General features: G+C 33.0%; 3 protein-coding genes and 1 non-coding gene across 5 annotated transcripts; 2 read left to right on the forward strand and 2 right to left on the reverse strand.

The window, feature by feature from the left end:
* The first annotated feature begins 3,466 nt into the window (after nucleotides 1–3,466).
* On the forward strand, nucleotides 3,467–3,573 carry LOC139895127 (small nucleolar RNA R71). The gene has a single exon (XR_011775593.1). It is a non-coding gene; the product is annotated as a small nucleolar RNA R71 (small nucleolar RNA).
* Nucleotides 3,574–15,604: 12,031 nt separating this feature from the next.
* Nucleotides 15,605–17,288, forward strand: LOC139888273 (acyl-CoA-binding protein-like). The gene is made up of 4 exons (XM_071871290.1): nucleotides 15,605–15,676; nucleotides 16,262–16,379; nucleotides 16,488–16,550; nucleotides 17,209–17,288. Exons 1-4 carry the CDS (start codon nucleotides 15,605–15,607, stop codon nucleotides 17,286–17,288), a joined length of 333 nt encoding a protein of 110 aa, XP_071727391.1.
* A 366-nt stretch (nucleotides 17,289–17,654) lies between these two features.
* LOC139888274 (protein STRICTOSIDINE SYNTHASE-LIKE 12-like) lies at nucleotides 17,655–18,952 on the reverse strand. Its single transcript, XM_071871291.1, has 3 exons — nucleotides 18,714–18,952; nucleotides 18,365–18,619; nucleotides 17,655–18,126 (listed from the first exon to the last, which is right to left on the reverse strand). The coding sequence occupies exons 1-3, from the start codon at nucleotides 18,950–18,952 to the stop codon at nucleotides 17,655–17,657; spliced, it is 966 nt and encodes a 321-aa protein (XP_071727392.1).
* A 3,216-nt stretch (nucleotides 18,953–22,168) lies between these two features.
* On the reverse strand, nucleotides 22,169–24,034 carry LOC139891406 (large ribosomal subunit protein eL13z). 2 transcript variants are annotated; one of them, XM_071874373.1, is made up of 5 exons: nucleotides 23,950–24,034; nucleotides 23,172–23,287; nucleotides 22,956–23,086; nucleotides 22,683–22,841; nucleotides 22,169–22,590 (listed from the first exon to the last, which is right to left on the reverse strand). In XM_071874373.1, the coding sequence occupies exons 2-5, from the start codon at nucleotides 23,278–23,280 to the stop codon at nucleotides 22,369–22,371; spliced, it is 621 nt and encodes a 206-aa protein (XP_071730474.1). In that variant the 5' UTR covers nucleotides 23,281–23,287; nucleotides 23,950–24,034; the 3' UTR covers nucleotides 22,169–22,368. The 2 variants fall into 2 exon arrangements, with proteins under 2 accessions (XP_071730474.1, XP_071730475.1); XM_071874374.1 differs by having other exon boundaries at nucleotides 23,172–23,282; nucleotides 23,950–24,023.
* Nucleotides 24,035–72,089: the final 48,055 nt, after the last annotated feature.

Below are 72,089 nucleotides of genomic sequence, written 5' to 3' on the forward strand. Positions count from 1 at the left end.
TATAGAAGTAAATGACCAAAATACTCGGAAGTTTAAGATATACTTTGAGTGGTATAGTTTATGGATAATTTAAGACTATATATTGAAAAGAGTACGAGTCACAAAACGTAAAATGCAAGTTTTCTAAGTGTACGAAAGGACATTCGAAAAACCGAAACCGGGACATAAGTTACGTGATGACGTACGACTTATCGGAATAAAAATTACAAATCAACTATGCATGGGAATAAAATATAATATATAATTAATTAATTTAAATTATATATTATATATATATATATATATTATTTAATTATGTCGACAAGCATTAGGACAAAACATTGTGAGCTGGAATCCCTAGCCATGCGATCGCATGGCCACAAAGGGTTAACCCCATGCGATCGCATGGGGTACTGTTTCAGGCCAAAGTACTATAAAAGCTCGATTTGGTTCTTTGTTTCCTCAATCATTTTACTCCGTATATATTTAAATTATATATTATTATTATTATTATTATTATTATTATTATTATTATTATTAAGATTAATATTATTATTAAATCTTATCATTATTAGTAGTATTAGTATTATTATTATTATTTATACATAAAATACTACGACGAGGTCATAAGCGTGTCACTTTCAAAATGGGTTTTCAAACGGGATAGAGCTAAGGAAATTATGGGTTATAACTATGGAATTTATGGGTAATATTCATGGGTATTTTTTGCAAATCAAACCTAGTGTTTATCATCTCTGTTGCATCTACGTACTTTCCTGCAATATTGAATCACAATATTGATACGTGAGTATTCATATCTTATCTTTTATATATTAATTGTGTATCCATGTCTAGTGCTCGAGTATTTATATTTATGCATGCTTGTATGCTAAATTTCGTCGTTAAACAGTTTATAATGAATCTCGAATTAAATACATATATTACTAGTAAAAGGTATATGATATACATGTTTTTGGAAAGCTGGCGAAAAATCAATGACTTTTCATTTAGATATCGAATAGTTTCGATGAACGGATTAAAATATATGATCAACTGAATTACGATTGACGTTAATTGAAATTGCTTTTGAATCTGTAATTAAGATTTAACAACTTGTTTACGAGATTGATAAATTAGATTTTTGAATATTACCAACCGAGTAAATGAATCCTTATATATGGTACGTCTCGTTTTGTTAAACAACGGTCAAAATTGACTTTTTGAAACGACTTTGGATAACTTTTGTATGTCGATCTCGAGCATTAGGATTGTGATACACTATGACCTGACCTAGCTTGATAGACATTTATTGACAAACATATGTTCTCTATGTTGAGATCTACGATTATTTGGCAATCCGAGTTTCGGTCACATTACGATGAACAACTTTATGTGCTGCTAAGGTGAGTTTCATTTGCTCCCTTTTTAATTGCTTTTGCAATCTATATTTTTGGGCTGAGAATACATGCACTTTATTTTAAACGCAATGGATACAAGTACATACTAAATTCTACACCGAGTTTGAACCGAAAATCCCTAAGCTTTGGTAACTAGTAACTGCCGGTTATAAGAACTGGTGGGCGCGAGTAGTTATATATGGATCCATAGGGCTTGACATCCCCGTCTGTTCCAGGTATAGAAACCCTAGCCTGAACTATAAAATAGACGTATGCTATTCGATTGTATTGTACATGTTGGTTACATGTTAAACATGGGGGTACTTATTATATAGACGTTAAAGCTTAGTTACCAGGGTGCTCAATCTTATAGAATAATTTGACAAACGTTTCTGGATGAAACAACTGAAATCTTGTGATCTACCTTTACATACAGATTATACGAAACAATAAAACTATGAACTCACCAACCTTTGTGTTGACACTTGTTAGCATGTTTATTCTCAGGTTTCCTAGAAGTCTTCCGCTGTTTGCTTATATGTTAGACAAGCTATGTGCATGGAGTCTTACATGACATATTTTTCAAGGAAACGTTGCATTTACCAAATCATCACCATGTATCTTATTTTGACTGCATTGTCAACGGAAGTATCATTATAAACTATTATATTACGGTGATTGTCTATATGTAGAAATCATCAGATGTCGAAAACCTTTGATTTAAATATTCATTTATGGTGTGCCTTTTCAAAAGAATGCAATGTTTACAAAACATATCATATAGAGGTCAAATACCTCGCAATGAAATTGATGAATGACGTGTTCGTCCATATAGATTTGGATCGATCGTCACATACTGCTAATCCCTTATATAATGAAAAAGGCATAACACTCACGCTCGCACCTAAATCTGCTAGTGCATCATACATGACACAATCACTAAGTATACAAGGAATAATAAATTCACCCGGATCACCCAACCTGGGCAGAACTTTTGGTGGAACTGTCTTTACTAGGTTTATTTTTACGGTTTTTGTTTCTTGCACTTTCTTATTCTTCTTCTTCTTTCCAGAGGTATCACAAACTTTATTACCTATCACTTGTTCATACTCAACTCCTTTTCTTGGAAATGGGATGGGTGGTCTGTATGGTGCCACCACTGGCTTTACATACTCGGGTGGTGGTGGTGGTGGTGGTGTAACTTCTTCATTGTTACTCACATCGAAAACCTTCCCATCTTCTGATGCTGGTTTTTCAGAATTCGTTGATACCATATTAACATTCTCATTTCGAGGATTTACTTCAGTATTACTCGGTAGCTTTCCTTGTTCCCTCTCACTCATCATGCTAGCAAGAGTACCTACATGTTTTTCTAGATTCAAAATGGAAGCTTGTTGAGTTCTTAATGACTGATCAAACCTCTCATTTGTTTGGGTTTGAGATGTAATAAATTGTGTTTGAGATTCCATTAGCTTTGCCATCATTTCTTCCAGATTTGGCTTTTTCTCTTCGGTTTGTGGTGGTGGTTTATACAAGCTAGGTCTTTGTTGATTGAAAGTGTTGTTTTGAGTTGGTTGGTTATTCGGACCTTGTTGGTTATACGAGTTATTGTTGGGTCCATTTGGATTGTAAAGAATGTTTTGATTTCGATTAAAGTTTGGCATTGGCGGTTGATAATTATTTTGATAATTATTTCCCGGCCTTTGTTCATATAGGAAACATTCTTACGTTGTTCCATGGTTTGTTCAATGTGACAATCTTTCGTTAAGTGTGGTCCACCGCATTGCTCACAACTGATTCGTATTGCGTGAATATCTTTAGTCATCTTTTCCATTCGTCTCTAAAAAGCATCTATTTTTGCGGAAACGGAATCAAAGTCATGGCTAGAATCGGCTCTAGCCGCTTTAGATGAACGAAAAATATCTTTTTCCTGGTGCCACTCATACGAGTGGGAGGCTGTGTTATCAATGATTTTGTGAGCTTCGGTTGCGGTTTTCTTCATAATGGAACCACCAGCTGCTGTGTCGATGTCTTTTCGTGTAGCAACATCGCATCCTTGGTAGAATATTTGCACTATTTGATAAGTGTCTAAACCTTGTTGAGGACATCCTCTCAACAACTTTCCGAATCTTGTCCACGCCTCATATAATGTTTCATTTGGCTTTTGCACGAACGTAACAATTTCTCCTTGAAGTCTCACGGCTTTAGATGTCGGAAAGAATATTTTAAGAAATTTCTCAACTAAGACATCCCATGTGTCAATCGCCCCTTCAGGTAACGATTCTAACCAATCTTTGGCTTCTCCCTTTAAAGTCCAGGGAAACAACATGAGATAGATCTGTTCATCCTCAACTTCTCTGATTTTAAATAAAGTACAAATCCTATTAAATGTTCGAAGATGTTCGTTTGGATCTTCTTTTGGCGTACCACTATATTGGCATTGATTAGTTACCATGTGTAGGATTTGTCCTTTGATTTTATAATCTGGCGCATTAATGTCTGGCTTAATAATGGAGTGACCTTGGCCCGTGCGTGTGGCTCTCATTTGGTCTTCCATACTTAGAGGTTCTGTTACTTCCATTTTTGAATTTGTTGAATACGAATCACTAGAGGATTCTGATTTAACGGTTTGTAGTTCAGGAGGAATGATTAATGTTTCAGGATCTTGGAATTGTCCTTGAATATCCTCCGGGTTCTCAATTGTAAAGTCGGGTTCAAAAAATAGATTATCGGAAATTTGATTTGGAGTACTTGGTCGACTAGATGATGATTCTAAAGAAAAATCAACGGCGATAATATTGGCTAGATGTCTTGATCGAGTTACAGGCGGTGAACGCATGAAAGGTGGTGAACGTTTTGCTCGGTGCATTCACTGAATACCCTATTAGAAATTATATAAGTTATCAAATTAATAGACTTTTCTGCTTTTGCCCACTTTTTGAATAGCCAAAAGATGCAGCAGGGAGCCAGGATCCTTTAAGTCGGAAAATCCACAACTCAGCCACTAACAAATCCAACTATTACTACGAAGCAGAAAATTTTGGATGTCTATCAATTTAACCGCTTAAAATAATTTTTCGTCGAAATTTAAAGAAAATAAAGAAAATTCTATGTCCTAAAAACTAGAGCGTAGAAATGAGAAAGAAGAAGAGTGCGTCGAAAAATAAAAAGTCGAAAAATAAAAAAAAAAGAAAGTAGAGCGTTGAAACTTAAAAGTCTAAAAACTAAATATTAAAACTTGCGTCTAAAGGTATTAAAGCTTAAAGGAATTCTAAACGGAAAACGGCAATTACTTAAAAAGGTACTAAAATTTATAAACTGCGTCGTAAAATTCTAAAGCACCTAAATCTTAATCTAAAGAAAAAGCACTTAAGGGATTTTACGGCAAAGCCTAAAAATCTAGAAATATAAAATACTATGGCAAAAACTAAGTTTAAAACTAATTACGAACGATAAATTACAAATTACGAATTAAACGTTAAAAATATACAAAAAGTAAAAATAAAACTAAAGTTGTAAAAAATACAATTTATATAAAAATATTATTTTTATATTATTATTTTATAAAAATATTAATCTATATATGTAAATAATAAATACTAAAACTTAAAATACAAATTTAAAAACTAGATTTAAATATATTAATTAATAAAAACCCTAATTAGGTTAAATATTAATAATAATAAATAATAAAACCCTACTCCGTATTAAATGATGTACTAGGTTTCCTGTCAGACACTACCATGCGACCGCATGGAAATAAAGCATACAGCTCATGCGATCGCATGGGCCTGGATTCCAGATATGGTTTTGGGCTTCGACGGGTTCGGCCCAATTTTTAATCTTAATTATTATTATTATTATTTTCACAAAATATATAAAGAAAATATTTATTAAAATAAACTTATATTTTTAAATCTAAAAATAAAAATACTTATTATAGACAAAATATTTCTATTTCTATTTAATTTTTTAACACTTATACAAAATATTTTTACGAAATAAGAAATAATATATTTTTTACAAGAATATAGTTTATAAAAATATAGCGTTTTGCTTCGGCGTCCCCGGCAGCGGCACCAAAAACTTGATGTGTGCGAGGTGTAGTACGAAATACTATTATTTTTATTACGAAATACGATACAAATTACACAAGTTTTTAATAATTTATTTATGGAATATACCTAAATCTTGTTACAACACTTATAGGCAGTGTACCTAATCGTAGAGTAGTGTAGTTTTTAGTAAGTCCGGTTCATTCCACAGGGAGACGGCTTATTGCGTACACTATATTTTTAAACAATTATATTTGTATATATATATATATATATATATATATATATATATATATATATATATATATATATATTAGTAATATAGTAGTATTATTATTATTATAAAAGGGGGGTTTTACCGTTTAATGACCGGTTTGTCGATTTTAAATAAAGCGTAAAGATAAATGACGATAATATAAATGACAGAATTTAAATTGCGATAAAGTAAAGTGCAGTAATTAAAATGACAGTAAATAAAGGTACGATGAAATATGAAATAAAAGTATTATGCTTATTTAAACTTCCGTAATCATGATGTTTAACGTTTTGATTTTAATTTATTACCCTGGGTTAATTGTCCTTTGTCCTGGGTTATTTGATACCTATTTGGTTTTTGTCCATAATAGTCCACCGGTCATAATTATAAAATGCTTGTCAAATTAACCTTATTCCCGAAGTCAAATATTCCAACTAGTTAGGGATTCGAACTGTAACAATGTTTTAATACTTTGTTTAATGATTACACCAGGTTATCGACTGCGTGTAATCCAAGGTTTTATTGCTTTGTTAACAATTACACCAATTATCCTTGTATGTAATCCAACCCTGTTTTAGTGAGATATGAATATTAATTTACCCACTTGATCAGAATGAATAATCAATTACCCAACCCGAATAATTAATTAAATGATTGTAAACGATGTCTTATAAACGTCACTAAATAGGACATTCGTAATCAATTTAATAATTATTAGTTTAACTAATTTGAATATAGGTTCGACAGGTTCCAATGAGTTGTCGTTCAATTAGACAATATCCCCTACCTATTATTAGTCAATAGTCCAATGTTCACAAGTGCCGGTCTTTTGTCCAAACCTTAAATATGGTACAAAATCCAATAACCCCGTCTTAATATTTAGCCCAACATCACGATTACTTCGGCTCAAATAAGCATAATAATAACTTAGTTATGAGACATTAATTTAAAAGGGAAGAACATAGCTTACAGTGATTATTTATCGCGTAGCGTTACCCGGACAGAGTTCCGACTTTAAAACCCGTAAAACATTTCTTACAATAGCTCAACTAAACCATAACTTTATTATTAAAATTAACTTAAATTAAAATTATAATATATATATTAAGTTTACAGAGGAAGAAAGAAAAAATGGTGTACATAATTCGCTGAAAACGTCGCCTTTTATAGCACTTGGCCAGGTTCTGACCTCCATGCGATCGCATGGATTTTGTGCCTTCTGGCCATGCGATCGCATGGCACTCTGATCCAGCTCATATGCTTTTGTTTTCTAGTTTGCCGACGTTTTATTTAAATATATATATAATTTATATAATTTATATTAATTATATATATATTATATTATATTCTTGTGCATAGTTGACTTGTAATTTTAGCTCCGTTGACTCGCGCGTTGATGCTCGGTTCATGTCTCGGTTCCGGATTTTTGAACGTCCTTTCGTACGCGTAGATATCGTGTACTTTGCGTTCCGCGGTTCATACTCTTGTCATTTTTAGACGTTTCTTATCAATAAATGGAACCACTTGAATTGGGTGGAAAACGTGTAAGTTGGCAGGGACACGCTAACCCTGTGTGCCGTAGCACCCACCAATCCCACCCCGAAAGAGACCTGTGCCGGAAAATTACCTCCTCCCAGTTACCCACAGTGGCGGCAAGGCGATCTTTGCCCCAGCTAGCTAGACCCCCGAAAGCACTTCACAAACCTCCCCCCGGAGGGAGAGATAATTCCATGCGGGGCGCCCAGACTGAGAATCGAACTTGCGCCTCTATTGGGTGGAAGCTTCCCCCACCGTGGGCCCAGGGATCAAAGGCATCGGGTACCACTGAGCTATAAGCTCGTTGGTAACCACTTGAATTATATCTTGTTCATTTGAGCTTTTTGGTCATTTGCGTCTTTAAATCGTCGTTTTCTTCTTTTGTCTTCGCACTTATTTATTTAAACGAATATTACATAAAAATAGAACAATTGCAACTAAAAGTTTTACATATTGGAAGGATATTGTGCCTAAATATATGTTCATTTGGAGCACTATCAGCGTCTACGTACTTTCCTACAATATTGAATCACAATATTGATACGTGAACATTCACATCTTATCTTTTATATATTAATAGTGTATCCATGTCTAGTGCTCGAGTATATATGTTTATGCATGCTTGTATGTTTTAATTTTTGTCGTTAGATAGTTTTGATGAATTATGAATTTGATACATATGCTACTAAGATAAGGTATATGATATGCATGTTTTTGGAAAGCTGGCAAAAAATTATTAACTTTTCATTTAGAAATCGTGTGATTTCGATGAACGGATTAAAAGATATGGTCAACTGAATTATGTTTGACGTTAATTGAAATTGTGTTTGAAACTGTAAATTAATATTTAAACACCTTGTCTATGAGATTGATAAATTGGATTTTTAGATATTACTAATCGAGTAAATGAATTTCTATATAAGGCACGTCTCGTTTTGTTGAACAATTGTTAAAGTTGACTGTCTTATCATATTTTAAAGTTTTATAAACAATATAATCTGATTTTACAAGTATTGAAAAGCTATGTGAAATAATACAATATTTTTGATTGCCATGATAATTCAAATATGATATAGCTCCTGAAATAAATAATATTTTGAGTTTGATAAACTATAAATTTGTTCAATTATCAAGACTTATACTATGTTAATGAACATGTATAGATTTAAAGATCATATTGGGTCAGGTTGACTTTTGAGATGACTTTTGTTAACTTTTGCATGTCGGTCTCGAGCATTAGGATTGTGATACACTATGACCCGATCTAGCTTATTAAACATCTATTGACCAACATATGTTCTCTAGGTTGAGATCTACGGTTACTTTACATTACGAGTTTCGGTCACATTTCGGTGAATAACTTTATCTACTAAGGTGAGTTTCATTTGCTCCCTTTTTAATTGCTTTTGCAATCTATATTTTGGGCTGAGAATACATGCACTTTATTTTATACGCAATGGATACAAGTACATACTAAATTCTACACTGAGTTTGAACCGAAAATCCCTTAGCTTTGGTAACTAGTAACTGCCGGTTATAAGAACTGGTGGCCCCGAGTAGTTATATATGGATCCATAGGGCTTGACATCCCCGTCTGTTCCAGGTATAGAAACCCTAGCCTGAACTATAAAACAGACGTATGCTATTTGAGGTTAGAACACGTTGATTTGCGTGTATTGTACATGTTGGTTGCATGTATGTTAAAACAGGGGTACTTATTATAACGTTAAAGTTTAGTTACCAGGGTGCTCAATTTTGTAGAATATTTTGATAAACGTTTCTGGATGAAACAGCTGAAATCTTGTGATCCACCTTTATATACAGATTATGCGCAACATTAAAACTATGAACTCACCAACCTTTGTGTTGACACTTTTAAGCATGTTTATTCTCAGGTTTCTAGAAGTCTTCCGCTGTTTGCTTATACGTTATACAAGCTATGTGCATGGAGTCATACATGCTTTATTCAAGAAAACGTTGCATTCACAAAATCATTATCACGTATCTTATTTGGACTGCATTGTCAACGGATGTAGTATTGTAAACTATTATTTACGGTGATTGTCTATATGTAGAAATCATCAAACGTCAAAAATCTTGGAATTTGATATTCAATTATGGTGTGCCTTTTTAAAAGAATACAATGTTTACAAAACGTATCATGTAGAGGTCAGTACCTCACTGTGAAATCGATGAATGATGTATTCGTCCAAATAGATTTGGACGGGTCATCACAACAGAACTATTTACTTGCTTTGCATTAGCTGCCATAGCCGATTGAAAGTACCAACTGATGCGCCTTTGGAAAGTACCTGCAAATCATCATAACAAAACACGATTGAAATTAAACCAGCCAATTAATTGTTTGATAGCACAAAACAAAAAATTCCAAGTTTAATTTTAAAACGTGTCCCACGGATGGCGCCAATTGATCAATCCATAATTAATGAGTTACATAATTAAGGATTGAGTGCAATGAGATTAAGATGGAGGAAGGGATGTTTGATGATTATTTTGGGCCCTGGTGATCGTCTTTCACTTTAGCAATCAAGTGATCAACCACCCCGACCCGGTCTTGATTGTTAATTAGCATGATTCACCTTAACACAATGTAAAAGTTTCTTGGGCAAGATCACAAGAGAAAATTACAAAGGTCCGGGCAAATGGCAGAGAATCAACAACCTATAAATGAGAGGCCAAGCTCTCTATTTATAGTATTTGAAATATTCGCGGTCTGCGGATTGTCTAATCATCCGCGCAATCTTAGCGAAATAACCCGCAGTATTTTATTAATGCGGCACCTGATCCGCTATTTTTTATTTTCAGCGAATATTCCAATCCTCTTGAATACACTTCGCGTAACTTCCGTTTTTAACCTTTAGTAAATAAAATATACATATACAATGCTATGTATATGATCATTATTTTTTAGTGTTTTCTTGTAACATGATAATACAGTTTAGTCTTTTATTTGTGTTTGTCTGGTTTAGTTATAACACAATATTTTATTATTTACATTGTCTGGTTTGATTAAAACCGTAAAAAATGATAACATTACACAATTTATAAACAGTGTTTGTTTCATTCCATGACGAAAAAAGTGTTATTCATTAAACTAGTTGTGCATATGTTCTCAGGAGAATGATATCGCTGAGAGAACCATGGACATTTATCAAATATTGCTACTTTTTATCTCAAGGTAAATTATGTTTGAATATGTAGTTTAAATATATTCTAACTGTAATTTATTTGATTAACAAACTATTTGAAAGATTAGTACCTATTGGATTAACAAAACCATCAAAAAAAAATTAGTAGTTGAGGCCCTGAATTCTTCAAAAGATGCCCTATGTTCAAACCTCATTATGAACCTATCTTAGGGTGGCTTGGGAAAAAGGGTCTGAAACGTTCACATGATAACCCAATTAGGTCGCGTACATCTGAGTAAAAAACACACTCATGAGTATATTATGTTATTTGGTCATCACAATAATTTGAAAGTTCATGTTCAATACGTTCAATACATAAAAATGAGTCATTATACACGTTAAACATTTTACTCTATAATTTTTTTTTTGAACGGTGATTTTTTGGCATCAGTATATTATTTATTTCAACGACCCTCATCATTTGCACGTATAACACACGTTCGGGCGGAAACCCAAACCCGATCGACGGTACCCGGGAACACATCCATTCGGGCAGTGTTCCTGGGTAGAGGTCCGTGAACGAATCCGGTAAAACCTCCCTATATATACCACTATTATTGGTGTTCAATTATTTTAAAAAAAATCATGGCATCCTTAAGGATCGAACTCATGACATCTCCCTATCCCTTAAAAAAAAACTGTTGTCTAAATGATATCTCACCAATAGAAGAATTATTGTATACTAGTGAAATGACCCGTGAAATCACGAGTTTGTTTAAACGAAACAGTTTAATAATATGTTTTAGGTATTAAGAAAATGTAATTATTAAAGTCATTTAATTTAATGACCCGTGAAACAACGAATTCCGACTAAGAAACTTGTCGTTGTTTTTACAAATATATTGATGTACTTAACTTGGTCAGAATAAATGAACTACGTTGATGTACTTCACTTTGTCATAAAAGCCTACATTACAACCTTTTATTGAGACATTTATTTCGCATACATATGTAACGTAATTGATCTCGTAAAAAAACACTCATATTTGAATAATAACAATAATTATAATATATTAACTATAATTATAATTATAATAAATAATAATAAAGTTTTTTTAAAAATTGAGTATTTATATTTTTAATAATAATTATTAGTAATAACAAATGCTTCTTGATAAATTTTTAAAAATAAAATTACAATTATTAGATAAGTCTTTTTTGTGATATCATTAAGTAGATTTAATTTAATTGTAAAAATAAGTTTATTTATGACATCACCTACAAGCCCTCACAATTTTTCTTTTTTCTTCTTAATTTTTTTATAGAAGGAAAAATGGTAATTATTGCATCATCATTTTAGCATTTTAATATAACTTACTAGTGAAATAACCCGTGAAACCGCGAGTTTGTTTAAACGAAACAGTTTAATGATATGTTTTAGGTATTAAGTGAACGTAAATGCTAAAGTTATTTACTTTAATGACACGTGGAACCACATAGTCCGACTAAGAAACTCGTCAGCTGAACATTTCATCAAACACCTAAAATGATATTAAACAATCCACATCCAATCATAAGAGTTAATATTGATTGTCATTTTATTTTAAAAGTGTAAATTAAAATATAAATTTAGAATTTGTTTCCTTCTGCCTAGCTTTTATACCTTCTCGTACTCAATTCAAAATTATTTAATTTTAATAATTAAAATAATTATTAATAAGATTTAATAATAATAATTAATTAATAAGATTTAAGAATAATAATTAATTAACAAGATTTAATTTTAATTCAAAATTATTTAAATTAATAACATCACCCACCATACTTAGATTTTTTCTTTTTATTTTTGATTTTTTCTTAACAAATAAATTAGTTTAATATTATTATTTTAGGATTTTAATAGAAACTATAGATAGATGTCTTTTAAAATGTGAGCTCTTTAAAATATTTGAGATTTGTTCGGTTACACGCTTTGTATCGTTTCGAAAACCCATCGTGTATGAGTTTTGCCAATGACGAGATAATATGAGGTTTAGAATGCAAAACTATGTAAACATTAAGGTCTTAAGTTTTCCTGTAAAATTGGCTTAATCAAATAGGGGAATTTTATACCTAAAGGCGTTAACCTGACACATTCATCATCCACATTGATCATAGAGTACGTCGTCTCAATATTTGTCTAAGAAATAAAACAACAAATGGGTTTGAAGGTATGTGTGTGATTTTCATTTATAGGATTTTATTTGAATCGAATCTTACTTTCACGTTGATTAAAATCAACATTATTAGATTCTTGTATGCATTCGTTATCAATCAAACCGTGTTCCATGAAATCCTACGATCATTTTAAAGCTTATGTTTAAAAATAAATAGGTATCTAAAACAGTTTCTTTGCAACAAATTGATGAACATCATTTAAATCCCAAAATTCTATGATTGATAATTATCTATATCTCATACATACATTAATAGATTGGTTAATTGTACTCGTGAATAATTGACTCAAAACATTATAATGATAATAATTGTTAGGAATTGTAGGATCCAACAAGACATATGATTTAAACTAATCACACACCCACGAACGATAAACCAAGTAACGATAAACGAATTAGCTAAAGCAAGAACGATTAATAAATGCATAAAACGACACGGGATTTAACGTGATTATATCCCAACTTCAAAACACGAAGAAGGGTTTACTTCACGGGCGCAAACCAGAGAATTTTCACTATATTTTTCGTGCATACAATTACAGGTTATAGGGTTGTATTTATAGTGCAAAACGATAAAAGGAAACAACTTGTTCAGCAAGACAGAACGTCGTCGTAATGCAAGCTATTCCAGAACCTTCATTCGCTGCCCACCCATCGCAGTTGCAATGCACCTGTTGCGGTCGCACTGCAACTTTTGCGGTCGCAACACGACTGTTATCAACAACCTTCAATTTCGTTTAACTCGATTCGCACTTAAAAATCTCTCACTTGAAGAGACGTTAAACAAAACCCCATACCAATTTTCAACAGAAAATCCAAAACACCTAAAATGTGTTTGTACAACCCACAATAACTCCAGACCAACAGATTACAAACTCCTGTTGATACCGCCGGATGAGACACCCGAATCATGCCGCACTTCACTCGTTAACCTACGAGCAAGTGAAGTCTTTCGACACCAAAAATCACCATTGTGCGATAATCCAATCTCTTAGTTACTAGCTTGGGCCATCTCGGTTTCCGCACCACCATCTTCTAACACGAAGATCATCTTCTCACACCAGAAGACCTATTGAAGTATGCGACTCTTTAATTTAGGATTCTTCCATGAGACAAACATGTCAATGATCACCCTCATACAGGATTACATCGCCTATCTATGATTTTCCTTCCCAGCAATCAGAAAATCCAGCAGACGCCATCATAGACTCTTCATCAAGGCTCTAGTGAGAACGCAGTCATAACGTCGAAGTCTACTATCTTTTCAACTTTCTACTTTCTCGCTGGTGCACTGACCTCCCCATAGCTATGAATTTCACAAATCCATCTTCTCATCCCAAGCACGCTCCCACTGTACGAGTAAGAAATAAAACCGCGGCTACTCGAGAAGAAACTTGGTTCGTACCACCGGTCAGTCGCAAATTTCTTTGCCATCGGAGAGTAAAGCAAGTACTCGAAGCCCTAGTGTTACCCGGAGTCATCACACTAATCTTGAGAACATTGGAGAACAATGTCGCATAGTCCTCTCGACCACTCTACTAGTTGACTAAATCCTACTAACTCAATAACTTCCGTCAGTTACCAAGCTCAATCGAGTTCTCGACACCCTTAACAATCCTAGAAAGCTCAAGTTCTGGGACTTGCACGATTATCCGCCCCTCTTCCATCACCTAAAGTATTCTAATTAATCACCCTCGAAGAAGAACTGCTTCTTTTGTTGAAACGTCAACCAATACCAAAGAAACCGTCGAACGCATTCTATCTGACACCCTTGGAAAACCAATTGCCCTTAGTGACTAGGAACTGTAATCCGCCCACATATTCCATAATCACTGGAATATTGACCAGATACGATTGGTCATCCCATTTTCAAACCACAAGCAACAGACTTCCCCGATACTCGCACTATTGACTTTCAACCGATGCATCTCGTTCGTTACCTAACCGCTCTAAACCGAGAGAAGAACACCCTCCTGAGCTATTATAACAAACTCACATATCTGAAAACATAGCTCGTATCGCTCGAATTTTCCGAGACATAACCATCTCGTGCTCGCGTCATCAAACCCGAAAAGTTCACCCTGAAAACTGCCCAAATTAGAAAAATCATATCTCAAGATCCAACGGTCAGATCAGCCTCAGAATTTTTCCACATGTAGATCAGTATTCGATCCAACGGTTAATGAAGCCGATATGAATTTTATTCTGTAACATCTCCTGAAACTCCGAATTTGAAAGTTCAATCATTCTTTCGCACGGGATCACGAAGAATGAGAACTCAGATCTATTACCCGGATCTCCCGAAAACTCTCTCAGCAACGAACCCATCGACCCAACCTCTGACTTCGTAACCCTTCGCGAAAAATCACCATCATGATGCAATCAGCGTCCCGATTACCACAAAACTTTCAAGAATCGTTACCCGAATCCCGATGTTATCAACTCTCCCGGATACATAGACATACACATGAGTTCATCGTGACCAACTTAGTCACCTGGTCTCGATACATGTTGTACGACAAATCTCTAGAATCAGTCGTTAAAACAAAAGAAAACTAAATCTGGCCAGAACCATCTCGCGGTCGCGAGTCCACTTTCTTCAGCATCACGTTTTCTTCCTTTCAAATCGCCATCGTGCCTGTAAAACCGAGCCTAAGCTCTGATACCACTTGTTAAGAATTGTAGGACTCAACAAGACATATGATTTAAACTAATCACACACCCACGAACGCTAAAAGAAGTAGCTAAAGCAAGAACGATAAATAAATGCATAAAACGACACGGAATTTAACGTAGTTATATCTCAACTCCAAAACACGGAGAAATGTTTACTCCACATGCGCAAACCGAAGAATTTTCACTATATTTTTCGTGCACACGATTACAGATTACATAGGATTGTATTTATAGTGTAAAACGATAAAAGGAAACAACTTGTTCAGCAAGACAGAACGTCGTTGCGGTCGCAACCCAACCATCGTGGTGGGAATGCAAGCTATTACAGAACCTTCATTCGATGCCCACCCATCGTGGTCGCAATGCACCTGTTGCGGTCGCAATGCATCGCGGTTGCAATGCACCTGTTACGGTCGCAACGCGACTGTTTTCAGCAACCTTCAATTTCATTTAACTTGATTCGCGCTCAACAAAAATCTTATGTCAGCCATAACTTTGATAAGGATTTATACAGATATATAAACATAATACTCCTATATTATAAAGATTTTATTCATGTAAACACAAGATTTAATATTCATATTCATATTCATATTCCTATTCCTATTTCATATCCATATTCATATCACCAAAAAACAAAAGTTAATAACTTTATAATGTATATGTGAATGTTCTTTCACATGTTTAATATTTATCGGGTAAAATCCTTTACTAAAAAAAAACTCACATGTTTACACATATAAATGTTCACATGTGAATTTAAAATATATATTCATTTTTAAGGTTAAATTTGACGTTTTCTTAAACTATTTTGCGTTTAACCTTAAACTGCATCAATCTTCACGTGACTGAATCTACTTATATATATGAAGAGCCCTATAATTTGTTGGTTGTCGCATTTCTCGTGATTTTTGGTTCTTATTTGAACCTTTGATATTTACTTTCTTGTCTACTTATGGTCACAATTATAAATTAATTATTGAACTATAACTTGAAGGAGGAGTTTGAGGAATATGCTCAGAAAGCAAAAAGTCTTCCTGATGGTACTACAAATGAAAACAAGCTTATACTATATGGACTCAACAAGCAAGCAACAGTTGGACCTGTAAATACAGGTTATACATATGTCTCCAATATTAATCAAGTAGATTTAGTTAAACTAAACTAACTAAAAATTACATGTATATATTTGTCAAAACTTAAAAACAATTTTGTCTATGTAGATCGTCCGGGTATGTTCAGCATGACAGAGAGGGCAAAATGGGATGCTTGGAAAGCTGTTGAAGGTATTGTTCTTCTACTAATACATCTTTTTATATGATGTGATTTTGTGCAAGTGTTACAAAGCTAGACATAAGTGTATAAAACGTGTAAACCAATAAGGTTTTCCTATTCAGACTACCCAGGGCTAGTATTTTTACTCAGATGTGAACCATGTTATTCCGTGACCGTCTGACCATTTCTCAGTTTCTAGTTAGGTTTGAATATGAGACCGGACCCCAACCACTAGACTATCTTGGATGTTTTTTTTTTTTTTTTTTTTTTTTTGTTAACGGTGGAACCCCAACTACGAAGCAGGCACATTGGCCCCAACGCAGCGAGTAAACCACCGGGTAAACCGCAAGCCGACCCTCACGGTTACCACGAAAAGCAACCTCAGGTGAACTCCCTTTTTGAACGAGATGGCAGTGCCAAGAATCGAACCCGGGTGGCTCCCTTCACTGGAAGTGTCGGTGGCCATCCAGGCTATGCCTGAATGGTTTATCTTGGATGGTTACATAAGTGTATAAAGCAATGTTCAATTAATTCGACTCTGGTCATTCGAATAACTTATCAGATTGATTGGAACATATTTTGTAATTTGAATGACATAGGTACATTGTTATTTTATGACATTAGCCCATTTAATTAACGTTGTACAACTTGTTTCTCGTGTTGTGACAGCAAAATCCAAGGAGGAAGCAATGAGTGATTATATCACCAAGGTCAAACAGTTGCTCGAAGAAGCTGGATCCTCGACTTGAGATCATTAGCCCGCATGTTAGAAGAATTTGTTCAAGCAAGACATTTTTTGAAGGAGTACGGTTATGATTTACATACGATTGTTGTCAATTTTCTTCCATAATACATGAATCCTATATGCTTATAGGATTCATGTGAAACATTAAGATAGCAGATGTGAAAGAATGAGACACAGAATATTGAATTCCAACAAATTTAATTTTACCATATTTTCTTTATTATAAAACGAGTACAATGAACTTTAAACAAAACAAAACAACATTTAAAGCTATTTGAAGACATATAACTTAATAATTTTACAACATCACTATATCAAACAGTACAGGTGAGTTTTTACTTGTTATTATTCAAGACATGATAACTAGATTTTAGTTTGCGTAAACACCGACAAAATTAGTGACACTCGAACCCACATATATTGCACCGTTTTCTTCCTGAACCACTGCAATATTCATGTTCAGGAACTGGGTTAGGGGCACAGTTTGGAGCACAGTTGCAGACCCATTAACCCTTAACCCTTGAGATTCAGTGATCATTTGGACCTGTTTCTCGACCGCCACCCAAAACTCACCATCATTTGTAGCCCTTTTAATATTTTTCGGGCTCCCAAAGTTGGTCAAGAATACTTCATTTGTGTCCCTTTTTGGTCCCTGCAGCCAATACCTTTGAATCTTCTGGTTCACAGACTCTGGAACCAAAACATATTTCCGATCACTACTAACCGTTGGACCACCTACTCCTGAAAGCCCACTTAACAACACGGTTACTCGTTGAGTTCTTGGATCGTATTTCAATAGCCTACCGGTTGAGTCGGGTGCAAACCCTTCTTCTACACTGTTTCTGCACATAAAGTAGTTAATACACGGTTTCTATAAATTTATAGTAAGGATTTTGCAAACAACAGCACTAAAGGTTGTCGTTAATGTGCATAAATTCATTGTACATAGTGGTTGTCTAGCCGAAATTGACTTTTTATGGCTGTTATGCAAATGTACAATGAATTTATGCACCTTAACGACAACCGTTAGAGTTATCGTTAGGAAAATCCTTATAATAAAAGCTAATGTTGCAAATTTACCTTATGTTATAAGTTAAACTAGAATCGGTCAAATAAACATTTCCAGTATATGATTCAACATCAATACCAGAAAGGTAGTTGAAACCCCCCGAAAGCTGAGTCGCAAGGCCACCGTTGAATCCTACAACGAGGAGCCCAAAGAACGCGTCGGTGATATAAATATCACTAGTTTTATAATTAAAACTAATAGCCAATGGTCTCCCACATGTTGGTCCTAATTTCAGATCATTTGTACCATCACATAATTGCTTGGTCCTGAAATGCATAAGTAGGTGATTAGTAACCTTAAATCTAAATTACTCAAAAAATGATAAATTTCGGTCATTTGATGAAAAGTAGCGAAACATACCGGATAGGTGAAGTGTAGGCAAAATCAACGAAGCCAACGATGGGACCGTTCCATTTGAGGATCCTACCGTCTGCAACTGTCACATAGGGACCTTCACCTGCACGATCGAATGCAGCTGATTCAGGACCGATGACATTTGGAGGCAATACGAGTTTGTCAAATGTGTTGTAAGACAAAACACTTTTTAAAAGGGAGAATGAAACAACGAGATTAACTAAGAACAGGCTGATTGTATTCATAGCTATGTACAATTTATGTATGTATGTAAACACTGGTTTATTAGTTGTAGAATTTGAGGTGTAGATTTTCATGTGATTTCTACTTCTATATATATACACATTCTAACACACTGTAACTACACACACATACTATTAATGTAGCAGCAACTAGTTACAGTTGACAGTTGCTTCTCCCTTTTACAGTGAAAGATGATTGCTTAGACTTGGCTAAAAGCTAGCCGACTCTGTTCATTTGTGGAGATTGCATTGTCTTAATACCCTGCATTGAATTGCATTGTCAACAGTTTCTTATCCTTTTTTCTATAAAAAAAAAATAAAATAAAAAAAATAACTATTAATTATTCAGCATGATCATTTAGGTAAATTTATAGTTTCTTGTTATCTTGAAAATGAAAAACGATATTCTAAGGGGCTGTAGAGTTTGGAATCCACACCTTTATTATAATAGAAAAAAAATAAAGAATATGTTATTGTTATATGAGGAATATTCATTTGAGTCCATAAATTAAGTTGAGATTCAAGGGACCAATGAGAGTGCGACATGTGTCGCGAAAATCACATGTGATTGAAAAAAAAATTCAAAAATTTTTTTTTGAAAAAAAAAATTTTAAATTTTTTTTTTCGAAATTTAAAAAAAAAAATTTTAATTTTTTTTTTTTTTACAATCACATGTGATTTACCTGCACAATCACATGTGATTGAATTGTACAATCACATGTGATTGGATTTGCCATGCACAATCACATGTGATTGGGTTTACAATCACATGTGATTGACATGCATAATCACATGTGATTTTTTAAAAAAAAAATTCGAAAAAAAAAAGTTTCGAAAAAAATTCGAAAAAAAAAAAAATTTCGAAAAAAAATTAAAAAAAAAAAATTTTGAATTTTTTTTTTCAATCACATGTGATTTTCGCGCCACATGTCGCGTTCTCATTGGTCCCTTTGTTTTCAAGCGAATTTATGGATGCAAGTGATTACAACTCTATTGTTATATATCTAACTTGGGTATAGAAACTATACAAACTACATTATTTTGTTTTAAAAATAAACAACTCACACTTCACTCTTCATAATATGATCACATTTTACTATCATCCATCAAATTTTACCATCATCCATCAATGAACAAGTAAATCAATTTACAAGTAAATTATTTAATTAAAGCATTAGATTCGGTTCCGTTGATGTGGAATTGTTTTTTGGGTCTCGGCCAATCACATCGAATGAGCAGGTTCATGTTTCACATGATCACCATGATGGGCCAAAGAGTTTTCAAGACATGGGTGCTATTCGATCTAGGATTTTTGTTTCGGGTCTCACAAATCACGGACGTGTCACGAAGGTAATGAATAATAAGTTGATTCCGTTGCTATTAATTCTGATTCTGAACCAAACGACGATAACTTAACGTTTGCAAAAAGATTGGCTCGACTGAAGAAGGAAAAGAAGAAAAAGGAAGAAGCTTTGAAGGATATTCGAGGGGATGTAATGAAAGGTGATAGGCATTCACCGATTTTGATTGGGCGTAATGGAAGGTTTTATTGTGACTGCGAGGTTCTTTCGTGTAAAGGATATTGCAAGTCAAGGTATGTTCTAAATAGGAAGGTTCCTAGAGATCTCTTTGAAAGCGTGAATTTGCGGTTAAGAAGGAATGTTGCATCTACCTCGGGTTCTTTTAAGCTCGTGGATCATGAAAAAGATTTGGAGTATGGGGACGCCATTCAGAATTTGTTTATGGCGGGTAAGGTAGATAAGAAATGTGGTATTGCGGGCACGGGCAATACCGCTTCTTCGGGGTTGACAAAGTATGGTATCACCAAAGAGGCTTTTGTGGCTTTTGATAATATGATGACGTGTATGGCCGAGAGTGATCTGGGTACGGCAAATCTTATTAATTCAAGTGAAACCCGCGACCGCCGGCTAAGAAAAAGAATCACCAAAAGCGTAAGGAGAATGTGGTTGAAGGTGCCGAAATGGCTAAATTCGGCGTGTTCATTAAGGACATTTGAGGTTTTTTTTCGGTTCCAAGTTTCTTGATTTGTTGTAATCTTTGTTGTTTGTATTTCATTGTATCGTCTAATTTGTTTTTTTAGTTTGGTTTTGGATTACGTTAGGTGAGTCTCGGTATAGTTAGTTCGTTGGTAGCCATTTTCTAGGTTCGAGCATTACCAAAGATCCTCTTATATAATTCTTGTTGAATTCGTTTTATTTTTCGAAAACGTTTTCCTATTTTATAAAAGTTTTTGTTATTTAAAAAAAAAAAAAGGTAAAACAATGTATATGTACAATACCTAAACATCACTTGCATGCCAAAGAAATTGTCACACATTCACGAGAAGAAGAACGGAAGCTCATTGGCTATTGGCATGGCTTTGGCTTGTGTTTGGCATGACGGATGGGAGTCCTCTTAGAGTGGTATAAAAGGGGAGTGGAAGCAAAATTTTGATAGTTTCATGACTTCATCTCATTCATCCAACTTAACATCTAACCATATAAACATTGTATACTTGACATCCATTCAAAAAAAACCTTAATAAACTAACACAATTTAGGGTCGGGTCCACTTTTGTATCAGTTTAGGGTCGTATAATGAAGAATTCAATGTGAGTTGGTTAGTTTTATTAACAAAATAATGTAGTTTGTTTAGGTTGTATAGCCAAGTTACGTACATGACAGCCACATATTCCCTTGTATCTTCGTAATATTACACTTTGCAAGATGATGTAGTCAATAAGCTCGAGATCAAATTCTAGGTTCTCTTAAGAATTAAGATATCACTTGGTTAAGAGCTTACTTATCTGGTATTCCCAATTATAAAATATGATTTTAGATTGCTAATAGCACTTAATATCTTACATGTTACATAAAGATTGATTGATAGTCATTAAGTTAAAAGTCCAAGCCTTTGCGCGTAAGAACTTAAGTATAAAGTCTAACGCAACATAGGTAATATTTTTGTCAGAAGTTACTGAAAACTATGGTTTTCGGAAGGATGAACTTTGATTGATATTGACACAAAGTGTGAATTCAAAAACAAGCATACAATCCAGTTCACTACTTTTGTGAATTAAATACAAACGTTCGTTAACTTAAAATTTGTGAAAGGATATGGCGTGTAATATTAGCATATATCCATATCAGAATGTTTTTTTTTTTTTCTTTTTCCCCACTTGATAACAATCTTGCAATCTTTTGTAAAATATAGTTGCTGTTTATCACAAGTTAATGACAGATTTATTTCATTAACATTATTAAACAGATTAAAACAGATTATAATAAACCAAACTAATAATCTCTGATTCAAACACAAGTCATCCAAATAGGTAATAGAATCTCTGATCTTTAAAGAAAACAACATTTAAAACTGTTACCAAAATATAATCAAATCTTGAAACCAAGACTTTTTGTTTTTTATTTCTTTTCTTCCTTCTCTGCCTCAGCAGCCCTCTTGAGCCTTGCACCCAAGTGACGTTTGTTGGTTCTCTCAAGACGTATCTTGGCAAACGCGTTGAACGATTTCATCTCATCGGTAACCTTCACAAGTTCTGTAACGGGCTTCTCCCTAACAATCGGCAACACTGGACCTTGAACCTGGGTCGCACTTGCAAGCTCCTCTGGCGTAGAATCACCAGCCTAATACAGAACAAAAAAAATCAACAAACAACCAATATACAAAAATAAATAAAAAATTAACATAAAAATACAAAGAAAAAAAGAAAGTCCACCTTGGTCTTCCTTGCACGTCTTGGGAAAACGACAAGTTTAGCCTTAAAAGTTTTTAGTCTCTGCACATTGGCCTGCAAACCTTCCAAAGAACGGTTTCTGCGACGATGATCCACAGCAATACCAATAGTTGGAGCAAGCTTTTTTGGGATACCTGCAGCCTGTTGTTAACAAATTAACCTCATTTTTTTAAACTGAAACACTAACATTTAAAAAAAAAACATTAAGCTATACAATTACCGAACACCTAAGTAACACTAATTATAACAAATTACCTTCAACTCTTCAAGAGAGAATCCCCTACCCTCCCTAAGTTTCATGTTGTACTTCAAGGTTTGCCCATGAACCTGAGGACGGAGTCGTCCCGCAGGCCTTGGGAAAACTTTGACGGCCTTCGCTTGTCTTGCTGAAATTAAATACATAAATAAACAGATTAAACTATGCTACGTCAACAAAAGCGTGAATAATTAAACTAAGTATTCACAACGTACCATTGCGTCTCCTTGTTTTGCGAGCAGGTTGGTTGAACCATGTCTTGACATAGTTCTGCCAATGCTTCTTGAAGTGACCGTTTGGGATAACATTGTTATGTTTCACCATGACTGATCTACAACACGTATCACACGTTTAATTTAAGCATGACTAATACAATTATTATTTCTTTACAAACATTTTCATATTAAAAATGGGTGAAAACTTTTACACCGCCATTTTTCAGTCATACACCTTTAAATATGCTTTAAAGCATTGTACTATACAACAATTTAAAGCATATTTACTGGTATGTGGCTAAAAGATGGTGGTGTAAAGATCACTTCCCATTAAAAATACAAACAAAAATCGTTGATTTGCACCAAAGCACAAACTTTGAGCAATCTAAATACTAATATGAATCCTCATTTTTATAAATTTATATCATTATAAAAACAATTTATATATCATATGATCTTTGATTCTACAAGTGCAATTTTATATCTATTCAGACAAAAAAAAGGCTTATTAAATCATTATATGTACATTGACCTTTAAATCATAATTAAAATTATACAAATAATTAGGTTAAACACAATCTAATTTCAGCACATGAAAATTTAGAGCATATTATGATATATTTTTTCACCTAACAAACAATAGCCTCCCAGTATCCTTTCATTATCATAAATTAGCAACTAATCAATCAGTTCATAAAGCGTAAGAAATGAGGCGTAAATGTTTAACATTTACTAAACATAAGATGATATAACCTAAAAAGATTGAATCAAAACATACCTGAGTTCGAGAAAAAAAACTTCGGCAACGGGACGAGGTGAGATTTTGAGGTAAACCTAACCCTAAATCGCTATGTGTATATCTAATGGGCCTAATTTAATTATTACTGTATATAGTTTCCAATATATAGGCCGGCCCAACAAAGTAAACAATACATTTCATAACATAACAAGTTAACAACAATACAAATTGCTTTTTTTTCTTTTTTCTTTTTTTTTTTTTTTGGCAAAATAACGAATACTATTAAAATGAGAGATACCTTCATCAAATTATGAAGGATCCCAAAATCGATTACAACAACACTAACCATTTTAAGGCTCGAAAATGAGTAAGAAAACTAAATACCCTAAAGAACCTAACTCAAATCGAGCCTCAACCGGCGTGCATGCAAAGACAAAACTAAGCAAATGAATACATCACAAAGGATAAGCTATAAACTAAAAGAGTGAGAGCTAAAAGAAATGACAAAAAAGCGACGATTCACAACTAAAGCAACTAACAATCATGGGCTAAATTAATCGGCTTTGGGAGTAGCATTACCGTTCCTTAAATCCGGACGATTAGTAATCCCGTCTTCCTTATCGATCCGGACCCCTTTTCCTTTCCTCGAATTGAAATTATGTCATACCCCGTCCTAATCCATCTGGACGAAGTCACCAACATCTGGTCCCATTGCGATGATCGACTCCAAATTATGTCTTTAAAATGAGCAAATGCACAGCGGAAGATTTCTTTCATACCTGAGAATAAACATGCTCTAAAGTGTCAACCAAAAGGTTGGTGAGTTCATTAGTTTATCGTAATCCATCATTTCCATAATTTTAATAGATCACAAGATTTCATTTATTCAATAATCATACACTCATAAGTGTTTAAAATTCATTCATATGGATTGAACACATGGTAACCGACATTAACAAAATGCATCTAGAATATTCCCAAAAATAAAATCGAAGTACTAAAGCAGTTCAAATTCTCTGACTGGGGCTTGTCAAGGCCCATAGATCTATCTTTAGGATTCGCGTCAATTGGTGGCAATTATAATAAACACCGATTCTTAGGCTACCAAGCTCAACAAGGGCGATATCCGGTATAACAATTCAACCATAGAATGTAGTTTCGATTACTTGTGTCTATTTCGTAAAACAGTTATAAAAGCAGCGCATGTATTCTCAGTCCCAAAAATATATATTGCAAAAGCATTTAAAAAGGGAGTAATGAAACTCACGATACAATATTTTGTAGTAAAAATATTCATACTACGATACTGAACAATGCAGGGTTGGCCTCGGATTCACGAACATATATCATTTATATATATTAAAACATATACTCGTAATCTAACAATTATAACTTTATATATTATGTAATTAATTTGTATACATATTTGAGAATAATTATGATTTATACAGTTATATTTATATATATATATATATATATATATATATATATATATATATATATATATATATATATATATATATATATATATATATATATATATATATATGTTTAAAATACCTAATTTGTTTTATATGATTATTTATATAAAAATTGTTAATATGATATATTCATACTTATATGAAATATTACTTATAAGTATATTTTTTATAGACTTAATAATATAGTAATTAAAAGTTATATTTGATTATAATGATAATATTAATAATAACATTACTTATACTAATAATTATAATAAAAATCGTAGTAATAATAATAGTGATATTTATAATAATACTTGTAACAATATTGATTTTGCTGTTAATAATAGTCATGATAGCGAACTCTAGCATTACAGCATATAGAGTGTCTATGGTTATTCCAAATAATATATATAGATGCGTCGATATGATATGTCAAAACCTTGTATACGTGTCCAGATATTTAAAGTGCGTAAAATAAATAACAGAAATCAAATGACGATAAATAAAATTGCGAGAATTAAATTGCGATGAAATAAATTGCGATAAATAAAATGTAATCAGTTAGCTAGGAACAGTTAGCGTGGATTCTTAACAAAAATTTTTCTCATAGTTAATTTGTTTGTTTCTAACAAATTTTATTTTGTCCAATGTTTTCTTCATTATGCCACTTGTTGGATTCTGATAGGTCAAAATTCAAATATAAAATTGAATGAAAATGGTTATTCTGCGGTGAACGGATATGTATATCGGTGGATGTAAGTAGGATAGTAATTGACTGTTGAATCAGATTCGAAGAATGTACAGTGTAACTTATTAATGTGAAATCTAAATATTACTCGGGTATTACCCACCATTAACAGTTTGTACGAAAGAATTTTTAATTACAATCTTTATGAAAATATATATACATATATATTTTCTTCAGATATAATCATGGATTTAATGAGTTAATGTGATATTAATCTCATTTGATTTATTGTTAGAACAAGAATATATAATCTCTAAAACATTAGAGATTACATAATCGCCATACTGAACGAAGAAAATTGATGTAGAACGATACGTAGAACGATGATTATACTTGAGGTACAGAATGAGATGTTGAGGCATAGATTGTTGATGGTACTGGTGCTGTTATTGATGGTACTGTTGGTGCCGGTGATGTTGTTTGAAGCTGGTAAATTTTGCACCATATTCTCCAGATTTATTACTCGAACGCGAAGTTCGTTGACTTCTTCTATTATTCCGGGATGATTGTCGGTCGGAATGAGCGGATGAATAAGGTTTAGAATTGTAGATAGAATGTAATCATGTCGAGCTACTCTGAAAATGAGGCTGAAAATGGTGTTTCGGATAGGTTCACCGGTAAGTGCTTCAGGTTCTTCACCAAGAGGTGCATTCGGTTGGTGGAAAGGATCGTCTTCTTCGCGTCTCCATTGATTAAGTCGACTACGAACCCATCAGATGAATTGGGGATGGCTGATTGGCTGATTCATTCTGGTGACGTTGCTTCTGGAGCTTAGGTGAACATCCATGTCGAAATAGCTGTTGGAATCCGAGGAATTCGAACTGGTTGAGGGATTCATCTCGTACGATCAGATGAAGGATTTTCGATAAGAAATAGATTATAGGATGTAGATTAGTACCCTGCAATACATAATTTACATATGCATATATATGATACTAAAATCCCATAAGTTACGGAGAAGTCTACGGAAGCTGTCGGGCAAAGGTAACAATAACAGATAAGCTAAGACATGAATTTATCTATACACTGTCTATGCAATAGGGGCAGTAAGACGTGTCTAGACTTTAAGGATGATAAGTAAATAATTTTCGAGATGAAATGATAAGCAAAACTTTTTACATGCAGACACGGTCGAAGTCCAGACTCACTAATGCATCCTAACGACTATCAGTTAGACACACTAATGCAGACCTGGTTCGCTAAGACCACCGCTCTGATACCACATGTCATACCCCGTCCTAATCCATCTGGATGAAGTCACCAACATCTGGTCCCATTGCGATGATCGACTCCAAATAATGTCTTTAAAATGAGCAAATGCACAGCGAAAGATTTCTTTCATACCTGAGAATAAACATGCTTTAAAGTGTCAACCAAATGGTTGGTGAGTTCATTAGTTTATCGTAATCCATCATTTCCATAATTTTAATAGACCACAAGATTTCATTTATTCAATAATCATACACTCATAAGTGTTTAAAATTCATTCATATGGATTGAACACCTGGTAACCGACATTAACAAAATGCATCTAGAATATCCCCAAAAATAAAATCGAAGTACTAAAGCAGTTCAAATTCTCTGACTGGGGCTTGTCAAGGCCCATAGATCTATCTTTAGGATTCGCGTCAATTGGTGGCAATTATAATAAACACCAATTCTTAGGCTACCAAGTTCAACAAGGGCGATATCCGGTATAACAATTCAACCATAGAATGTAGTTTTGATTACTTGTGTCTATTTTGTAAAACAGTTATAAAAGCAGCGCATGTATTCTCAGTCCCAAAAATATATATTGCAAAAGCATTTAAAAAGGGAGTAATGAAACTCACGATACAATATTTTGTAGTAAAAATATTCATACGACGATACTTAACAATGCAGGGTTGGCCTCGGATTCATGAACCTATATCATTTATATATATATTAAAACATATACTCGTAATCTAACAATTATAACTTTATATATTATGTAATTAATTTTTATACATATTTGAGAATAATTATTATTTATACAGTTATATATATATATATATATATATATATATATATATATATATATATATATATATATATATATATATATATATATATATATATATATATATATATATATATATATATATATATATATATATATATATATGTTTAAAATACCTAATTTGTTTTATATGATTATTTATATAAAAATTGTTAAAATGATATATTCATACTTATATGAAATATTACTTATAAGTATATTTTTATAGACTTAATAATATAGTAATTAAAAGTTATATTTGATTATAATGATAATATAAATAATAACATTACTTATACTAATAATTATAATAAAAATCGTAGTAATAATAATAGTGATATTTATAATAATACTTGTAACAATATTGATTTTGCTGTTAATGATAGTCATGATAATGATTTTAGTATTTACATAATAATAATACTCGTGATAATAATATTACTTATGTCAATATTAGCACCTTTATTATTTAAAAAAAATATTAATACTAATATTTACGAAAATGTTAATGTTTTATATTACTTTCATAACAATAATAATAATAAACATATTTATGATAATATTATTAATGTTTTAAATTTAATAGTAAGATCATAATTAATACTTATAATAATAATAATAGATATAATACTTTTATTTATGATAATAGTAATAATGACCATAATCTTAATAATGATAATAATACTAAAACGTTAAGGTAATAATAATAATAATAATAATAATAATAATAATAATAATAATAATAATAATAATAATAACAATAGTAATAATACTAATATTTGTAATAATTATAATAAATGAATAATAATAATTATAACAATAATAAGAATAATAATAATAACAATATCAAAATTTAGAAATAAAAACTACCTTGAGACATCCTCTAAAAAGAAAATTGCCCAAAACCGGGATTGAACCCGCGACCCCTTGCTAACCAGTCATCCCATAAACCAGCTGGGCTGTGCCTTTTATCCGAAATATTACTGAATCTAATTATATTTAATCCTGAATAAATTTGTTCTATGTTCTTCCTCTTCAATACTTCGAACGACCAGATACCACAATCAAATCAATTACTATATTCTTATCAATTTGTTTCTAATCAGTTAACAGCTTCAAAGTAAACATCAAAGGTTCCAATATGGATTAACAAAAAAAAAATAATAATAATAAGGTAAAAGCAGCAGCGGTCGCTGTTTGTAAAAACAAAAAAAAAATGATTTTCAATTTCGAATACGTATTAGGCTTTGGTTATAACATAAAGTAGTTTGGTAATCATATATAGAAACTAATGGAATCATTAATTGGACTGAAAACATTAAAACAAATGTGAATTTTGCGATGAACGATTCATTTGACTTTTTGACAATAAATTTTGACTCCAAAATTAGAGATCGATAGAAGGAATTGGAACCTCAATTTTTGTAGTTAGTTTGAGTAAACGAATGGTAACAAAACTGCATTACTGGATTTTGAATATTGATTCGATTTTTGATTTTTGCCAAAAAGTATAATACACAGAGGTGCCGACTGTTTTTCAGGAGAAAAAAATAAATATTTCTGTTATCTCTTTTTTACGAATGGCTGGCTGGATATATCATCAATTGATTGAATGAATTAGTAGTAATAATTAACAAAATTTTGTTTTATTGTGGTTGGAAGTCGACCGTAACTCACGAGCAGAGAAGAAAATCAAAAATAAAATAAAATAAATAAATGAATCAGATATAGCATAGGATTCGGTTTTTTTTTATATCTTTATGTTAATTGATATAAATTTTACTATTAAATAATTATAGATATACTGATGATATTGCAATTAATATTTGGTAGTATGAATAATGTTACTAATAGGTTACATCAATAATAAAAATAATTATGATAATCTTAATAATTTTAGTAATAGTGATAATACTAATAATAACCATATTAGTAATAATAGTAATTAATATTAGTAATAATATTTAAAAAATTTATAGTAACAATTAATAATAATAATTTTAATACTAATAAAATTAATGGTATCTATAACAATAATAATAATTGTTAATGATAATACCTAGTATTAATACTAATATTAATCATAATAACTAAAGTTATAATAAGAATGATATTAATAATGATAATAATAACGTAAATATTAATAATATTACAACAAATCAAATGTATCATATTTCACATATATATATATATATATATATATATATATATATATATATATATATATATATATATATATATATATATATATATATATATATATATATATATATATATATATATATATATATATATATATATATAGTAATACTAACAATACTGATATTAAGGTTAATATTTATGAAAGTAATAATTTTAATATAACAACTATAGTTTAACTTGTATTATATTATTAATTATGTAATATTTATGTACTATTGATAAGGCTAAAAAGGAACATATATTTCATAGCAATATCCCTCCTAAATAATAGGTTTTCATATGTAATTGTATTATATTTTCATTGTAATTGTTTAAATAAATAAGTGCGAAGACAAAAGGCGAAAATGAAGATTTGAAGACACAAACGTCCAAAAAGCTCAAATGTTCAAGATACAATTCAAAAGGTTCAATTTATTGATGAAAAACGTCTAAAAATGACAAGAGTACAAGTTACAAAATACAAAGTACAAGATATTAAATTGTACGCAAGGACGTTCGAAAATCCGGAACCGGGACATGAGTCAACTATCAACGCCCGACGCAACGGACCAAAAATTACAAGTCAACTATGCACAAGAATATAATATAATATTTAAATAATTATATAAATTATTTATATATTATATATATTTAAAAATTATGTCGACAAGCTATGAGACAAATGATCCTGAGCTGGATTTTCAAACTCTGCGACTCGCGGAGTTTGAAGGCTAAAAACTCCACGACTCGCGGAGCTGTCAGAAATCAAAACTCCTATAAAAGGTCACGAATTCAACGAGTAAAAAGAACATAATAATAATAATACTCCCTAGTATAATATAAATAAATATATATATGTATATATAGTATAGATTAGTGTTATATTAGATTAGTTTGGGTTATGTAAAAGTTATTTTTACGGGTTTTTAAAGTCGGAGCTCTGTCCGTGTAACACTACGCGATAAATAATCAATGTAAGCTATGTTCTCCTTTTTAAATTAATGTCTCGTACTTAAGTTATTATTATACTTATTTGAGCCAAAGTAATCATGATGTTGGACTAAATATTAAAGACGGGGTAATTGGGTTTTGTACCATAATTGGGGTTTGGACAAAAGAACGACACTTGTGGAAATTAGACTATGGGCTATTAATGGGCTTTATATTAAATTAACGATACCTCGTTAATTTAATATAAAGGTTATGATTTGAAGTATCTATATATAACCACATACGCTTAATCGGACACGATGGACGGGATATTTATAAGTACGAATTATTGTTCATTTGACCGGACACGGGGATGGATTAATAGTCAATGGACTCATTAAAACAGGGGTGGATTACATTCAAGGGTAATTGGTGTAATTTTTAACAAAGTATTTAAACCTTGGTTTACACACAGTCGATAACCTGGTGTATTCATTAAACAAAGTATTAAGACCTTGTTACAGTTCGAATCCCCAGTTAGTTGGAATATTTGACTTCGGGTATAAGGTTAAATTTGCCGAGCAGTTTATAATTATGACCGATGAACTATTATGGACAAAAACCAGATAGGTTTCAAATACATCCAGGACAATAAATTAAAATCAAAACGTCAAACATCATGGTTACGGAAGTTTAAATAAGCATAATATATTTTATTTCATTTTTCCTCGTACTTTTATTTATTGTCATTTCAATTATTGTTATTTATTTTATATTGTTATTTAAATATCGTCATTTACTATACGCTTCGCTTAAAATATAAATCGACAAACCGGTCATTAAACGGTAAACCCCCTTTTATATATTATTATATATAATTATATATATTTTGTACAAATATAGTTGTTTAAAAATATAGTGTGCAATAAGCCCGCTCCCTGTGGAACGAACCGGACTTACTAAAAACTATACTACTCTACGATTAGGTACACTGCCTATAGTGTTGTAGCAAGGTTTAGGTATATCCCATTTGTAAATAAATAATTAAAACTTGTGTAATTTGTAACGTATTTCGTAGTAAAATATAGTACTATCACGTACCCCCACGCTACCACATCAAGTTTTTGGCGCCGCTGCCGGGGACTTGGCAAAACGCTATATTTTTAATATATATTTGTATAAATATATTTTTAGAAAAATAATAAAAAAAAACGTCGAATTAAAAACTGTACCAGAGTTGAATTTTGGAACCCCGCGACTCGCGGGGTTTGCTGCTTTAAATACCGCGACTCGCGGAGACACTCTGACACACGTGACAGAACCCTAATTTCACATTAATTACGGATTTTATTATTATTATTATTAATAAACCCTAATTAGTTTAATTATTATAATTAGTTTAAGTTTTTTTTAATTAAATTGTATTTTAAATTTTAATTAGTTTTATTATATGTAAAATTAATAGTTTTAATAAATAAATAATATAAAAATAATATTTTTATAAAAATTGTACTTTTTACAACTTTTTGTATATTTTTATATTTTGTCCCTTTTTAATCGTTTTAGCGTAATATTTGTATTTTTAGCTCATATTTAGTTTTAAACTTAGTTTTTGCCATAGTTATTTTTACTTCTAGATTTTTAGGCTTTGCCGTAAAATTCCTTAAGTGCTTTTTCTTTAGACTAAGATTTAGGTGCTTTAGAATTTTGCGACGCCGTTTTTATATTTTAGTATCTTTTTAAGTTATTACCATTTGGGATATAGTTTTTCTTTTAAGCTTTAATATTTTTAGACGCAACTTTTAATTCTTAGTTTTTAATTCCTTTTTAAGTTACGACGCGCTATTTTCTTATTTTTATTTTTCGACGCGCATTCTTTTTCTTTCTTATTTCTCGACGCTTTAGTTTTTTAGGACTTAGAAATTTTCTCTATTTCTTATCTAATATCTCAAACGGAAAGAAAAATTATTTAAGTGGTCAAATTAATGGACGTTGATAATTTTCTGCTTCGTAGTAATAGTTGGATTTGTTAGTGGCTGAGTTGTGAGCTTCCGATTTAAAGGGTTCTGGCTCCCTGCTGCATCTTTTGGCTATTCGAAACGTGGGCAAAAGCAGAAAAGTCTATTAATTGGACAACTTATATAAGTTTTTCTATTTTTATAACTAATAGCCCATAGTCTAGTTTCCACAAGTGTCGTTCTTTTGTCCAAACCCCAATTATGGTACAAAGCCCAATTACCCAATTTTAGTAATTAGCCCAACATCATGATTACTTCGTTTTAAATAAGCATAATAATAACTTAGCTACGAGACATTAATATAAAAAGGTTGAACATAACTTACAATGATTAAAAATAGCGTAGCGTTACACGGACAGAATTTCGACTTACACCCTTACAACATTCGCTAACATACCCTTATTATTAGAATTATAATTAAAATTAAAATATAAATTATAAATATAAATATATTTACGTATGAAGAGGAAGAAAAAAAAGATATGAAATTTGATCAGAATTCGGTTGGCTTTATAGCCAGGGTTGAAAATTAGGGCTCCGCGACTCGCGGCAAAATGCCCTTAAAACTCCGCGAGTCGCGGAGATATATTTACAGCTCACACCCTTGGAGTTTCTTGCTGCCGACGGTTTTAATAATATATATATAATATATATATAATTAATATAATTAATTATATATTATATTATATTTATATACATAGTTAACTTGTAATTTTTAGTCCGTTGCGTCGAGCGTTAAGAGTTGACTCTGGTCCCGGTTCCGGATTTTCGAACGTCCTTGCGTACAATTTAATATCTTGTACTTTGCGTTTTGAATCTTGTACTTTTGTAATTTCGAGACGTTTCTTATCAATAATTGGAACCTTTTTGATTGTCTTTTATTCTTTTGAGCTTTTTGGTCATTTGCGACTTCAATTCGTCGAATCTGTCTTTTGTCTTCACCTTTTATTATTTAAACGAATATCTCTTGTAAATAGAACAATTGCAACTAAAAGCTTGTCTTTCTTGAGGAATAATGCTATGAAATATATGTTCGTTTTTAGCATTATCAAATATTCCCACACTTGAGCGTTGCTTGTCCTCAAGCAATATCGTCTTGAAATACTAGAATCACTTCTTTATTCTTCACACTTTGTACATCAGTGATTTCTATACGGCGGTATAAACAATGGTAGTAACGATATGGTTTACAGTCCCACATGATTATAAAAATTTAGATCCATTAAGGAAATTGGATCTTTATGAAAACATTTGATCTTTTGAAAATTAAATCTAGTTTTTACCCTAGATAAGTTTTCCGGAATAACCCTTTACCGGTGTTTGCAAAATATTTGTGGGTTTGGTGGGTTTCAGATTTGAAAATTTTAGCTCAAAACTTGCGGTTTTGTGTCACCCACTTTCTAACCTTGTATTTGGAAAGCAACACGTCCAGTTTACTTGTTCCGTATATTACCTTTCGGTAAACTACCGTCCGGTTGTAAAGGAAAGCGTTGAACAAGCAACTGTTAAGGCAATGTCCCGTGACATGCTTTTGATTATGGTCTATAACGTGTCGGACGCAATTACTATCCTTGGTAGGAGCAATAGTAAAGCTCACCCTTATAATTTTTCGGTCTGGCACAAGGTCCTGTCTTTGACCATGCTATGCAACCACCGTTCTTACGGTTGACACCCGATTTAGTTCAGGTGACCTAATGAATTCCAGGTGAATTCCTAGGATTTTACGTTCAATGGTAATGAACGCATTGAAAATAGGGTTTTCAGAAAACAAATCGGTTTGTAATTTTGATCAAAATATTTTTTCGTTTAAGCTCGAGTTTAGATATCATTGAATTCCATGAGTTTGAATTCTCAATCTTTAAGGTCAATCTCTAGGATTGAGTAATATCAGTCTTAAAAGCTGATTTTTAATCTTTAAGGAGATTATCCTTTCTGGGGATCTGATTCATTAGTCTTATCCAGCTAATTTGCATGGTGCCCCCCCATTGTACGAGATAAATCCTTCTCATGGTTAGGATAAATCTGACCACTTGGCGACCCTGTTTAATGCTGAGGTCCGTGGATTTCCTGCTGATTTTAGTGATGACTTTTCTAGATTTTTCGTCAACCTACAGCTGGTCTGGACGACAACTTCATGACCTAAATCAAGAAGCGCGTTTCTTTTTCGGAAGACTTTACTTCCTTTTAATGATGGAATTGATTCATCGTGTAGATCCATTTCTTCTTTTCTTTCATCGGGTAAAACAGTTTAGTTTAGTCCAAAGCAAAAGTATTTTCAGTTATTTGTTACAGATATATGTGACATATGTTTAAAATAATTTGGTAAATTTTCCCACACTTGGCTTTTATTTTCCTTTTTATCGTCCTCTATTCCATTTTAAATGAATTTTAACATTTTAGTTTGTTTCTCAATTTATGTCCTTTCCGAGGTAACAATAATTTCGGTGTTAAAACCTAGTTTTATCGTTCATAAATATGTATAAACATGATTTTAATTCATTTAATTGAAAATTTTGAAAAATTTTACTAGAATTGGGTAGTCAGTATATAAGACTAGGGCTGTTCTTTTTTATCAGAGAGCACTAGATTCTAATACAACTACTGCTTTACTAGTATTTTTAATGGTAACCAAGTGTATAAAGTAAAAAAATTTTAAAATCCGAAAGAATTTAACCCCTTCCCACACTTAAGATCTTGCAATGCCCTCATTTGCAAGAAATCAGTAACAATTTAAATTATTGAGGGTGATTTGTGTGAAAATGATTAAATTTTTACCAAAGTTTCCAAATATATTGGCGTTTGTTTACTGAATGATAAATGGTGCACATCATTTGTTCATTCCGTCTTGTTGTTATTTCACATATATTTTGCATCTTGTCGTCAAAATTACTTGCTTTTGCTGAACTTAATGCCAGTCTTTGAAAATGCGTTGTTTTACCCTGTTGTATACATAAGATAAACTGCAAACATATATACATATTTTTGAAGTTTGGTTTATTACCCCACATTAAAAAATTATTAAAATCTAAGAATAAAAGTTAGAAATTATAAAAATGATTACAATATTAACAAAAAATATCAAATGTATCAATAATTACAAATTACAAAATAATAAAAAATAATAAGTAAACTAAGGATGATATTGGTACCAATAGGGGTTCCACGCATAACCATAAGTGCTATAGAATGCTTCGGCAGGGTCATACGTAGGATATGGTGGCTGCATCTCTATCGACCAAGGAGGGAAGACGGGTTTCGGTGTAGGAATATAGTTTCTACCTATATGTTGGCAATGCGCTATGATCTGGTTCTGATGAACTTGCCAATCTTCAAATGCCCTCTGTCTAGCATTTTCGTATTCCTGAGAAGCTATAAACCTATGCATTTCTTGCATCTCATTCCCCCCTCATACATTACCTTGTTCCTGGTTTCTCTCCACCTGTGGATGTCTACCATGGTATCGTACTGCGGCGTTATTTCGCCGCTTCAAAACTTTCGCACCATGGTATACATTTAAACCTATAGTGTCGCGGGGTTCCGGCTCTTCTACTAATAATCCCCCCCGACTTATATCCACACCGAGATATTCACCAATCAAAGTAATAAAAATACCACCTCCTATTATGCTATGTGGACGCATCCCCCGAACCATAGCTGATAAATAATAACCCACACAATATGGTATACTTACAGCGCTCTGTGGGTCTCGAATACACATATGGTAAAACAAATCTTGTTCATTTACCTTTTCTTTGTTTTTACCCCTTTGTGTAATCGAATTAGCTAAAAACCTATGTATTACTCTTAATTCGGCTCTATCTATATCCAAATAAGAGTAGTTTCCCCCTTTGAAACGGTGATGGCTTGTCATTTGACTCCACACACCGTGTGTATCAAAATTCTCATCTATCCTTCTACCGTTTAGTATCAATCCTCTACAATCGGCAGACGCTAATTCCTCAGGCGTATATATACGTAAAGCCTGAGCCATGTCCAGTAAAGACATGTGGCGCATCGAACCGCCTAACAAAAATCTAATAAAAGAACGATCGGTTAAACTAGCTACCCGATCATTCAACTCTATACTACATAACAACTCTTCACACCATACTTTATATACAGGTCTGCGTATGGTGAATAAACATATCCAGTCATTAAAAGAAGAATTACCATACCTCTGTACTAGTAATTCCCTAATTGGCCCAGCCAATTCTACAGCTTCTAAGGGTCCCCATTCTATGACCCTCGGTACCTCAACAACCTTAGAGTGAAGAGTATGCAAACCCCGTTGATATTTTGGATAATCTATCCAAAGTCTGTCAAATCTCAGGTTCGGGTGCAACTGTTCCAAGTGCATATCTGAAAAGGTCATGACTGGATGAGGTACATCCTGCTTGTAGTAGTTATCTACCTCCTGTTGTTCCAAGTTCTCAGCAGGAGCATGGCGGGCTTGGGATGAAGATTCACCCCTTTCATTCTGCAAAACACATCAAACACAAATTTTGTGCATCCAAATATGCATTAGTGTCAGCAAAATCATCAATCAAAATAATTACAATGACATTATCAATTTATATCAAACTTAAGCTTATTTTCACATTTTTATCAAATCTACACTTTTTCAAATAAGCATATACGAAAATGTTCGCCAAGTTCATAAGCATTCAACTCAAATAACATGTCAAAATAATCATTACTAGCAAATAAACAAGTCTCAAATGGCATTATCTTTCAAAAATCAAGTTCATGAATTTTGGACTTGAAAAAGTCCACTTTAATTCTCAAAATCATGTTTAGGCTCAAAGTTTGGATCATTTAACTACCTAGACATGTTACACTACTCAATTTAGCAACAAGTCATGACAAAAATCGGCCATAACCTGTTTATATCAAAAAGCCCCAAATTGCTCAAGAACACAAACCCTAGATTATTCAAAATTTGAAGTTTAAGGCTTCTAATTATGTTAAACAACATCAATCTAGGTTATACAAGCATAATACATAAACAATTTAAGTCTAATTACACTAAAAAGCATCAAAATCAAATTGGGAAAAAAAAAATAGCTCAAGAACACTAAAATTCGAATTAAATGGTGTTTAGGTGTAGAAATTTACCGTTTTTCTTGAGTAGTTCTTAGATATCATCCTTCTCAACATGATTTTAGCAAAAAATTTGGTGATTAACGGTTAAAAATTGAGATTTTTGGGGTGTTTTTGGGTGGTTTTTCGGGGTTTTTTCGCAGCTATTTCGCTGTATTTTTGTGTGTTTTTGTGTGTGGGAGCTGATCAGTTCGTGCAGCTCTCTATATTTTTTTTCTGTAATTTGGTCCCTCCGCGAGTCGCGGAGGTTTGCACTTCAAACTCCGCGAGTCGCGGAGTTTGCTTTTTTTTTTTTTTTTTTTTTTTTTTTTTTTTATAATCATTAACTTATAACACAATTAAGAAATTAATTTTAAAATTTTGTTTCCCTTGTTATTTAGGACGAGGTCGTTTCGGATCGATGTCCTAGTCCGTCCCTCGACAACATTTTAAAATTTGTCTTTTTGTAGCGATTGTTTTAAAAGCTAAGATTTTTGGGTTTTTTCAATGTTTTTGGCATACTTTAAATCAATAAGATTAAAAATAATGATAATAAAAGTTCTCGTCCCTCCCTTGGGTAAAGCAATTTCGGTTCAAAGACCTAGTCTTCAACTTACGACGAATTTTTAAAAATTATATTTTTAACTTAATGAGATAAAGTAAATTTTTGTTTTTAAATTCACACAACTTAAATATAAAATTCAAAATTAAAAATTAAAAATTAAAAATTCACACCAAACTTAAAATTTGAAATGCATAAATTTAAAATTTCATATTTTAAAAATTAAAAATTCACACCAAACTTAATTTAAAAATTCATAAATTCATACCAAACTTATATTAATTTTTCAAATATTTACAATTTTAAATATATTGTTTTTACAAAGTTTACAATATTAATTTAAGATTTAAATATTAATTTTAAAAACATGGTAAAAATAAAATTAAAAATCTTTTTGTCTTTTTATCCCACTTTAATCAGTCAAATATTATCAAAAATATGCGCCCCTCTTTTCGGTAAAGTAATTTTGGTTCCAAGACCTAATTTAACTCATGACGAATTTTTGAAATATTTTGGGTTGATTGATTAAAGATATTTATACCTTAAGAATAAACGTTAAATTTCGCAGTGATGTAATAAATTTTTGAATGATATCAATAATTTCGGTCGCCAAACCTAATTTTATTTAATACCAATTTAATACTTTTTAGCGAACAAATTAGCGTTTATTATCAAAAGGTTAAAAATAAAAATAAAAATAAAAACTGTACAGACATACCTGTGAAATAGATTTCTTAGTTATATGATCTATTATATTCATAAGATAGTCGGTTTAATTGATTTTCCATGGCTGCATAGGCGTAACCTCGAGCATTCATTGTCTTTTCTTCTAAACATATGAACGGTCCGTCTCTGCATAAAGTAACAAATTCGGTATTTGAATAGGTTTGATTATTTGAACATTTACCTCCATGTGACCATTTTCCGCATTTGTGACATCGTTCTAGGTGTCGTGCTCTTCTTTTCGCTGCGGATTTTGATTTTCCTTTACCAAATTGTAACTTATTATCTTCGCATCTGGATCCTTTTCTAACTCCGTCCATTCTTTCTCTGATTACTGATACTAATTCACTCGGTAGTATGTCATTATTACGTTTAGTGATCAAAGCGTGTAGCATTAGACCATGGTTTAATTCACAGGCAGTCTTCATTTTGTAAAAACCTAAAAAAATAAAAATTCAGAATGGGGGGAGAAGACTAGTTCTTTAGGGTCTGCTAGGGAAAGACCATACGTGTTCCATTTTCGAGAACTACACGAAAACAGACAATCTAACTCTAACAGAAATACATATTATCCTTTAAAGACTTGATTCTCCCCACACTTAGTTAGCTGTGGTGTCGAAATTGTGATTAACTTCGTTGTCGACTTCCATCGGACCATGTATGTAATGTTTAACTCTGTGACCATTAACTTTAAATTCAATCCCATTTGAATTTATCAATTCTATCGTTCCGTATGGGAAAACTCTTTTGACTATGAATGGTCCAGACCATCTTGATTTCAATTTTCCAGGAAATAGCTTGAATCGTGAATTGAAAAGAAGAACTCTGTCTCCTTCTTTAAATTCTTTTGAATTTCTGATTCTTTTATCATGCCATTTCTTCGTTCTTTCTTTATAGATTAACGAATTTTCGTATGCTTCATGTCTTAATTCTTCTAATTCGTTTAGTTGACTTAATCGTAGACGTCCGGCTTCATGTAAATCAAGATTACATGTCTTCAAAGCCCAAAATGCTTTGTGTTCAATTTCTACTGGAAGATGACATGCTTTTCCATAAACAAGTCTAAAAGGTGTGGTTCCAATTGGAGTTTTGTAGGCTGTTCTAAAAGCCCAGAGTGCATCCTCCAATTTAATGGACCACTCCTTCGAATTTGATCCTACGGTTTTCTCTAGAATACGTTTTAAAGCTCGGTTGGTATTTTCAACTTGTCCACTTGTTTGTGGATGATATGCGGTGGAGATTTTATGAGTTACTCCATATCTTTTAAGAACTTTCTCAAGTTGATTATTACAGAAATGAGTACCCCGATCACTTATTAAAGCTTTCGGTGTTCCAAACCTTGCAAAAAGACGTTTTAAAAAGTTGACTACAACTCGTGCATCGTTAGTTGGGAGAGCTTGTGCTTCCGCCCATTTAGATACATAATCAATGGCTACGAGTATATATAGATTATTATGAGATTTTGGAAATGGACCCATAAAGTCAATACCCCAAATGTCAAATACTTCACATACTTGGATGACATTTTGTGGCATTTCATCACGTTGACTTATTTTTCCGGCCCTTTGACATGCATCACAGGATTTGCAAAGAAGGTGTGCGTCTTTGTAAATTGTAGGCCAATAGAATCCAGCTTCATAAACTTTTCTTGCTGTTAGTTGAGGCCCATAATGCCCTCCTGTTGGTCCTGTGTGACAATGGTTTAAAATTTTACTAGCTTCATCTCCAAATACACATCGGCGTATTATTCCATCGGGACAACTTTTAAACAGATGTGGATCTTCCCAGAAATAGTGTTTTATATCACTGAAGAATTTCTTTCGTCTTTGGTACGATAATCCTTTTTCAAGGAATCCACAAACTAAGTAGTTTGCATAGTCTGCAAACCATGGGATTTCTTTATAATCTATCTTCAATAGATATTCATCAGGAAAGTTGTCTTGTATGGCCGATTCATTCAGAACTTCTAATTCGGGATTTTCAAGACGAGAAAGATGATCAGCGGCGAGATTTTCTGCTCCTTTTTTATCTCGGATTTCAATATCAAACTCTTGTAAGAGTAAGATCCAACGGATTAATCTTGGTTTAGCATCTTGTTTTGAAAATAGGTATCTAAGAGCAGAATGGTCGGTATAGACCACCGTTTTTGCTAGAACGAGATATGATCGAAATTTGTCAAAAGCAAAGACAATAGCAAGGAGTTCTTTTTCAGTAGTTGTATAGTTCGTTTGTGCTCCTTGTAATGTCTTACTAGCATAATATATAGGTTGAAATCATTTTTCAATCCTTTGTCCTAAAACGGCTCCCATTGCAAAATCACTTGCATCGCACATTAGTTCAAATGGTAGATTCCAATTTGGTGTTATCATGATCGGTGCATTAGTGAGTTTTTCTTTAAGAATTTTAAAAGATTTGATACATTCATCTGAAAAGATGAATGGCGCATCCTTTTCTAGGAGTTTATTCATAGGAGTGGCAATTTTAGAAAAATCTTTTATGAAACGTCGGTAAAAACCGGCATGCCCTAGAAAACTCCTAACTCCTCTAACATTGGTGGGATGTGGAAGTTTAGCAATTACATCTACTTTAGCTCTATCCACTTCAATTCCTTCTTTTGAAATTTTATGTCCAAGAACGATGCCTTCTTTAACCATGAAATGGCATTTCTCCCAATTAAGTACTAGATTTGATTCTTCGCATCTAATTAGCATTCGTTCCAGATTAACTAGACATGATTTAAATGTATCACCGAAGACTGAAAAGTCATCCATGAATACTTCCATGCATTCTTCTATCATGTCGTGAAAAATTGCCATCATACACCTTTGAAAGGTTGCAGGGGCGTTGCAAAGTCCAAATGGCATGCGTTTGTAAGCAAAAGTACCATAAGGGCACGTAAATGTGGTTTTCTCTTGATCTTCAGGTGCTATTGGAATTTGAAAATATCCGGAAAATCCATCTAGAAAACAATAGTAACTATTTCCGGCTAATCTTTCCAACATTTGATCTATGAAAGGTAAGGGAAAGTGATCTTTTCTGGTGGCGTCATTTAATTTTCTATAATCAATACATACACGCCATCCTGTTACAGTCCTAGTAGGAATAAGCTCATTTTTCTCATTTATAATGACAGTCATACCACCCTTCTTAGGTACGCATTGAACTGGGCTTACCCATGGACTATCAGAAATTGGATATATCAAACCTGCATCTAGCAGTTTAATAATCTCTTTCTTAACTACATCTTGCATATTAGGATTTAGTCTTCTTTGGCGTTGCACATACGTTTTATGACCTTCTTCCATAAGGATTTTATGTGTGCAATACGAAGGACTTATTCCTTTAATATCATGAATCTTCCATGCAATGGCTGGTTTATGAGCTTTCAACACAGAAATGAGTTGTGATTTCTCATTTTCAGTAAGAGAAGACGATATTATTACAGGTAATTCAGATTCACCATGTAAATAAGCGTATTCCAAATGGTTTGGAAGTGGCTTTAACTCTAATTTTGGAGGTTCTTCTATCGATGATTTATATCGATATCTGTCTTCTTCTTTTAGCATTTGAATTTCTTCTGTTGTTGGTTCATATCCATTAGCTATAAGTGTAGCTAACATTTCAGCTTCATCAATTGGTTCATTACCTTCTCCTAAAGAACATTCTCCCGTTCCTTGTAATTCTGGAAATTCTTCTAATAATTCTGCATGTGCATCTATAGTTTGAATATAATAACATGTATCATCTGTAGATTGTGGTTGTTGCATTGCTCTATCAACTGAAAAGGTAACACTCTCATCCTCTATACTTAGGGTCAGTTTCTTACCGAACACGTCTATCATTGCTTTAGCCGTGTTTAAGAATGGTCTTCCTAATATGAGAGGAACTTGAGAATCTTCTTCCATGTCCAAAACAACAAAATCTACTGGAAATACTAAAGTACCAACTTTAACTAGCATGTTCTCCATTATCCCTCTAGGATATTTTATTGATCTATCGGCTAGTTGTATGCTTATTCTGGTTGGTTTTAATTCTCCAAGGTCTAGTTTAGCGTATAGTGAATACGGCATTAGATTTATACTAGCACCTAAGTCTGCCAATGCTTCTATTGAACTAAGACTACCCAGAAAACATGGAATTGTGAAACTTCCTGGATCAGATAGTTTTTCTGGTATCTTATTCAACAGCACTGCTGAACAATTAGCATTCATAGTAACAGCCGAGAGTTCTTCCATTTTCTTTCTATTCGTGATTAGATCTTTCAAGAATTTAGCATACCTTGGCATTCCTGAAATCACATCAATGAAAGGAAGATTTACATTTATCTGTTTAAACATATCCAAGAATTTGGATTGCTCGGCTTCAAGTTTTTCTTTCTTCATTTTACTCGGATAAGGAAGTGGTGGTTGGTATGGTTTAACATAAGGTTTATCCTTAACTGTGTTATCTTCATTAACCTTTTCAACTACCGGTTCTTTTTCCTTATCTTGATCAGGTTGTGGTTCTTGTGGAGTAGGAATAGTTTCATCAGAAGTTACAGGTATTTCAGGTGGTTTAAGTGTTGTACCACTTCTTGTGGTAATAGCTTTAGCTGTTTCATTCCGGGGGTTAGCATTTGTATCACTAGGTAAACTTCCCGGTTTTCTTTCACCTATTAACCTTGCTAGGTTACTTACTTCTTGTTCCAGATTTTGAATAGAAGCTTGTTGATTTCTAAATGCTTGAGCATTTTGTTCATTGGTTTGTTTTTGAGATGTGAAAAACTGCGTTTGAGTTTCAACTAGCTTCGTCATCATATCTTCTAAATTCGGCTTTTTATCATCGGTTTGTTGCGGTGGTTTGTTTTGAAAATTAGGTCTTTGCTGATTGTAAGTATTATTGGATACTTGTTGATTGCTAGGACCTTGTTGGTTATTGTATGGAATATTTCGGTTATAATTCTGGTTTTGATTGTAAATCGGTCTTGGCGGTTGATAATTATTCTGATAATTATTTCCAGGCCTTTGGTTTATGTATGAAATATTCTCTCTTTGTTCCATTGTTAATTCAATACTGAGACAATCTTTTGTCAAATGTGGTCCTCCACACTGCTCACAACTAATTCGTATTGAGTGAATATCCTTAGTCATCTTTTCCATTCGTCTCTCGAAAGCATCTATCTTTGCGGAAATGGAATCTAAGTCATGGCTAGAATCGGCTCTAGCTGCTTTAGATGATCTAATGATATCTTTTTCTTGGTGCCACTCATGTGAGTGGGAAGCAGTGTTATCAATAATTTTGTAAGCATCAGTTTCGGTTTTCTTCATAATAGAACCACCAGCTGCTATATCTATGTCTTTCCTTGTAGTGATGTCGCATCCTTGGTAGAATATTTGTACTATTTGACAGGTGTCTAAACCATGTTGCGGACATCCTCTTAATAACTTTCCATATCTTGTCCACGCCTCATATAGAGTTTCATTTGGTTTCTGTGTGAACGTAACAATTTCTGCTTGAAGTCTTACGGCTTTAGATGCAGGAAAGAATTGTTTAAGAAATTTGTCAATTAAAACATCCCATGTATCGATCGCCCCTTCAGGTAACGATTCCAACCAATCTTTGGCTTCTCCCTTTAAAGTCCAGGGAAATAACATGAGATATATCTGTTCATCCTCCACTTCTCGGATTTTAAATAGTGTGCAGATCCTATTAAAGGTATGTAGATGTTCATTTAGATCTTCCTTCGGCGCACCACTAAATTGGCATTGATTAGTCACCATGTGTAGAATTTGTCCTTTGATTTCATAATCTGGCGCATTAATGTCTGGATGAGTAATTGCGTGACCTTGGCCAGTGCGTTTAGCTCTCATTCGGTCTTCCATACTTAAAGGTTCCAGATTCTCCATAATTGAATTTGTTGAATCGGTATCACTAGATGCTTCAGATTTAATGGTTCGTTCCTCAACAATCTCTGTTTGAATGATTGGTGGTTCCGGAGGAAAGTTTAATGGTTCAGGATCTACGAACCGTTCCTGAATATTCTCTGGATTCTCAATTGTGAGGTTGGGTTCAAAAAATGGATTATCGGAAATTTGAACTGAAGTACTTGGTCGACTGGATGACGATTCTAAAGAAAAATCAACGGCGGTTATATTTGTTAAACGATGTCTTGATCGAGTTACAGGTGGTGAACGTACAAAAGGTGATGAACGTCTTGCTCGGTGCATTCACAGAATATCCTATTAGTTTTTAAAAGGAAAGAAAAATTATAATAAGTTATCCAATCAATAGACTTTTCTGATTTTGCCCACGTTTCGAATAGCCAAAAGATGCAGCAGAGGGGCAGGATTCGTTTGGTCTCAATATAATTGAGGACTGTTTGGCTCCAATAACCCGGTCCACGTACAAATCCAACTATTACTACGAACCAGAAAATTTTGATGTCTATCAATTTAACCACTCAAAATAAATTTTCGTAATTTTAAGAAATTTAGATAAGAAGTAGAAAAAAATTCTAAGTCCTAAAACTAGAATAGCGAGAAATAAGAGAGAAAAAGAGTTCGTCGCAAAAGGTCGAAAAAGAAAATTGGTTGAAAAATAAAAAGGTGACGGAAAAATAAAAGAAACTTATAAAAACTTAAAAATACTTTACTAATTTAACCTTATTACTACAACTAACTTAAAATTATAATCGCAAATTGATATTACTAATTGGAATGATAATTGATACATAGTAAAAGGTCTAAAAATATTAAAGCTTACAGGAGAAACTAAATCCCAAATGGAAATAACTTAAAAAGAAACTAAAACTTAAAAAGGTGTCGCAAAATTCTAAAGCACCTAAATACTAGTCTAAAGAAAAAGTACTTAAGGAGTTTTACGGCAAAGCCTAAAAATCTAGGAGTAAAAATAACTATAGCAAAAACTAAGTTTAAAATTAAAAATGAGCTAAAAATACAAATATTACGCTACAACGATTAAAAAGGTACAAAATATAAAAATATACAAAAAGTTGTAAAAAGTACAATTTTTATAAAAATATTATTTTTATATTATTATTTTATTAAACTACTAATTTTACAATTTAATAAAAACTTAATTAATACTAAATACATAAATAAATAAAAAGTAAAAATAAAACTAAAACTAAAAATAATAATAATAATAATTATAATTAGGTTTAATAATTAATAATAATTAAAAATAACCCGTAATCAATGCTTGATTAGGGTTTTGTCCGTGTGTCAGAAGGTCTCCGCGAGTTGCGGTGATTAATGAGGAAAACCCCGCGAGTCGCGGGGTTCAGAAATTCAGCTGACAGGGTTGAGTTTTTACGCGTTTTCTTTATTTTTTTTATTTTTTTTTATTTTATGTTTTCTGTTTTTTTATATAAATAAAAGATTTTAAAATAAACTTATATTTTTATAAACTAAAATAAAAATAAAGAAACTTATAAAACTTAAATATTTAACAAGATCTTAAAAATACTTATATTTTTGTTTTTCTTTTTATATTTTTGAATAATTAAAACGTATTTTTTCAAAAGCGAATTTTTAATAAAAGTAACTAAAAATCTTTTTTTTATTTTTATATTAGCGTTGCGCTTCCGGCGTTTAAGAGTTTTTCCCCGGCAGCGGCGCCAAAAATAACTTGATGTGAAGCGAGGTGTATATAAAATAGTTATTATTTTACTAGGAAAAACTATTAAATACGATACAATTTTACACAAGATATTTATTTATTTATAGAATGGATATACTTAAACCTTGCTACAACACTTATAGGCAGTGTACCTAATCGTACAGTAGTGTAGTTTTTAGTAAGTCCGGTTCGTTCCACAGGGAAATCTTTGAACAAAGCTCAACGCTATATTAGTTTACTTTTATAAAAATACAAATATATATATAAGTAATATTATTATTATAAAGGGGGGTTTTTACCGTTTAATGACCGGTTTGTCGATTTTAAAACTTTAGTCGCAGTTAAAACCTAATGTAAAATATAAAATAAATACAAGACTTAAATTAAAGCGTAAAGTAAATAACGATAATGAAATTGCGAATAATAAAAATGCGATAAAATAAAATTGCGATAATTAAAAAGTACGATAATTAAAAGTGCGATAAAATAAAATAAATAAAAGTGCGATAATTAGAAGTGCAATTAAATATAAAATAAAGGAAATTAAATATGAAATAAAAGAATTATGCTTATTTAAACTTCCGTAATCATGATGTTTGACGTGTTGATTTTAGTTTTATGCCCATGGGTTAATTGTCCTTTGTCCTGGATTATTTAATATGTCCGTCTGGTTTTTGTCCATAACAGTCCATCAGTCATAAATATAAATTGCAAGTGTCCTTGTCAAATTATTATTATACCCGAAGATAAATATTCCAACTAATTGGGGATTCGAATTGTAACAAGGTTTTAATACTTTGTTTAATGAATACACCAGGTTATCGACTGCGTGTAAACCAAGGTTTTACTACTTTGTTAACAATTACACCAATTACCCTTGAATGTAATTTCACCCCTGTTTTAATTATTCTAGTGGCTATTAATCCATTCCCGTGTCCGGTTAAATGAACGATTATTCGTACATATAAATACCCTGCCCATCGTGTCCGATCGAGTGTATATGGTAATTTATAGGGACACCCAATTGTAAATCTTTATATTAACATTAACAAACTTTCATTTAGTTAAACAAATATAAAGCCCATTAATAGCCCATAGTCTAGTTTCCACAAGTGTCGTTCTTTTGTCCAAACCCCAATTATGGTACAAAGCCCAATTACCCAATTTTAGTAATTAGCCCAACATCATGATTACTTCGTTTTAAATAAGCATAATAATAACTTAGCTACGAGACATTAATATAAAAAGGTTGAACATAACTTACAATGATTAAAAATAGCGTAGCGTTACACGGACAGAATTTCGACTTACACCCTTACAACATTCGCTAACATACCCTTATTATTAGAATTATAATTAAAATTAAAATATAAATTATAAATATAAATATATTTACGTATGAAGAGGAAGAAAAAAAAGATATGAAATTTGATCAGAATTCGGTTGGCTTTATAGCCAGGGTTGAAAATTAGGGCTCCGCGACTCGCGACAAAATGCCCTTAAAACTCCGCGAGTCGCGGAGATATATTTACAGCTCACACCCTTGGAGTTTCTTGCTGCCGACGGTTTTAATAATATATATATAATATATATATAATTAATATAATTAATTATATATTATATTATATTTATATACATAGTTAACTTGTAATTTTTAGTCCGTTGCGTCGAGCGTTAAGAGTTGACTCTGGTCCCGGTTCCGGATTTTCGAACGTCCTTGCGTACAATTTAATATCTTGTACTTTGCGTTTTGAATCTTGTACTTTTGTAATTTCGAGACGTTTCTTATCAATAATTGGAACCTTTTTGATTGTCTTTTATTCTTTTGAGCTTTTTGGTCATTTGCGTCTTCAATTCGTCGAATCTGTCTTTTGTCTTCACCTTTTATTATTTAAACGAATATCTCTTGTAAATAGAACAATTGCAACTAAAAGCTTGTCTTTCTTGAGGAATAATGCTATGAAATATATGTTCGTTTTTAGCATTATCAATGTTATTATTACGTTCCTATGGAAAATTACGCACCCACAGAACCTGAATGGAATGATTATGAAGAATACAATTCAAATTGGGATTATTCCCAAGAATATTTCCAAACTCAACAACCAGTAGACGAGGAAAATTACGTGTCTGAAAATTTATTAGACAATATGAAAATCAAACTCGAAGAACTCAATGCTCAAAATGAACAAATGAGAGAGTTTGTAAACCGGCAAGCTGAAACTCTATCAGACTACACACCTGTTGATCTGAGGAGTATTGTGCAAGAAAATCTCATATCATCGAATTTTGATGAATTCGAGAGCTCCGAAATCACCAACTATCCCGATGATACTTTTTATTCAGCTTTAGCAATTTCACAACATATCGACACATTAGCCTCAACCGACGAAATCATTGATCCATCTATGGATGAAGAAGAAGTAAGGATGACAAATTGGTACTCTTGGGAAAACGATAACATTGAAAATTTTACCCCCGAGACCAAAATGGTGGGACCGATAAGTACCGTTAATGAAGAAGAATTTGCTTCAATCCAGCCACAACCTTCCAAACCAATATTCTCAATAGACAAGTCATCTACCAAAGATGAACTACAAGCTGTAATACATATTGACACCTCGAATTTCACCCAATTGGGTAATAGAGGTGAAAACTTTGATTCCGAGAATGAACGAAAGGAAGTGTTAGGAATTGTCCACCCTATAGAAATATGTATGTCGGTGTATATCGATCCATTTGACCAAGAACCAGAAAAGAGACATATCCATTTACTAAAAGCTACACTTAAAAAAGAATTAAGTAGTGATATTCGGGTGGGTCTAAACTTTAAACCCATTGATATATTTTATACCACCCAAGATGTAAATAACTGGCTCACTATTCTAATTCGTGGAACTTATTCTACCGACTTCACATGTCGTCAGCTAAGTGTGGGGAAGTCTAACCCCACTTAACGTTAAATTAGGGGTTCGGGTTAGTGCATAACTCGTTAATAAAAATGCACAATTAGGGTAAAAGACGCATTTTCAAATATTAGCAAACAGTTCAGAAAAGCAACCGTTTTTGAAGAAAAACATGTGTGAAATAACAAAAGAAGGAATGAACGATGAGGCGCGCCATCTATCATTCGACGAGCTTTGTAATTACAAACTGGGTATTTTCAATCACTTTTCTACACTAATCACCCTCATGAATTTATAATTATAGTCTGATTTCATGCAAATGAGGGCATTGCATGATCTCAAGTGTGGGGAAGGGTTATAAATTCTCTCGGTTTTATACTTGTCTTATTTTCTAAATATTGTGAAAATTTTAATATTTTTTTCAACTAAATGAATTCAAAATCATGTTTATACATATTTATGAACGATAAAACTAGGTGTTAATGCCGAAATTATCGTTACCTCGGAAAGGACATAAATTGAGAAACAACTAAAACGCTTGAATTTATTTATTAGGATATAAAAAGACGCATGAAAAAAGCCAAGTGTGGGGAGAATATATCAAGTTATTCAATAAAAAATTATCTATCACATGTTTCGGTAAAGTTTATTGCAGGTGCTTTTGTTTTGGACTAAATTAACTGTTTTACCCGATTTACTGTAATGAAAGATGGATCTACACGATGAATCAATTCCATCATTTAAAGGAAGTAAAGTCTTCCGAAAAAGACACGCGCTTCTTGATTTAGGTCAAGAAGTTGTCGTCCAGACCAGCTGTAGGTTGACGAAAAATCTAGAAAAGTTAACACTAAAATCAGCAGGAAATCCACGGACCTCAGCATCAAACAGGGTCGCCAAGTGGTCAGACTTATCCTAACCATGAGAGGGTCTGTCTCGTAAAATGGGGAGGGCGCCGTGCAAATTAGCTTGATAAGACTAATGAATCAGATCCCCAGAAAGGATAATCTCCTTAAAGATTAAAAATCAGCTTTTAAGACTGATATTACTCAATCCTTGAGATTGACCTTAAAAATTGAGAATTCAAACTCATGGAATTCAATGATATCTAAACTCGAGCTTGAACGAGAAAATATTTTGATCAAAATTATAAACCAATTTGTTTTCTGAAAACCCATTTTCAATGCGTTCATTACCATTGAACGTAAAATCCTAGGAATTCACCTGGAATTCATTAGGTCACCTGAACCAAATCGGGTGTCAACCGTAAGAACGGTGGTTGCATAGCATGGTCGAAGACAGGACCTTGTACCAGACCGAAAAATTCCTAGGGTGAGCTTTACTATTGCTCCTACAAATGATAGTAATTGCGTCCGACACGTTATAGACCATAATTAAAAGCATGTCAGGGGACATTGCCTTAACAGTTGCTTGTTCAACGCTTTCCTTTACAACCGGACGGTAGTTTATCGAAAGGTAATATACGGAGCAAGTATACTGGACGTGTTGCTTTCTTAATACAAAGTTAGCAAGTGGGTGACACAAAACCACAAGTGTTGAGCTAAAATTTTCAAATCTGAAACCCACACAACCCACAAAAATATTTTGCAAACACCGGTGAAGGGTTATTCCGGAAAACTTATCTAGGGTAAAAACTAGATTGAATTTTCAAAAGATCAAATGTTTTCATAAAGATCCAATTTCCTTACGGATCTAAATTTTCATAGTCATGTGGGACTGTAAACCGCCTTTTAAATGTGCACTTTGCTTTGGAAACCGAAAGTAAATCGGCTATTTGATTGCAAGTGTCGTTGACCTAAACCCGAGGCAACTGTGGATGACACACCCACCTTTAACCATGGTTCTATCGTTACTATCATTGTTTATACCACCATATCAAAATCACTGATGTACAAAGTGTGATGAATAAAAAAGTGATTCATGTATGTTTTTATTTCAAATTCTGTATTGCTTGAGGACAAGCAACGCTCAAGTGTGGGGATGTTTGATAAGGCTAAAAAGGAACATATATTTCATAGCAATATCCCTCCTAAATATTAGGTTTTCATATGTAATTGTATTATATTTTCATTGTAATTGTTTAAATAAATAAGTGCGAAGACAAAAGGCGAAAACGAAGATTTGAAGACACAAACGTCCAAAAAGCTCAAATGTTCAAGATACAATTCAAAAGGTTCAATTTATTGATGAAAAACGTCTAAAAATGACAAGAGTACAAGTTACAAAACACAAAGTACAAGATATTAAATTGTACGCAAGGACGTTCAAAAATCCGGAACCGGGACATGAGTCAACTATCAACGCCCGACGCAACGGACCAAAAATTACAAGTCAACTATGCACAAGAATATAATATAATATTTAAATAATTATATAAATTATTTATATATTATATATATTTAAAAATTATGTCGACAAGCTATGAGACAAATGATCCTGAGCTGGATTTTCAAACTCCGCGACTCGCGGAGTTTGAAGGCTAAAAACTCCACGACTCGCGGAGCTGTCAGAAATCAAAACTCCTATAAAAGGTCACGAATTCAACGAGTAAAAAGAACATAATAATAATAATACTCCCTAGTATAATATAAATATATATATATATATATATATATATATGTATATATAGTATAGATTAGTGTTATATTAGATTAGTTTGGGTTATGTAAAAGTTATTTTTACGGGTTTTTAAAGTCGGAGCTCTGTCCGTGTAACACTACGCGATAAATAATCAATGTAAGCTATGTTCTCCTTTTTAAATTAATGTCTCGTACTTAAGTTATTATTATGCTTATTTGAGCCAAACTAATCATGATGTTGGACTAAATATTAAAGACGGGGTAATTGGGTTTTGTACCATAATTGGAGTTTGGACAAAAGAACGACACTTGTGGAAATTAGACTATGGGCTATTAATGGGCTTTATATTAAATTAACGATACCTCGTTAATTTAATATAAAGGTTATGATTTGAAGTATCTATATATAACCACATACGCTTAATCGGACACGATGGACGGGATATTTATAAGTACGAATTATTGTTCATTTGACCGGACACGGGGATGGATTAATAGTCAATGGACTCATTAAAACAGGGGTGGATTACATTCAAGGGTAATTGGTGTAATTTTTAAAAAAGTATTAAAACCTTGGTTTACACACAGTCGATAACCTGGTGTATTCATTAAGCAAAGTATTAAGACCTTGTTACAGTTCGAATCCCCAGTTAGTTGGAATATTTGACTTCGGTATAAGGTTAAATTTGCCGAGCAGTTTATAATTATGACCGATGAACTATTATGGACAAAAACCAGATAGGTTTCAAATACATCCAGGACAAAGGACAATTAGCCCAGGATAATAAATTAAAATCAAAACGTCAAACATCATGGTTACGGAAGTTTAAATAAGCATAATATATTTTATTTCATTTTTCCTCGTACTTTTATTTATTGTCATTTCAATTATTGTTATTTATTTTATATTGTTATTTAAATATCGTCATTTACTATACGCTTCGCTTAAAATATAAATCGACAAACCGGTCATTAAACGGTAAACCCCCTTTTATATATTATTATATATAATTATATATATTTTGTACAAATATAGTTGTTTAAAAATATAGTGTGCAATAAGCCCGCTCCCTGTGGAACGAACCGGACTTACTAAAAACTATACTACTCTACGATTAGGTACACTGCCTATAGTGTTGTAGCAAGGTTTAGGTATATCCCATTTGTAAATAAATAATTAAAACTTGTGTAATTTGTAACGTATTTCGTAGTAAAATATAGTACTATCACGTACCCCCACGCTACCACATCAACTATATTATATAATAACTTTTATCGAATATTTATTATTTATTTATAAACTTTATATGTATTAAAATATATACCTAATAATAATTATACGCAGAAATCATATATATTTATATATGTATAGATTCATTTTAGTTTACTCTTAATTATTTTGTATCTTATTTTACATGCTTAATTTTAATGTTTATATTTTATAATTTCACTTTATTATAAACATATTTACATATATATATATATATATATATATATATATATATATATGTATATGTATATATATATATATGTATATATATATATATATATATATATATATATATATATATATATATATATATATATTTACAACAATTGTTCGTGAATCGTCGGGAAATGCCAAAGGTCAAATGCATTCATGAAAAAAAAAAATATAGTTCAAACATTTTGGGATTCGGTTTAATAGACTTTGCTTATCGTGTCAGAATTCATAATAAGATTAAGTTTAAATTTGGTCGGAAATTTTCGGGTCGTCACAGTACCTACCCGTTAAAGAAATTTCGTCCCGAAATTTGAGTGAGGTGGTCATGGCTAACAATAAGTATGTTTTCATGACTCATATAAGCTGATAACAACAACAACAATACCCAATCCCATATGAGTGGGGTATGGGGGAGGTGGGATGTACACAATCCTTCCTCTATCCTAGAATAAAAAGAAATCATTTCTCCACCCCGAGTTAAACACTCACAAGAGCGGAGAAAGTCCCCTCTCTCTCTATTCGACGGGTAAAGAGATTGCTTTCAAAGGGACCTCCGGCCATAAAGAGTGACAAAAATAATAAGAAATAAATTAAATAAAAAAAATAGTAATAATAAATAAAAAATAAAATAAACAGAGACGCCATGAAAATGGTAGAATCAAATTTTCATAGGTTTTACATCGTGCCTGGAGTTCAATTTAGGCTCTAAGCGGCAGTCAAGTCGCCAATAAATCGACGCTTGCTAAGCCTCGCTTAACAGAACCGTGTATGAAAAAAAAAACTAATAGTAAAAGAATATATATATATATATATATATATATATATATATATATATATATATATATATATATATATATATATATATATAAGGGAAAAAGAAGACGTACCTTAGGCAGTAGGGCGAAGCTCAGGACAAAACGAGAGATGCTACAAAAAAAAAAAAAATGACCGCAAAACAAGCAACCATAAACACCACAAAACATACAAACCTAGAAATACAGACCAGCAAACATACATACATACATACATACATACATACATACATACACACACACACATACATACGTACAAACATACATACAAGAAACCGTACGTAACCAAACAAAAAACATGAAAGCCTGAAACGTACCCGCGAGCATACATACAAACATACATAATAGCAGACCCACATACGCATACAAACATACATACATAAACATACATAAAGCAAACAAATAAACATACAAACAAACATACCCGCAACCACAATCTAATCCCTAAGCATGTATACTAACAAACACATATTAGCACACACATACATAACCAGAAAAAAGAAGAGGGCCCGGTAATAAACAAAGCGCAGAAAAACACGCTACCTGACGAAAAAAACAAACACAAACAAACACACGAAAAACACAAAAAAAGAAGACACAAAAACACAAACACACAGACCCACAAACACCCATACACACAAACACACAAACAAACCAACACCCAAACAAACAAAAACCTACTCTTCTATGCTAATTCTAGTCCTCCACACAATCCTATCTGAAGTCATGTCCTCGGTCAATAAAAGTTCCTTCAAGTCGAGCTTTATTCTATCCTCCCACCTACGAGTAGGTCTACCCTTCTCCGTACACCGTCAACTGTAAGTGCCTCTACTCTCCTAACAGGTGCAGTCAGAGGTCGCCTTCTCACATGCCCAAACTATCGTAGTTGTTCTTCTCTTAGTTTGTCGATGATGCTTCTAACTTTCAGGTTCTCCCTAAAAACACTATTTGGAATCATATCCAACATGGTTTTACCGCATGTCCACCTAAGCATCCTCATCTCTGCCACCTCCATCCTCCTCTCTTGCGCCTTCTTCAATGGCTAACACTCTGATCCATATAACATGGCAGGTCTAATTGCCACCTTGTAGAATTTTCCTTTCAGCTTTAGGGGGATCTTCTTGTCGCATAAGACTCCAGTCGCAGCTCTCCACTTCACCCACCCTACTTTAATACGGTGCGACACGTCTTCATCTATCCTCCCCGATTTGTGAAGCATCGAGCCTAGGTATCTAAACGAAGTTTGTGGATGCAAGATCTGGTCACCAATGCAAATGTTCGCTCCATCACCTAGTTCATCATCATTCCTATCAAAATCGCAACTAAGATATTCCGTCTTTTGTCTACTAATATGCAGGCCATTACTTTCTAAGGCCACCCTCCATTGCTCTAGTCTTCTATTAAGCTCCTCCTTAGAATCCGAAACAAGCACAATATCATATAAGCTAATAAATAGAGTTTTATTACCATTGAGTAATAGGGATAAAATAATTCGATTTTTAAAAGAGTACGAATGAAGCTATCAAAAAAGATTGAAATGAGTAAGTGTAGGTTCGTCATATCTTTTGATGTAGATAGGATTGATTTCCAAGTTCAAGGGATTTAGAGAAAATCTTCGTAATAAGATTTGATTCTTCAGAATTTAAGGAAGTTAGGATCCTCTTTGATTAAATGCGATAATCTGTCTCGGTTGCTTTGTCTGATACTTCACTATAAATCCACTCCCTTCTTTTCTTTATTTCCACAACTCACACTTTCCATTCTTTCTCCCTCAATTCATACTTTTGTTTTCCTTTTCCCGATTTTTAAGTCCACCGAATAATGGTCTAGAATTCGTAGATATGAAATTCGAAATGAACTAACGTTAATGTTCTAAGAAAGAAACGGTAATAGCAAAATTTGACTTGTCAAATTACCGGAATTCAAGAGTAAGATAGGACTATCAAGAAAATACGTTCTTGATATGTTTGAAGATGAGGTAGAATGTAAGAGTCGTGTACCATGGCACATGATGCCGTTATGGTCTGTGAATCATCACGTTCCTTTAGAAACTCAGCATGACTTACTGTAATATAATTACGTTGATCAAGTGTCATTATATTATACTAACTCATGCTTCAGTTCCCAACACTACTTCAAAACATTCATACTTCAAATTCGAATTTTTCAGAATTTTAGAAACCAGAACAGTTTCTTTTATGATATAACACAGATAGAGCGGAGAGATAATTAATATCGGACAAGAATATTTATGAAGATATCTTCAAAAATATTGAGGTTATTAATAAAGAAAGATACGATGATATCTTAGAATTTCAGAATCAAATTGTGATGAAGAAATTCAATCACGATGATTTAGAGCGATTAAGGAGTAAGGCATTCGCTAAAGATTTCATCGGAAATAGAATCATCAGAATTCTTTGAAGGCAGGTTTAGTCTTTGTGATTTTGTCCACAGCCTCCTTCATAGTTTCGCATAATCTGCTTTTTGGTACTAAATTTTCTATTGAGTGTTTCCAACACTCCATTCTTTATCATCATACTTTCGACGGTTAAGGCCGTTTATGGTTGTCTACCGTTTCTGCTGCTTCATTCCGCTTTTTCAAACTTTGGAGTATTGATTCGTAGACTGGGTGCTTTTCAGAATTTCAGAATGGAAGATCATAATTCTAAGAGATAAAGGTTATATGTGTACATATAACCGTTGATGTCGAAATGCTGCGAGATTTTAAAATGCTGATTGCTAATTCTCGATAATTGATATGACAATTCTCGTTATAAAATGCGGATGAGTATATGATAGGGTTTCATTGAATATAATAATTTTTCAGAAAGTCAAAGATCAATGATGTTGCTGGTAAGTTTACTGCTATTGTGGTGGAATATAAATGGTTCCCCGGTAATGATGACGAAAGGCAACTTATATATCAAAGTTATAGTAGAGTTTGTTCAAATGAAAAATTGAAATTGATTTGCTGAAGCTGTGACAAAATTGGCTAATTTGAAAAGGGATTGCAAAGTTATTTTCGTTAATTTCAACACCAAAGGAGCTAACACAGATACGTGTTTGATGTGTAAAATCGTGTATATTATTTATCAATGGAAAATACCGGTTATTAAAAGATTACACACTAACAGGCAGTGTACTCGATCGTGTAGCAGTATAGATATTGGTAAAATCCAAGATCGTTCCAAGGACAGTATTAAGTGAGAATTAAGTTTGCAACTAATAAAAGTAAACTAAGTTAAACTATGAAAATCGAAAGTACGAGAATATTTGTTTTGTGGCTATTTAACGATTAACCAAATCAAAGATAGATCAAAAGTAAAAGACAATATTTTTGGGTTTTTAAGTTTAAATAAATCAAATTGCAGACTCAACGGAAAATAAAGATAGTTTGAATTCAATAGATAAAAGAATGTTCGCCTAGATCTCCTATTCGTAGTGTCGGATGATTTGTTATTAAGCACTAGTTCTATTTATCAATGCATGCAATTACAGAGTCGGTTCACCCAGAGTTCTCTTTTAGCAAACACTTCAAACTAGGATTTATTGGCTTAGGGTTCCCTTTCACCAAAGACCTCTTTCGTTTGTGACTTAGTAATTAGCTAATTATAAGATTAAGATTCAATTGGTTACGCGTTCGCTCCACACAATTCACCCCTATTTTGTTCAATCAATGTTACCCGGTTTACCCCCTTGGTCCAGTAAGCACCCAATCGGTTAAGACAAATCAATTGGAAATTAGATCACTAAATTGAAACAGGGTTCCCTTTGTTCAAACAAGATTCACTAATCTGTAGTGACCCGAACTTTTCCATGTTTATATATATTAATTGAGATTGATATTTACATGATTAAATGTTTCCAACATGTTAAGCAATCAAACTTGTTAAGACTTGATTAATTGAAATATGTTTCATATAGACAATTGACCACCCAAGTTGACCGGTGATTCACGAACGTTAAAACTTGTAAAAACTATATGATGACATATATATGGATATATATATATATATATAGTTAACATGATAATATGATAAGTAAACATATCATTAAGTATATTAACAATGAACTACATATGTAAAAACAAGACTACTAACTTAATGATTTTTAAACGAGACATATATGTAACGATTATCGTTGTAAAGACATTTAATGTATATATATCATATTAAGAGATATTCATACATGATAATATCATGATAATATAATAATTTAAAATCTCATTTGATATTATAAACATTGGATTAACAACATTTAACAAGATCGTTAACCTAAAGGTTTCAAAACAACACTTACATGTAACGACTAACGATGACTTAACGACTCAGTTAAAATGTATATACATGTAGTGTTTTAATATGTATTTATACACTTTTGAAAGACTTCAATACACTTATCAAAATACTTCTACTTAACAAAAATACTTACAATTACATCCTCGTTCAGTTTCATCAACAATTCTATTCGTATGCACCTGTATTCGTACTCATACAATACACAGCTTTTAGATGTATGTACTATTGGTATATACACTCCAATGATCAGCTCTTAGCAGCCCATGTGAGTCACCTAACACATGTGGGAACCATCATTTGTCAACTAGCATGAAATATCTCATAAAATTAAAAAAATATGAGTAATCATTCATGACTTATTTACATGAAAATAAAATTACATATCCTTTATATCTAATCCATACACCAACGACCAAAAATACCTACAAACACTTTAATACTTCAATTTTCTTCATCTAATTGATCTCTCTCAAGTTCTATCTTCAAGTTCTAAGTGTTCTTCATAAATTCTACAAGTTCTAGTTACATAAAATCAAGAATACTTTCAAGTTTGCTAGCTCACTTCCAATCTTGTAAGGTGATCATCCAACCTCAAGAAATCTTTGTTTCTTACAGTAGGGTATCATTATAATACAAGGTAATAATCATATTCAAACTTTGGTTCAATTTCTATAACTATAACAATCTTATTTCAAGTGATGATCTTACTTGAACTTGTTTTCGTGTCATAATTCTGCTTCAAGAACTTCGAGCCATCCAAGGATCCGTTGAAGCTAGATTCATTTTTCTCTTTTCCAGAAGGTTTATCCAAGGAACTTAAGGTAGTAATGATGTTCATAACATCATTCGATTCATACATATAAAGCTATCTTATTCGAAGGTTTAAACTTGTAATCACTAGAACATAGTTTAGTTAATTCTAAACTTGTTCGCAAACAAAAGTTAATCCTTCTAACTTGACTTTTAAAATCAAATAAACACATGTTCTATATCTATATGATATGCTAACTTAATGATTTAAAACCTGGAAACACGAAAAACACCGTAAAACCGGATTTACGCCGTCGTAGTTACACTGCGGGCTGTTTTGGGTTAGTTAATTAAAAACTATGATAAACTTTGATTTAAAAGTTGTTATTCTGAGAAAATGATTTTTATTATGAACATGAAACTATATCCAAAAATTATGGTTAAACTCAAAGTGGAAGTATGTTTTCTAAAATGGTCATCTAGACGTCGTTCTTTCGACTGAAATGACTACCTTTACAAAAACGACTTGTAACTTATTTTTCCGACTATAAACCTATACTTTTTCTGTTTAAATTCATAAAATAGAGTTCAATATGAAACCATAGCAATTTGATTCACTCAAAATGGATTTAAAATGAAGAAGTTATGGGTAAAACAAGATTGGATAATTTTTCTCATTTTAGCTACGTGAAAATTGGTAACAAATCTATTCCAACCATAACTTAATCAACTTGTATTGTATATTATGTAAACTTGAGATACCATAGACACGTATACAATGTTTCGACCTATCATGTCGACACATCTATATATATTTCGGAACAACCATAGACACTCTATATGTGAATGTTGGAGTTAGCTATACAGGGTTGAGGTTGATTCCAAAATATATATAGTTTGAGTTGTGATCAATATTGAGATACGTATACACTGGGTCGTGGATTGATTCAAGATAATATTTATCGATTTATTTCTGTACATCTAACTGTGGACAACTAGTTGTAGGTTACTAACGAGGACAGCTGACTTAATAAACTTAAAACATCAAAATATATTAAAAGTGTTGTAAATATATTTTGAACATACTTTGATATATATGTATATATTGTTATAGCTTCGTGAATCAACTAGTGGCCAAGTCTTACTTCCCGACGAAGTAAAAATCTGTGAAAGTGAGTTATAGTCCCACTTTTAAAATCTAATATTTTTGGGATGAGAATACATGCAGGTTTTATAAATGATTTACAAAATAGACACAAGTACGTGAAACTACAATCTATGGTTGAATTATCGAAATCGAATATGCCTCTTTTTATTAAGTCTGGTAATCTAAGAATTAGGGAACAGACACCATAATTGACGCGAATCCTAAAGATAGATCTATTGGGCCTAACAAACCCCATCCAAAGTACCGGATGCTTTAGTACTTCGAAATTTATATCATATCCGAAGGGTGTCCCGGAATGATGGGGATATTCTTATATATGCATCTTGTTAATGTCGGTTACCAGGTGTTCACCATATGAATGATTTTTATCTCTATGTATGGGATGTATATTGAAATATGAAATCTTGTGGTCTATTGTTACGATTTGATATATATAGGTTAAACCTATAACTCACCAACATTTTTGTTGACGTTTAAAGCATGTTTATTTTCAGGTGAATACTAAGAGCTTCCGCTGTTGCATACTAAAATAAGGACAAGATTTGGAGTCCATGTTTGTATGATACTGTGTAAAAACTGCATTCAAGAAACTGATTTCGATGTAACATATTTGTATTGTAAACCATTATGTAATGGTCGTGTGTAAACAGGATATTTTAGATTATCATTATTTGATAATCTACGTAAAGCTTTTTAAACCTTTATTTATGAAATAAAGGTTATGGTTTGTTTTAAAAATGAATGCAGTCTTTGAAAAACGTCTCATATAGAGGTCAAAACCTCGCAACGAAATCAATTAATATGGAATGTTTTTAATCAATAAGAACGGGACATTTCAGTTGGTATCCGAGCGTTGGTCTTAGAGAACCAGAATTTTGCATTAGTGTGTCTTATCGAGTTTGTTAGGATGCATTAGTGAGTCTGGACTTCGACCGTGTTTACTTGAAAAATGATTGCTTAACAAATTTTGTTGGAAACTATATATTTTTAACATGTGAATATTATGTGATATATTAATCTCTTAACGAGTTTGATATTATGTGACAGATGTCTACCTCTAGAACAAGTCCCATTGACTCACCTAATAATAATGAAGAGTCAAATGTAAATTGGAATGATTCGTGGACTGATTCACAAGTTCCCGAAGAGGAACCGGAAGAAGAGTCGGAACCGGAAGAAGAATCAGAACCGGAAGAAGAATCGGAACCGGATGAAGAAATAGAACCGGTGGGAGAAATAATAAAACGGTTAAGTAAAAGAAAATCCTCAACCAACCGACCAAGGTTAATTATGGTCAATGGTGTTTCCGCCAAGGAAGCAAAATATTGGGAGGATTACCAATTCTCCGATGAATCGGATTCCGACGAGAATTCCGATGATGTTATAGAAATTACCCCAACTGAATTTAAAAAGGCAAAAGAAAATAATAAGGGAAAGGGCATAAAAATAGAGAAATCTAATTCCAACCCTGATGAACTTTATATGTATCGTCAACCCCCGAAGTTCTTAAGTTGTAACAATGACCCGGGAACCTCTAAACCACCAGGTTTTTCTAAACCAATGTGGAAAACGACGGCTCGTATTAGGGGAACATCATATATCCCTAGAAACTTGGCAAAACGAACCAAAACCGAAGAAGAAGAAACAAGCGAGTCGGAATAAGATAGTTGTATTCGTGTGGTGTAATATATGTAATATAGTGTGCTTATGCTTTATGATATATGTAAAAATTGCTTGTATTAATAAGTATTTTTTTTTATGAATCTAACTCTTGTCTATTTTACAGTATAAAAACACAAAATGGATAGACAACCCAATATTTTAAGAGACCTACCCGGAGACATGATTGATGAAATCTTGTCTAGAGTCGGTCAGAATTCTTCGGCACAACTATTTAAGGCGAGATCAGTTTGTAAGACATTCAAAGAACGTTCCAAGAATGCCTTGGTTTATAAAAGGCTTTCGTTCGAAAGATGGGGGATATCACATTGGGAAATCCATAAGTTACGATGTGTTTACTTTGACGCATTTATTGCGGGGAACCCAAATGCTATTTTACGCAATGGGTTAAGAAATTATTTTGACTCAATATATTCGAATATTGGACTTCGTGATTTAGAAAAAGCGGCTAACATGCAACATAAAGAAGCATGTTATGCTTACGGATTAGTAATGTTCGCTTCTCACCAAAGTGAGAACAAGAACATCGGGCTACAACTATTAAAAAAAACGTTCCCACAAGTGACGGAGTCGGTAATTGGGGTAAGAAATGAGGTTTTTAGATTGTTACGGGACTGTTGGACATTACGTAACCCTCGTCCCTTTGACGACGTTACAACACGCTGTCTTATCAACGGCCATAACGGTTATATTCCACAAGACCAAGGATGGGAAGTAGTCCTAGTAAAACCAGAATGCATGACTTGTTTCTGGACGTATGAATTACGTGTCTTTATTGCCTTTACTGAACGACTTGTGTACTAGCTAGAATTATCTTCACAACCATCTTGTATCAAATTTATTGTGTGCTATATTTCATGCTATATGTAAAATAAGCGGTATTGTAAGTTTGTAAAATATTGTGTAAAAGTTTGAACGCGAAATATTATTATAATCAGTTTTTCATATAGAATTGTAGTAGTTGAATTGTATATTAGCTACTAAGTATGAACTTAACGGGTAGGTACTACCCAAATTTAAACTTATAAAACGCTAATATGAAGAAAAAGCTTTTATAAATGAGTTCATATTATGCTACGAAATACTATTAACTACTCTTAATATTCTGTATGATTAACTTGTTCCATTTGACTATTTTGAAGAAAATGGCACCGACTACTCGACACACCGTGAATATGAATGAAGAGGAATTCCGTACTTTTCTAGCTTCAAACCTAGCCGCAGTACAGGCTGCGCTACATACCAACAATAACCTTGGATCTAGCAGTACAGGAAATCGTGTAGGATGCACCTACAAAGAATTCACTGCCTGCAAACCTTTGGAATTTGATGGAACCGAAGGACCGATCGGATTGAAACGGTGGACCGAGAAGGTCGAATCGGTGTTTGCCATAAGTAAGTGTACTGAAGAGGACAAAGTGAAGTACGCTACGCATACCTTCACAGGTTCTGCGTTAACATGGTGGAATACCTATCTAGAGCAAGTAGGACAAGACGATGCGTACGCACTACCATGGTCAGCATTCAAGCACTTGATGAACGAGAAGTACCGTCCCAGAACCGAGGTCAATAAGCTCAAGACAGAACTTAGAGGGTTACGAACCCAAGGATTTGATATTACCACGTACGAAAGACGATTCACAGAATTGTGCCTATTGTGTCCGGGAGCATTCGAAGATGAGGAAGAGCAGATCGACGCGTTTGTGAAAGGATTACCGGAAAGAATCCAAGAAGATATAAGTTCACACGAGCTCGCCTCCATACAACATGCATGTAGAATGGCTCACAAACTAGTGAACCAGATTAAAGAAAGAATTAAAGAACAGACTGCTGAAGAGGCCAATGTGAAGCAAGTCAAAAGAAAGTGGGAGGAAAACGGTGATAAGAATCACCAATACAACAACAACAGCAATTACAACAATAATCGCAACAATTATCCCAACAATCGCAACATCAATCGCAACTACAACAAACGGCCCAACAACAACAACAACAACAACAACAAGAACAACAACAACAACAACAGCAACTACAACAATCATCCCAACAACAATAATAACCGCAACAACAACAACAATCAGAAGCAGCTATGCCAAAGGTGTGAAAAGTATCACTCGGGGTTCTGCACCAAATTTTGCAACAAGTGTAAAAGAAATGGTCATAGCGCGGCGAAGTGTGAGGTCTACGGACCAGGGGTTAATAGAACGAAAGGAACAAATGGTGTCGGAACGAGTAATGGCGGAGCAAGTAGTGTCGGAGCAAGTTATGCCAATGTAGTTTGTTATAAATGTGGAAAACCAGGCCACATTATTAGAAATTGCCCGAACCAGGAGAACACGAATGGACAAGGCCGCGGAAGAGTTTTCAATATTAATGCGGCAGAGGCACAGGAAGACCCGGAGCTTGTTACGGGTACGTTTCTTATTGACAATAAATCTGCTTACGTTTTATTTGATTCGGGTGCGGATAGAAGCTATATGAGTAGAGATTTTTGTGCTAAATTAAGTTGTCCATTGACGCCTTTGGATAGTAAATTTTTACTCGAATTAGCAAATGGTAAATTAATTTCAGCAGATAATATATGTCGAAATCGAGAAATTAAACTGGTTAGCGAAACATTTAAGATTGATTTGATACCAGTGGAGTTAGGGAGTTTTGATGTGATAATCGGTATGGACTGGTTGAAAGAAGTGAAAGCAGAGATCGTTTGTTACAAAAATGCAATTCGTATTATACGAGAAAAAGGAAAACCCTTAATGGTGTACGGAGAAAAGAGCAACACGAAGCTACATCTTATTAGTAATTTGAAGGCACAAAAACTAATAAGAAAAGGTTGCTATGCTGTTCTAGCACACGTCGAGAAAGTACAAACTGAAGAAAAGAGCATCAATGATGTTCCCATTGCAAAAGAATTTCCCGATGTATTTCCGAAAGAATTACCGGGATTACCCCCACATCGATCCGTTGAATTTCAAATAGATCTTGTACCAGGAGCTGCACCAATAGCTCGTGCTCCTTACAGACTCGCACCCAGCGAGATGAAAGAACTGCAAAGCTAATTACAAGAAATTTTAGAGCGTGGTTTCATTCGACCAAGCACATCACCGTGGGGAGCCCCTGTTTTGTTTTTCAAGAAGAAAGATGGTACATTCAGGTTGTGTATCGACTACCGAGAGTTGAACAAACTTACCATCAAGAACCGCTACCCACTACCGAGAATCGACGACTTATTTGATCAACTACAAGGCTCGTCTGTTTATTCAAAGATTGACTTACGTTCCGGGTATCATCAAATGCGGGTGAAAGAAGATGATATTCCAAAGACTGCTTTCAGAACACGTTACGATCATTACGAGTTTATGGTCATGCCGTTTGGTTTAACTAATGCACCAGCTGTGTTCATGGACCTTATGAACCGAGTGTGTGGACCATACCTTGACAAGTTTGTCATTGTTTTCATTGATGACATACTTATTTACTCAAAGAATGACCAAGAACACGGTGAACATTTGAGAAAGGTGTTAGAAGTATTGAGAAAGGAAGAATTGTACGCTAAGTTTTCAAAGTGTGCATTTTGGTTGGAAGAAGTTCAATTCCTCGGTCACATAGTGAATAAAGAAGGTATTAAGGTGGATCCGGCAAAGATAGAAACTGTTGAAAAGTGGGAAACCCCGAAAACTTCGAAACACATACGCCAGTTTTTAGGACTAGCTGGTTACTACAGAATGTTTATCCAAGACTTTTCCAGAATAGCAAAACCCTTGACTGCATTAACGCATAAAGGGAAGAAATTTGAATGGAATGATGAACAAGAGAAAGCGTTTCAGTTATTGAAGAAAAAGCTAACTACGGCACCTATATTGTCATTGCCTGAAGGGAATGATGATTTTGTGATTTATTGTGACGCATCAAAGCAAGGTCTCGGTTGTGTATTAATGCAACGAACGAAGGTGATTGCTTATGCGTCTAGACAATTGAAGATTCACGAACAAAATTATACGACGCATGCTTTGGAATTAGGCGCGGTTGTTTTTGCATTAAAGACTTGGAGGCACTACTTATATGGGGTCAAAAGTATTATATATACCGACCACAAAAGTCTTCAACACATATTTAATCAGAAACAACTGAATATGAGGCAGCGTAGGTGGATTGAATTGTTGAATGATTACGACTTTGAGATTCGTTACCACCCGGGGAAGGCAAATGTGGTAGCCGATGCCTTGAGTAGGAAGGACAGAGAACCCATTCGAGTAAAATCTATGAATATAATGATTCATAATAACCTTACTACTCAAATAAAGGAGGCGCAACAAGGAGTTTTAAAAGAGGGAAATTTAAAGGATGAAATACCTAAAGGATCGGAGAAGCATCTTAATATTCGGGAAGACGGAACCCGGTATAGGGCTGAAAGGATTTGGGTACCAAAATTTGGAGATATGAGAGAAATGGTACTTAGAGAAGCTCATAAAACCAGATACTCAATACATCCTGGAACGGGGAAGATGTACAAGGATCTCAAGAAACATTTTTGGTGGCCGGGTATGAAAGCCGATGTTGCTAAATATGTAGGAGAATGTTTGACGTGTTCTAAGGTCAAAGCTGAGCATCAGAAACCATCAGGTCTACTTCAACAACCCGAAGTCCCGGAATGGAAATGGGAAAACATTACCATGGATTTCATCACTAAATTGCCAAGGACTGCAAGTGGTTTTGATACTATTTGGGTAATAGTTGATCGTCTCACCAAATCAGCACACTTCCTGCCAATTAGAGAAGATGACAAGATGGAGAAGTTAGCACGACTGTATTTGAAGGAAGTCGTCTCCAGACATGGAATACCAATCTCTATTATCTCTGATAGGGATGGTAGATTTATTTCAAGATTCTGGCAGACATTACAGCAAGCATTAGGAACTCGTCTAGACATGAGTACTGCCTATCATCCACAAACTGATGGGCAGAGCGAAAGGATGATACAAACGCTTGAAGACATGCTACGAGCATGTGTTATTGATTTCGGAAACAGTTGGGATCGACATCTACCATTAGCAGAATTTTCCTACAACAACAGCTACCATTCAAGCATTGAGATGGCGCCGTTTGAAGCACTTTATGGTAGAAAGTGCAGGTCTCCGATTTGTTGGAGTGAAGTGGGGGATAGACAGATTACGGGTCCGGAGATTATACAAGAAACTACCGAGAAGATCATCCAAATTCAACAACGGTTGAAAACCGCCCAAAGTCGACAAAAGAGCTACGCTGACATTAAAAGAAAAGATACAGAATTTGAAATTGGAGAGATGGTCATGCTTAAAGTTGCACCTTGGAAAGGCATTATTCGATTTGGTAAACGAGGGAAATTAAATCCAAGGTATATTGGACCATTCAAGATTATTGATCGTGTCGGACCAGTAGCTTACCGACTTGAGTTACCTCAACAACTCGCGGCTGTACATAACACTTTCCACGTCTCGAATTTGAAGAAATGTTTTGCTAAAGAAGATCTCACTATTCCGTTAGATGAAATCCAAATCAATGAAAAACTTCAATTCATCGAAGAACCCGTCGAAATAATGGATCGTGAGGTTAAAAGACTTAAGCAAAACAAGATACCAATTGTTAAGGTTCGATGGAATGCTCGTAGAGGACCCGAGTTCACCTGGGAGCGTGAAGATCAGATGAAGAAGAAATACCCGCATCTATTTCCAGAAGATTCGTCAACACCTTCAACAGCTTAAAATTTCAGGACGAAATTTATTTAACGGGTAGGTACTGTAGTGACCCGAACTTTTCCATGTTTATATATATTAATTGAGATTGATATTTACATGATTAAATATTTCCAACATGTAAAGCAATCAAACTTGTTAAGACTTGATTAATTGAAATATGTTTCATATAGACAATTGACCACCCAAGTTGACCGGTGATTCACGAACGTTAAAACTTGTAAAAACTATATGATGACATATATATGGATATATATATATATAGTTAACATGATACTATGATAAGTAAACATATCATTAAGTATATTAACAATAAACTACATATGTAAAAACAAGACTACTAACTTAATGATTTTTAAACGAGACATATATGTAACGATTATCGTTGTAAAGACATTTAGTGTATATATATCATATTAAGAGATATTCATAAATGATAATATCATGATAATATAATAATTTAAAATCTCATTTGATATTATAAACATTGGGTTAACAACATTTAACAAGATCGTTAACCTAAAGGTTTCAAAACAACACTTACATGTAACGACTAACGATGACTTAACGACTCAGTTAAAATGTATATACATGTAGTGTTTTAATATGTATTTATACACTTTTGAAAGACTTCAATACACTTATCAAAATACTTCTACTTAACAAAAATGCTTACAATTACATCCTCGTTCAGTTTCATCAACAATTCTATTCGTATGCACCCGTATTCGTACTCGTACAATACACAGCTTTTAGATGTATGTACTATTGGTATATACACTCCAATGATCAGCTCTTAGCAGCCCATGTGAGTCACCTAACACATGTGGGAACCATTATTTGTCAACTAGCATGAAATATCTCATAAAATTACAAAAATATGAGTAATCATTCATGACTTATTTACATGAAAACAAAATTACATATCCTTTATATCTAATCCATACACCAACGACCAAAAACACCTACAAACACTTTCATACTTCAATTTTCTTCATCTAATTGATCTCTCTCAAGTTCTATCTTCAAGTTCTAAGTGTTCTTCATAAATTCTACAAGTTCTAGTTACACAAAATCAAGAATACTTTCAAGTTTGCTAGCTCACTTCCAATCTTGTAAGGTGATCATCCAACCTCAAGAAATCTTTGTTTCTTACAGTAGGTTATCATTCTAATACAAGGTAATAATCATATTCAAACTTTGGTTCAATTTCTATAACTATAACAATCTTATTTCAAGTGATGATCTTACTTGAACTTGTTTTCGTGTCATAATTCTGCTTCAAGAACTTCGAGCCATCCAAGGATCCGTTGAAGATAGATTCATTTTTCTATTTTCCAGTAGGTTTATCCAAGGAACTTAAGGTAGTAATGATGTTCATAACATCATTCGATTCATACATATAAAGCTATCTTATTCGAAGGTTTAAACTTGTAATCACTAGAACATAGTTTAGTTAATTCTAAACTTGTTCGCAAACAAAAGTTAATCCTTCTAACTTGACTTTTAAAATCAAATAAACACATGTTCTATATCTATATGATATGCTAACTTAATGATTTAAAACCTGGAAACACGAAAAACACCGTAAAACCGGATTTACGCCGACTTTGTAACACCGCGGGCTGTTTTGGGTTAGTTAATTAAAAACTATGATAAACTTTGATTTAAAAGTTGTTATTTTGAGAAAATGATTTTTATTATGAACATGAAACTATATCCAAAAATTATGGTTAAACTCAAAGTGGAAGTATGTTTTCTAAAATGGTCATCTAGACGTCGTTCTTTCGACTGAAATGACTACCTTTACAAAAACGACTTGTAACTTATTTTTCCGACTATAAACCTATACTTTTTCTGTTTAGATTCATAAAATAGAGTTCAATATGAAACCATATCAATTTGATTCACTCAAAACGGATTTAAAATGAAGAAGTTATGGGTAAAACAAGATTGGATAATTTTTCTCATTTTAGCTACGTGAAAATTGGTAACAAATCTATTCCAACCATAACTTAATCAACTTGTATTGTATATTATGTAATCTTGAGATACCATAGACACGTATATAATATTTCAACCTATCATGTCGACACATCTATATATATTTCGGAACAACCATAGACACTCTATATGTGAATGTTGGAGTTAGCTATACAGGGTTGAGGTTGATTCCAAAATATATATAGTTTGAGTTGTTATCAATACTGAGATACGTATACACTGGGTCGTGGATTGATTCAAGATAATATTTATCGATTTATTTCTGTACATCTAACTGTGGACAACTAGTTGTAGGTTACTAACGAGGACAGCTGACTTAATAAACTTAAAACATCAAAATATATTAAAAGTGTTGTAAATATATTTTGAACATACTTTGATATATATGTATATATTGTTATAGGTTCGTGAATCAACCAGTGGCCAAGTCTTACTTCCCGACGAAGTAAAAATCTGTGAAAGTGAGTTATAGTCCCACTTTTAAAATCTAATATTTTTGGGATGAGAATACATGTAGGTTTTATAAATGATTTACAAAATAGACACAAGTACGTGAAACTACATTCTATGGTTGAATTATCGAAATCGAATATGCCCCTTTTTATTAAGTCTGGTAATCTAAGAATTAGGGAACAGACACCCTAATTGACGCGAATCCTAAATATAGATCTATTGGGCCTAACAAACCCCATCCAAAGTACCGGATGCTTTAGTACTTCGAAATTTATATCATATCCGAAGGGTGTCCTGGAATGATGGGGATATTCTTATATATGCATCTTGTTAATGTCGGTTACCAGGTGTTCACCATATGAATGATTTTTATCTCTATGTATGGGATGTATATTGAAATATGAAATCTTGTGGTCTATTGTTACGATTTGATATATATAGGTTAAACCTATAACTCACCAACATTTTTGTTGACGTTTAAAGCATGTTTATTCTCAGGTGAATACTAAGAGCTTCCGCTGTTGCATACTAAAATAAGGACAAGATTTGGAGTCCATGTTTGTATGATACTGTGTAAAAAGTGCATTCAAGAAACTGATTTCGATGTAACATATTTGTATTGTAAACCATTATGTAATGGTCGTGTGTAAACAGGATATTTTAGATTATCATTATTTGATAATCTACGTAAAGCTTTTTAAACCTTTATTTATAAAATAAAGGTTATGGTTTGTTTTAAAAATGAATGCAGTCTTTGAAAAACGTCTCATATAGAGGTCAAAACCTCGCAACGAAATCAATTAATATGGAACGTTTTTAATCAATAAGAACGGGACATTTCATAATCGACCTAGTAACAATAATTAACACCCACAAGAATGGTTCTTAATCAAAACTCATAATTATCATGCATTAATCAATAAAACATTAAAGTATCATCCAAACAAAT

This window comes from Rutidosis leptorrhynchoides, chromosome 2, assembly GCF_046630445.1.
Source record: "Rutidosis leptorrhynchoides isolate AG116_Rl617_1_P2 chromosome 2, CSIRO_AGI_Rlap_v1, whole genome shotgun sequence".
Lineage (NCBI taxonomy): Eukaryota > Viridiplantae > Streptophyta > Magnoliopsida > Asterales > Asteraceae > Rutidosis > Rutidosis leptorrhynchoides.

Excerpts from the sequence above, each read along its gene's own strand:
- LOC139888274 (XM_071871291.1), bottom strand. The coding sequence starts at position 18,952 with ATGAATACAATCAGCCTGTTCTTAGTTAATCTCGTTGTTTCATTCTCC. Across the intron at positions 18,620-18,713 it reads GCCTACACTTCACCTATCCG|GACCAAGCAATTATGTGATG; the intron begins GTATGTTTCGCT and ends TATGCATTTCAG. Across the intron at positions 18,127-18,364 it reads AGTTTAACTTATAACATAAG|AAACAGTGTAGAAGAAGGGT; the intron begins GTAAATTTGCAA and ends CTTTATGTGCAG.
- LOC139888273 (XM_071871290.1), top strand. The coding sequence starts at position 15,605 with ATGCCCACCCATCGTGGTCGCAATGCACCTGTTGCGGTCGCAATGCAT. Across the intron at positions 15,677-16,261 it reads GTTGCAATGCACCTGTTACG|GAGGAGTTTGAGGAATATGC; the intron begins GTCGCAACGCGA and ends TATAACTTGAAG. Across the intron at positions 16,380-16,487 it reads AGTTGGACCTGTAAATACAG|ATCGTCCGGGTATGTTCAGC; the intron begins GTTATACATATG and ends TTGTCTATGTAG.
- LOC139891406 (XM_071874373.1), bottom strand. The coding sequence starts at position 23,280 with ATGGTGAAACATAACAATGTTATCCCAAACGGTCACTTCAAGAAGCAT. Across the intron at positions 23,087-23,171 it reads CAAAACAAGGAGACGCAATG|CAAGACAAGCGAAGGCCGTC; the intron begins GTACGTTGTGAA and ends ATTTAATTTCAG. Across the intron at positions 22,842-22,955 it reads TCTCTCTTGAAGAGTTGAAG|GCTGCAGGTATCCCAAAAAA; the intron begins GTAATTTGTTAT and ends TGTTAACAACAG.